Raw genomic sequence first — 71,571 nt, forward strand, 5'->3', positions numbered from 1 at the left:
CCTTAAAGCAAATATTCGATCGTTAGGTCAGAACCCATGAAATTATATGGAAATTAGAGACACCCAGTAAATGTAAAGATAACAGTGTACTTAACTTCCCAGCTTTCAAGCAAGCAAAGAACAAAAATAAAAGAGCACCCAACAGAGATTTTGTGGATATGAAGAACAGATACCTGTAGGGTTCCGAGGAAGAAGATGAATGGCTTGAGACATTGCTGGTTAAGACGGATGGAAGGAAGAAAAGGTTTTAGTGAGGAAAAGAAGGTCTTTTATTGGGCTTTCAATTAAAATAGCCTAAAGGCGACCCGCAACCCGTCGAGTACCCCTAATCGATCGTGTAACCGGCAGTCTCTTCACGCTTTCGGCCCAGTTTTCGGATGCCCACTATTTACGCAAGGCGGCCCGTTTCGTGCGTCTGACCCGGTCCGATCCTGAACCGTCCGATCCGGGCGCGCCTGAGGAGAATATTGTTGCCTTGGGCCGGTTCAAGCCCAAGTGTTGGGTTTTGGGCCGGTCTGTGCAGGTTTGATGGTTTTCCAGCCTGTTCGAGTTGTTCAGGAGCAGATTATATACTCCACCAATTTTATTGTAATAAACTAGTTTTAGCTTAATTTAGGAGCCAAAATCAATAATTATGCATTTGATGTATATTTTAATTAATTTTTAAATTGTATTTGCATACAGTATGTTATATAGATTTAAAATCTCACCATAGGTTAACACTTTCATGCATTGAAAGTACGTTATAATAGTTATAATGTATAGTACGCATGTTAATTAATTTGTATGATTAATTAATTGTTTAATTAATTAAGTTAATTTTTATTAAATATCATTCAATGAAATTAATTAATTAATTATTGATTATTTATTTTAATTAAATATGATTTAATTAAAATTTAAATAAATAAAATATCCATATTAATTAATTTGTTTATATAATAGTTATATATTGCTAGATGTATGTTATAGGTCTGTCTAAAGTTTTTATAAATGTTATAAAATGAATTAGACATTTAAAATTTATAAAAAAGATAAGTTGCATGCTCACCTTGGTTAAAAACATATATTTTAAATTTCATATAATTAGGTCAATATCTTGTAAAATTGGTTACAAGAGGCTCACCTGATTCGATCTTGTCAACAAGTCAGATAAGATGACTAAGGTTAGAGATTCTTAAGTTGATGGTTTACGGAACACCTACTACCTGGAGATTGTAATCAGTTCTTGAGTCTAGTTAACCTAGTTTTATGAGCATGCATGAAAGATGTGAGGTAGTAAAATTGATTTATCACCTAGACATCGTAGGTTAAAATCCAGTATAATGGTTATGTTGGATGTTTCACTTAGACTTAAGATATATTTAAGTTAGTCTAAATATGATCATATCTTTCATGAGTACCCTTTAAAATAGTCTTAGAACGCTTTAGCTAGAGAAAAGTAGCATACTTTTAGCTCTAGCGTCCCTAAGATTTCATAGGGTGAGGTCCATGTAGGACATTGGGTTGTGCATAGGAGTAGAATCCCTTCGGAGAGTGTTTGCATGGATCAATATCAAGGTGAATAAGGGAAGTAGTTCATAGTAAGGGGGTGAGGGATAAGTGACAACACATCCTACGGTCTCTTCCATTGGATCGTGCCATGAGATTCCTATATTGTGCTTACTTATGCCTTGGAGCGACGTTCCCTTCGGAAGGCTGTATTATAGGGTTCAGAACACCGCGAACTTCTTATATGGATAGGGTCTGGTAGATTAGTTTTCATATTGTCTTTCCACTTTCGGGAGCATAATGATTCTTATCTCTAAGATCTGAAAATGGAGGGTTACTTACAAGAATTACTAAGTTGTTAGTATATTCTTGACCAAACTAGTGGTAATTAAGTGCTAAGCGAATATGAGAAATTCGGGAGTTAGCATTTGGTCAAGATTGTCTTGATTCAAATGAGAAGTAATTAACTACCCTTCCGTAGAGGTTATTCTGAACCTTTGAAATATCGTTGCAAAACATAATAATGATAGGTACGTTATTAATATTTTCTAAACTAATTGCTTCTTAAAGGATTGTAGTTTTTCACTAAATAGAATAAGTTTTATTTTTCAGCATGAATAGCTCAACAGTACAACTCTTAGCTTCTAAGAAACTTAGCAACGATAATTATACGACTTGAAAATCAAAACCTAAATACTATACTAGTCGTATATGATTTAAGGTTTGTCTTAATTGAGGAACGTCCTTAAGCCCCGACCTCAAATGCTAATCAAAATGTTCGAAAAGCATTTGATCGATGGGTTAAGGCTAATGAAAAGGCCCATGTCTATATTCTTGCCAACATATGTGATGTTTTCAAAAAGAAACATGAATCCTTAGTCAAAGCTAAAGAGTTTGTGGATTCATTGAGGAAAATGTCTTGTCAGCCTTCATGGTCCCTCAGACATGAAGCTTTTAAGCACATTTACACCAAGCAAATGAAGGAAAGGATTTCTATTAGAGAACATGTCCTGGACATAATGATGCATTTCAATATCGCTGAAGTAAATGGGAGATCTGAAGTTGTTTAAATAGATATTTCATACTTAAATTTGTTTGGTATGCTTCTTAAAAAGTTGAGAAATTTAACTAATATCTATATTTTATATTTCAGAACAAATGTACAGAGTATTTTTTAAAATCAATGAGAAGTTTATTATTCTAGAAAAAGTATTCAGTTTTGTTTTGCATACTTATAAACAACTTATATAAGTTAAGATGAATTGGAGCAAAAATTTGTCTTTAATATTGAAATGTTTAGCATAAAGACAAAAAGGTTTCTTCTAATACCTATAAATGGTATTTATGATTCAATCACATAAATCTCAATGCGATTGGGATATTGGTTAAGAGTAGACTTCTAAATTAGTTAGAAGATAACTCTTTACCTTCATGTGAGTCTTATCTTGAAAAGAATAATTACCAAAAGATCTTTTTACCTAAAAAGTTCTCATACCGAACTACGATCAGAGCTCATACATTCAGACCTCTTTGGACCACTAAATGTCAAAATTCAAAGAAGGTACGAATATTTCATCAATTTTGTTAATGATTATTAAAGGTTTGGTCATATTTACCTATTGCATCACAAGTTTGATTCTCTTGAAAAGTTCAGAGAATATAAGGTTGAAGTTAAGATTCAATTAGGTAAAACTGTAAAAAGACACTTTGATCAGATCCAAGTGGAGAGTTTGTGGACTTAAGATTTCAAGACTATTTGATAAAGTACGAAATCCAGTCACAACTCTCTGCACCTAGTACGTCTAGCAGAACTGTGCATAAAAAAAAACTAAGCCTTGTTGAACATGGTTTGCTCTATGATGAGCTTTGCTCTTTGATTCTCAAGGAATAAGGAATTTGTATAGACAAATACTAGATTCTTAGAGAAAAACCTCACCATAAATCATCAAACCAAGTAGTAAATTAGTATTAGGATTTCCAAAGATATTATAGATAAACGTAGTTCATCCACTAAAGTAGTTGACAAAACTAAGGAATCTGGTTAGTCACGTTCTTCTTAACAGTTGAGAGTGTTTCGAAGTAGTGGGAGGGTTGTTCATCAGCCTGATCGTTAATTGGTTTTATCCAAAACCAAATCGTTATACTTAATGATAGTTTAAGAGGATCCATTGACTTATGAAAAGGTAATAAATGATGTAGATTATCTATCTGACGTCTGAAAATGACTAGTTATGCACTTTTAAATAAGAGATTTAGAAATACACACTATGTTCTCAAAGATCCAAATTGTTTGGAGCAACAAGAACAAAATACTAGCCAGTCTCTAGCATCTTATATAGACAAAATGTTGTCTAGATATAAAATGTAGAATTCTAAAAGAGTTGAATTGCCATTAAGTATTTTTTTTTAAAAAAAATAGTTTATAAATTTAAAAGACTAAGTGCTCTTGTGTAGTGCTAAGGATTTAATCCTTATTAGATACACTGATTCTAATTTCTAAAAATGTTAGAAAGTCTGCATTGAAATCAGTATTCACTCTAAATGGAGGAGCAGTAGTGTGAAAAAACGTAAAGTTAAAGTGTACTACTTTATCTGGGTAATTGTGCATCGTAGTGACGTTGTAGTAACCCCGATATTTATTGAGCAAATTTGTTGCCATTTAATTTTCAAAGTCCTTCATAGCTAAAGTGTTTGAAGGTCACTTAAATAGTTTAGATCTACAAAGTTTGTGCAGTAGGACTAGTGAGAGAATGTTTGGGTGTATGCCCTAGTTTGTTGTACTCATATGTTTATTGTACTTATATAAGTAATTCTCTTAGGATTAAATTCAACATTGTTTTCTCATGCTAGGAGTTTTAATCCAAACGGGAGTTTGTTGGAATTTATGTTTTAAAATTCGCAGTTTGTAGTTTAAATTATATTTTATTCAATAAAGTGGTTATTGAGAACTTATTAGTGAAAATAGAATACTATAAATTTGAATCCAATTAACTAAGGTCCCGAGGCTATCTAATGTAGACTTAAACTTTATGTAAAGACATAAAAGTGGATCAAATTCGAGTTTATAGCCCAAACGGTTTATAGTGTATGAATATGGTTGGGCGCCTTATTTTGGGAACACTATGGATGCCGCCGGCTCTGTAGTTAGTACAAATGATATGATCCTGAATCGTTCATGTAGAGACATCAGAGTGGGACTTGAGGAACAAGATGTAGTCTCGGGGGTAAAACGGTATTTTGACCCGAGGTTATGAACAATCTGTAAAGAATTAACTTACTGATCATGGTTATATCAAATGGACACAAATATATCTATAGTGATGAGAGTGCAACTACGAAACTTTAGTGAAATGACCTGTTAGTTAACAAATGTTGATTAACTCGGTCTAAAAAAGTTTAGCCAGTTAATCTCGCATCGTTAGAGCCCATGATCTATAGGTCCATTAGGTTCCCTTGCTAGCTCATATGAAATTAGCTTAGAACAAAATTGTTCGAATTATGTAAAGAGAGAGAAATTGACGAATATATGTGATATGGACGTTGGTTATCAGTTTGTTATAGAGCTTTATGTTTAAATGTAATTTAAATATTAAAAGTATAAATACAAATTCATATTCGGAAGCTCGTAATTGATGAAAATGGTCAAAGTTGTAAAAAGTCAAAATGTTAACTTTTGGCTTTGAAAAGTCAAATTTTGACCGACTTTAAATTCGAATGTGATTTGAGTTTTGAAAAAATGAATCCAGATTCATGCTCGAGAGATCAGAATAAGTCCAGACAGACAAAAGGATAAAAAGTCAAAATATTGACTTTTGGCTTATAAAAGTCAAAGTTTGACTTTGACTTTAATAGTCAAATAACTAAAATGTCATTGGACTAAGTTAGTGAGAAAGGCCAACATTTTGTTGGATAATTCCACTAATACTTAATAGGATAGGTGGTTACATGAGATGTAAACACCTAGCACACTAAGTTTCACTGATGGTTAGTGGATTATTAGGTGTTGAGATTTAATAAACTAATTACATGAAATTTTACATGTAGTTAGTCTATTTAAAGGGCACTTTTCAAATATTTGTAAAACTTTTGAAATTTTTTTTTGATTTTTTGAATTTCCCAACATGTTTTTTCTCCCAAATCTCAAAACCTAATTTCCACCTCCAAAATTCTACCTCTCCCGATATTTTCTTTACTTAATGGATCCCACCACCTGGTTTTAAGTCCGAAGAATAGCTGGTCAATCTAGTGGTGGCCTCAGTTCGTGATCGTGAGGAGATATCGAAGATCGAAAGGCTACGAATGTGAGATTTTTTATTAACCTTAATTTAGTTTTAATTAGGCCATGTTAATCAGTAATTAGTTAGTTACAATTAGAGTAAAATTTTTATTCTTATTATGCTGCGCATGTATTGATTTTCATTAAAAAAAATTGAAAAAGGAAGGTTTGGAGACATTGAACGCGTGAAAAGGGGGTATTTTTGCACCTATAAGGAAATTTCATTTTGTCTGACAAAAACTACCACGATTTTTCAAAAATGCTCCGAATCATTCATCGTCTTGAATTTCGAGCTCATATTAGGATTTTCCTTCATTGTCGACAGCAGTTCTGAGCTCTGGGTGTAAGCCATTTTCCATCACTGTGTTGCGTAGCCATCTTCCATTATAGTAAGTCTATTTTTAAACTTCTTATATCAAATAAAATGGGGTATATTTTTTGGAGATCGTATTTCTTTTTAGTATGAAACCGTTTTCTTCAAACTATTTTATTTAGAAATGATTTTGAAGAAACATTTAGTGTTTATTAACAATGATGATTTGTTCTGTGAAATCGATGGATGTAAAGTGTTGTTTTACTCTTAAAACCACAAATTAAGTAATGCATGTTGTATATATTTTGGTTTGATGTTTCTAATCTTAAAATGCAACTTTGAAAAGAAATAAGAATTGTTTGGTTATGATGTTTTTGAAGTTTGGCTATGTTTCCACTTAAACATGGATGTTGTTTATTTAAAAATCATAATATCGTAAATGGTAGTTTATATTGTATATTAATCTGTATATGCAGTTGAAAAAAATGGTGCGTTGAAGCAAAAGATGCCTAAGATCAAAGTTGAAACATATTAAATTGAACAAGGATAATCCAATTTTGATCGACGATAGATAGGTATATTTTAAAGTTTCTAAAGGTGTATTTGAAATGGTATAAATAGTTAAACAAGATAGAATATGTATATATAGGTAGGAGGATATATATGAAGAACCAATTCAGTACGAACCACTGCAAACTATATATCTAGATGATGATGAACAATAGTTGATGACCTACAGGTACACAGATTGTGCTGTACGAGGATAAAAAATTTGTGAAACCGGATGTTGTCTTTGAAACACCGAAGGCAAAAATGCCAACATGACAAAAAAGAACAGTCAGAACCAGTGAGTATATTAGAAATTTACTGAAGTATATATTTCATCTGATATGTGCTGATGCTTTTATTATGTTTGTTTGTAGATGAATGAAGGAGAAACATCATATGACGTACCACTTAATGATTCATCAGAGTCTGATGAGATTTATTTATGTTTAGTATGGATTGAAATGGTTTATTATACAAATAATGAATTCTTCAATTTTATGTTAATGGTATTTTGTTTTCTACAGGACAATCTACCCATTGCCAAAAGGAGGTTGTTCGAATCTGTGTTGAAGAAGAAAGGGAAGGCGAGTGAAACTAAAAAGTACGTGTGATATAAAACATAATTGTATTTGTTTTCAAGAAACTAACATTACATTAATATAACATTTTAATTATTTATATGAAATGTAGGTAAGAAGAGAAAGATAGAAAGAGTGGTCACAAGAAGGGAAAAGAAGAAGGATCATACTAAGAAGCTTAAAAAAAGTGATAAGAAACCAAAGATGAAAAAACAAGAAACAAAATATGTGAAGAAAAGAAGAAAGGGAACTCAAACAAAAATGTATATAAAATATATGTATACAATATTTATAAACAGTAAACTACACTCATTTTCATTGAAAATTGTTCTTATAATTTAAAAACTACATTATTATATGCTTTTATAAATTTTCTAAAGAGAAAAAAAGGAAAAAAAAAACAGTTGACGTAGAGGATGTGTACGAGATAGTGATTATGTTACTGAAATATACTTAGTGTTATATGATGTAATAGTATATATTAAGTATATATAGAATGATATTCTCTTATAAATTATGTTTGCAGGGTGCACCATTAGTCCTGAAAAGGAATCAATGGTTAAGGGTACAAAAACTAAACATTTATGCAATACTATAGGGTCTTCGACAATGAACAGGTTTGATGACACAAACTGCATATTGTATAACTACTGTGAATATTATATATGTACGTACAAATAGTATAAATTGATCTCTCAATGTCATTTCTGCAATAGTTTCAATACAAGACCATGTTTCCTAACGATGATTTCATGGAATGAAGCATGTTCCATGAAAGGAAAAGTACAGAGGAAATAAAGAAAATATTTGAGAAACAAGAATGCTCACGATAAGCTGAGCAAACAATGTAGAAGTTCCTGAACACTTTCTCAAATTTTAAGAATTAATTATGACCAACATTCAAGCTTTGAATGTGAAATTGGACAAACTGCTTCTAGAGGTTGAAGGACTGAAAAATCTGTTGAAAGAGAAGGAAAGTGCAATAGTGGAACCCAATGAAAACAAACAGAAGGATGAGAATGATGAGAATGATGGAAGTCAAGGTGTGAGAAATAATGGTAAAGAAAGTGGAACGGAGGATAAATGACAACATGTATTTTACACATATACATATCTGTGGTTGTATTATTCATAACTATATATTTTACATACTCATTTTATTGATGATCATGATGGAAATGCTGCAAATGAAAGTGAAAGAAAGCAAGTAGATTCTGTATTGCTCTATATATTACGGTTGAAAAGGAAGCAATAAAATGAAGGTAAGTATGGTGGTAAAATATAGTTATTAATTTTGAATTTATATGTAGTTTGAAACGATTATAAATTACGTTTAATGTGCTTTATGTAGTAGAAAAACAATGGAAAAGGCACATGTTCAGAAACCTGTAGTTGTTAAGAGTGCTAAAATGATTGTATGTATATTTTATATGTTAAGAATATGTATGGAATAATATTGGAAATGTACAACTTTAATTTTTGACTGGAAAAACAGGCTCGAGGTAGAGATATATTTGCTTATCAACAAGCTATAAGGAGGAGCATGGGGAGAGGAACTTTACCTTTAAGGATAATGAAATCTCCATTCACAACAAAATTTGGATCCATTGAGCCAAAAAAGGAAAAATTAGAGTTGAATAGTGAAAGATTTGAAGGACCAACTTTTAAATTGCTTTTCCAAGGCCTGTAGTACATTGAAGGTTTTATTATGTTAATGTGATTTGGTTAGTTATGTTTGAAATATGTCTTGGTTTGATAGTTTTTTTCTAATTTGGTAAGTTTTATAAAGTGTATATTTTGTTTGGTAACAACTACACAAATGTACGTTAAAATGATTTTATAAATTGAATGCTTTATTTCTCTTAAGGAACATGGCTGTAATGTATGAAATGTATGTTTGGGATGTATCAGCATTTACCTGGTTCTGGAAGATGAAAGGAATTTGATGAGAAGCTTGTTGACTGGGATGAAAACGTTACATTGGATTACATATCGTATATATGTAATAATATGATGTATATAACGGATATTATACATTAGAATTAGATATATATTGAAATGGAAAATGTGTTAAAGTGTTTATGTTAAGTATATTTGCAATAATATTACGTATATGATAGTGCAATGCAAATTTTCAACTACAAAACTAAGGAAAATAATATAAACATCATTGATAGATATGGAATATTTAGGAAATTAGTGGATAATTAAATAATCGAATTTGAAAGTATAACGGAAAATTATCGTATATATGTAATAATATTATGTATATAATGAATATATATTAACATGAAAAAAATAAATGTGGTTCAAAAAATGAAAAATTTTAAAATGTATTTTTAATAATATCACGTATATAACAATCGAATGAAAGTTTTTAAATAGATAACTAAGGAAAATAATGTAAACATCATTGTTGACATATGGAAAAATCAGAGAATTTAAGGATAACTTTAAGATTGAAATTTCAATTTTAACAACATTGCAATAAAATTTTTTTAATTAAAAGTAAAAAAACATTATAAATAACAAATAATCTAGTTCAATAAGGAAAGCTTGCATCTCTTTCGGTTATGACCAACACGTCCACAACAGCCACATTTAGCGCATCTCTTGACCTTCATTTTAGAAGGAATTCTAATCTTCTTCGGTGGGAGGATGAAAATAGACATAACATCATTAGGTATTTGCCACTGTCGATGATCGCCTAAGGAATTTGTTAGTCCTCTATATATTAAACTCAAGATTTTGTTCAAGTAAAAGGGTGAGACATATGACTTAATTAACAAATGTTTCATGGTGAAAACAGCACATGCATGCGCACAAGGTATTTCCAATGTATCCCACATCCTGCAACTACAAACCTTCGTAGGTAGGTAAACCACATATTTAAAGGTTCCATCTATGACCTGGTATTTCATGTTGACTGAATTCACTTACATTGCAAATATACAAAAGAATTATATAATGTATATATTCAATATGTTATGTATATGCAGAATACATAAGTATATATAAATGAAGCATACCTTCATTGATCGACTACGTTCAAACTGTTCCCTTAATATACCTTCAATTGTTTTTGTAAAATCTGTAACTTGATAATCAGCTTCAATTCTTCGTTCAAAAAACCATCTTTGCAACATCATTTGCAAAACCTCAAACATGAAACATATTGGTAACTTCCTAGACTTGAGCATGGTAGAATTCAAACTCTCAGATATATTAGTAGTCATGACATTATATCTCCTACGTGGTGAGTATGCACGAGCCCACTTAGAAAAATCAATGGGTTAAAGCTCCTCATGTATACTAGGAGCAGAAGATTCCAACAATTGCATCTCGTGTTCAAAGTCTACAATATTATAAGTCTTCCCACATGCATGAAATACAATATCAAATATTCTCTTATACTTCAACTTCAGGTTCCTAAGTAAATGAACTAAACACATGCAGTGTAGAATGTTGGAAAATACTACCTCTATGGTTTTGCATATACTTTTATGTCTGTCAGATACTATGACAACGTCATTCTGCCCACCTATAATTCTCTTCAATTAGTTGCAAATTAAACTAGGTCCAAGAAGAATCATTTTCAAAATCAACCACACAAAAGGCTAGTGGAAATATCTGATCATTGGTATCAGGTGTTGAAGCAGATAAAACATGAAAAATATGTACATTAATGGTAAGGAAAGAATCACGAAAAAATAATTACATATATGAACAGGTATATTGCCAATATACTTGGGTTGTTGGGTTCCAATATGTAAGCAAATTTGGGTATCATCTTGTAGGAGTCCTCCGGAGATCTTTGAATCTCATCCAACGTAGCCTCATGTGTACGCCATGCTTTTTAGTAAGATATGCTTAAACTATGTTCAACACAAATATAATGAGTTATATCTTTGGGAGTGGATAATTCAGAACTAGCTAAACTTACTTTGTTCTTAATTAGATCATTGATAACAATAAAGGTAGTCTGTCTATGATCTGTTAATGGAACATCTACTGAACATGTATGTTCAGAATCCAACCTAGTAAGAACCCATAATGTCCTATCCCTATGAAAACAACAAGAAGCACACAAGGACCATTTGCAATCTTTAATTACACATTGCAATATCAAAACTTCCTTGTTTGATTTCACTGTAACGTATTGAAAATTGTCTCTAATAGCAATGACTTGCACGCACTGTTTGAACAAAGACTTGGTTGAAAATATGTCGTGGATTTTTAATGCAAAGTTCATAATAAAAAAACGACCCCCATCATCATGGATTTCAGTTTGAAAAGAACTTGACGATGATGAACCCAAAAAAATCGATAAAGGGCCAACAGAATGAACAATAAGGGTAATATGTCATTCAACATTCGATGTTATTATATGGTAAACCCATTAAACATCGTTATCATTTGTTATAGCCAAATCCTTCTTAACACATTCTATAGGACCTAGGTAAAGGTATATATCAATATTGTTCATATCAATAAAATTGCCTAACTTAGATCTAAGGTTGTTGTACAATTCTTTATAGTACATATGTTCATTAATTGTTATTTCAAACACACTAAAAGTAATATAATTGTTCGATTCATTGAAAAACTATCGAAGTAGACTGCAATTTTGGCCATCCTGCCAAAATATATTAGAAGTATATGTCACTAATAATTTATGTTGTAATTAAGGAGGGGCATATATATACTAAATCACAGAACAAACATTGTTTATAATATTCTTCGGTTACTAAATGTCAATATATATATATATATATGTACTATGGTAAATAATAAGGGGTATATATATACAAAATCACATAACACACATATCATACTCATCGGTTATTGTATGTCAATTTATATGTATTATTGTATATATGAAGGGGTATATATACACTAAATCACGGAACATCCATATCATATTACTTGGTGACTGTATGTAAAAATATATGCATTATTATATATGTAAAGTTGTATATATCTAAAACAAATATTCCGAAATATAATGTTAAACGTTCTACGAAAGCTACGATGTAATGGAGTACAAAAAAATATGAGGAATTGAGAAAGATAACTAAGCAGAAGTATGAGGAGAACGAAAAGATGAAATAAATTGAGAATAGGTGAAGAAGGAAATTGAAATCGGTGATGGACGAAATAGAAATCAGTAAATAACGAAACTGGATGTATCGAAATTGGTGAAAAATGAAACTGGATGAAGAATTTAGATGATTGAAGAAGTTGAAGAACAAAAATGCAGAAATTACCGGTGAGGAAAATGGTGAAGAATTGGTGAAAAACGAAACTGCATAAATTAATGGTGAGGAAAGTAAAGAAGTTGCTGACGGCGAATGAAGAATTTAGATGATTTAGGTAGTGAATGAACGATTTGGATAAAATATTTAATACCGGAATTAACCAAGGGCTATTTTGAAAATTGTTTCCATATCAAAAGATATATTATTTGATGGTAAATGAAAATAAATTATATAAAGTAACGTTTTTTCCTTAACAATTAACATTTTACATTAATTTATATAATAATTAAGGAAGTTATAAATTAGATAATAATGATCAATATAATGTAAATAAGGAAATATATACTATTCAATTTCGAAAATACTTATATAATTAATGTTAATGATAAGGTTAAAATTGTTCCAGAAATATAGGAAATCCTAATTTAAAAAAATATTTTAGGATATTTGTGAAATTTTCTAGTCAAACTAGGTATTTTCTCTAAATCTTTCTGTGAATTTGATATAATAGTGATTAGTAAGTTAATTCTTTACAGATTGTTTGTAACCTCAGCTCGATCAAAATACTATTTTATCCCAAAGACTACACCATACTCCTTAAGTCTTACTATCTATAGTGTCATCACGTACCTGAGACGGCGCGGAGCGGCCTCGTCCTTGAAAAGGGTTTAATTTTAAAAACGAAAAAAAAGGAGTCACCACTAATCTTTTTTTACGGTGTGATTAGACAACAGAATAAAGTAAATAACTTTAAATAAAATAAAACATGGTCTGCGAAAAAATTAGAGTTGAGTTCAGGAGTCATTTGTGTACGGGGAAGGTGTTAGCACCTGTTTAGAAAATGGTGGCCATATTTTATGTATTGAATAAAATTCATTTAAAAAAGATTTTTTATTTTTTATTTCATTGCTCATTACTCCAATATTTGAAAAAGTGATCCCAAAATATTAGTAGAATATATTCCATTAATTTGACTATATTTAGGAAAATTCCTCACCTTAAGAAAACGAGAAATTATTACAATTTCTCAAATCTTTCATAGGCTAGTCTTTGAATAAAGATTTTTTTAAAACATTACTTAAATTCATTTTTTCTTGGGATCAAATCTCAGACTCCCAAAGATATTGATCCCTTACCTCAAGAATCTACAAGTAACGAACTCCAAAGAAGTTATAGATTCCATCGTAGGACTTTTGTAGCGAAATCGATATGGGTTATTACAAAAAAAAAAAAGTTAGGAAACCTTATGAAATATATATTTAATTTTGAGTTTAAAAGAAATAATTTTAAAGCAAAAAAATTTCTAAATAGTTTAAAGAGAAAAATTTAAGAAAGATTTCTAAATTACATGCAATTATGGTTAAAAGTATTTTAAATTTTCAAATTTTTTTTAATGATGATCAAATAGAAATAACACATCTTCAACCAAATCAAATATACCACACAATAAATTAGGTAAATAATTTAGGATATTAATGCATGTATATACTAAATATAACGATAGAAATGAAAAATAAATTAAAAGAAAAGGAAAAGAAAGATACATAATAATGATAAATAAATTAGGAGAAAAAAATGAAAAAAAAACTAAATGAAATAATAAACTGTTGAAGATTTTGTCTAAAAGATTTTATGAGATTATATTTTTAAAAGATAAGATAATTAAAGGATTCTCTTTTATTTTAGGAATCTTGCTAATTATCTTTAAAGAAATAAAATTTACACATATAGATCTTATATGTATAAATAGGGTTTTCACATAAAGGATACGTGCCTGGAAAAATATTAAAAAGATTATTCACAGCTAAATGTTATCAAAGAACTGATTGCAGAAGCTGCAGGAACGATAAGGTAGTATGATCTTATGTCTATAAGATCAGCATGTTGATCTAACTTGATATTGTTAATGAGTAATAAAAAGGACGAAATAGTGGTCTGTGTGGTCACAGTAATCTTTAGAAGTATATAAAGATATCGTCGAAGATAGTCGCCCATGCATTCAAGGGGAGTCTGAAGTCAGATATCATTGAGGAGAGTTACTCATGCATTCAGGGGAAGCCTGAAGTCTGAAGTTAAGAAGCATGTTATTTAGTCATATAGTTTAACAGAGTTTATATGCTGTCTTGATGTATATTGACTAAAGTGAATCTTAATAAAATTGCTCATCAGGGCTGTACGTAGTGTCACAATTGTAAGTTTCAAACAAGATTGTGCGGCACTTGTTCTGCTCGGTCAATAAGTCAGCCATTCAATATTTGAAATCCGCTGACAAACTCGTAGTATGATGTAGCCTCCCTCCACGTTCTCAGGAAAATGTTTTTATAAAACGGGAGAGAGAAAGTAAATAGTTGAAAACATCATAAAAGAAAGCATTGAAGACTGTCAATTGCAAAGGAAATAACTTAGCTTGCAAAGAGTGCGACAAGCCTTGGATGGGGGTCAGACTACTCATGTACCCCCTATAGTACATATTGAGATTTTTGGCCTCGGCAGGCTTGCATATGAAAAAGCTGAAATGTCACACTGTGGCTCGACGACACGAAAACGAAAGAATTAACCTAGATTACTTTCAAGACATAAAGATAAAGCGATTTGGGGGTATTCGGGCATACGGCCACAGGTAAATAATACCTTGGACAAGTATGCCCTTGACATTCTCCCCCACCTAAACGGTTGACGTTTCTGTCAACTGGCGAAGCTGGAGCTCTTTGATCTTCAGCTTCAACGCTTCAAGATCTTCGACACATTCTCTACTTGTTACCTCCACTAGGGGGTTCTTCCACTTCATTAGGAATTTATGTATCTCCCTCGTGGGCCTTCTATCTGTCCTTACTCTGTCAACAAGGACTTCTTTGACTTCTCTATTTTCTTCCTGTTCCAGGTTGATAGATAATCGTACGACGTTGTTGCGCCTTAGATCGGTAGCTTGGTCATCCACTCGAACTTAAGGGGGCATGGCTTTTGATCCACCCTCTTCTCCATCACCTTTAAAGCTTCTTCTAGGCACACTCGAGCGATGTCGGCCATTTGCTTCTGTTTCTTTTCAACTATATGAACTTGAGGGATGTTCCCTACATAAGGGCCATCAGTGAGCAGCGACAACACAGAATGCCTACTACCTTTAGTCTCAAACTGACTTCTCTTGATCAGCGAATCTACTTGAGCACTGTGACCGAATTAGGTTACATTCAGCAGCTGAACCCAATTCTTTTGCCTGCCATCAACACAATGATGCAGATATTCTTCATGCATATACACTACAAGAAATCTGGCATTTAATGTCAGTTTAAAATCGACATTAAAGCTTGGCGACCGACATCTTTGCGAGCATTATTAAAGGCCTTTAATGTCGGTTTATAACCGACATTAAAGACATATTTAATGTCGATTATAAACCGACATTAAAGGTCTTCAATGTCGGTTATAAACCGACATCTTTGAAGGTGTTATTGAAGGCCTTTAATGTCGGTAGATAACCGACATTAAATATGTTTTTAATGTCGCTTATGAGATATCTTTAATGTCATTTTTCTACCGACATTAAAGGTGTCTTTAATTTTTTTAACCGACATTAAAGATTTCTTTAATGTCGTTTTTAAACGGACATTAAAGACACATTTAATGTCATATTTACAATAGTTTTTATGACGGTAAAATCGACATTATTTGACTCGAATTACATCCGAAAATGTTCGTCATCGTATATTGTAGAAAATAAAAAAATTGCCTGCACACTGGCTATAATACCTACTACTCAATGACAAACCTTATAACTAGTTCACCTGCAATGTGTCAAGGGCATAATTGTCCATGGTATTATTTACCGATGGTCGTATGCCCGAATACCCCCAAATCACTTTATCTTTATGTCTTGAAAGTAGTTTAGGTTAATTCTTTCGTTTAGGTGTCACCGAGTCATAGTGTGACATTTCGGCTTTTTCATATGCAAGCCTGCCAAGGCCAAAATTCTCAATATGTACTATAGGGGGTACATGACTAAGTCCGACCCCCGCCCAAGCCTTGTCGCACTCTTTGCATGTTGAGTTATTTTCCTTGCAATTGACAGTCTTCAATGCTTTCTTTATGACGTTTTCAACTATTTACTTTCTCTCTCCCGTTTTATAAAAACATTTTTCCAAGAATGGGAAGGGAGGCTACGTCATACCGCGAGTTTGACCGCGGATTCCGATTTTCGAACGGCTGACTTGCTGATTGAGCTAAGCAAGTGCCGCACAATCGTGTTGAGAAGTTACGATTGTGACAAGTGGTATCAGAGCTAATTTGGCAAATTGACAATAAGACTGAAACATGTCGTCGTCGAATCCATCGGGCAAGGCCCAGAAAGACCGACTAGTAGAGCTAGAAGAGCAGATGCTCTACCTAGTCGAAGTTCCCGACTTCATTCGCTACTTGGAGTCTCGTCTCGATGAAATTTCTGAGAAAACTAATACGATCGATGCGGTAGCTGGCCGTGTCGAAGGGTTTCCGATACAAGAGCTGATGGCAAGGGTCGACGCCCTGGAAACAAACATAAACATCGGAAGAACTGTCAACTACGAGCGTGGAGACAGTTCGACGGGCTCTGTTGCCCATATTGAAGAGCGTGTTCAAGAGCTGGACAGCTCTCAAAAGACACTGTTAGAGATGATCAACGGCATGTGAGAGGATTTCCGAGCTACCCTCGATGTCGTCAGAAACGAAATCGTAGATGTGAATGCGAGACTGAGCCTCACAATGCGAGCAATGGCAAACCAAGCTCCCGCTGGGGGAGCCATTCCGGTTAGTAGAGTGAAGATACCGGAACCAAAGCCCTTCTGTGGGGCAAGAGACGCGAAGGCCCTAGAAAACTATATCTTTGACTTGGAGCAGTACTTCAGGGCCACAAACACGGTTACAGAGGAAGCCAAAGTCACGTTAGCGACGATGCATCTGTCTGAGGATGCCAAGTTATGGTGGAGGTCCCGATTTGTTGACATCCAGGAGGGACGTTGCACAATAGATACTTGGGACGCTTTGAAGAGAGAGCTTCGCTCACAATTCTTCCCTGAAAATGTCGAGATCTTGGCTCGACGGAAGTTACGCGAGCTGAAACACACCGGTAGTATTCGGGAGTATGTGAAGAGTTCGCGGGACTGATGTTGGATATACGCGATATGTCCGAGAAAGACAAAGTTTTCTGTTTTGTCGAAGGATTGAAGCCGTGGGCGAAGACAAAGCTATATGAACAAAGAGTTCAAGACCTCACGTCCGCGTATGCTGCAGCCGAATGGCTGTTTGACCTGTCTAACGACTCTCAAGATACGAGACGTCATCCAAGTTCCTCATCTGGAGGAAGTAGGAACAACCACCCAAGTTCTCCTAAAACTACAGGAGGGGACAGACGCTTTAATGGAGATCGTAGATCCCATCAATCGAATACTGGAAACTCCTGGCGAGGATCAAGTAACCAGAATCTGTCCAATCGTCCTCTTAGTTGCTTCATATGTAAGGGACCACACATGGCCAGGGAATGCCCGAACAAAACTGCTTTCAATGCATTCCAGGCATCTTTAGCCTCAGATTCAGACAATCAACAAAGTCAGACCGAGAGAGAAGTAGACCAGACAGAAGAAGTCGATAACCCTCGAATGGGGGCCTTGAAATTTCTATCATCTCTCCAGAAAAAGGTGGGGGAGACGAACACGCCAGTGAAAAGGGGCTTAATGTACGTTGACACCTGGATCAACCAGAAGCCAACCAAAAGCACTATGGTTGACTACGGTGCCACCCACAATTTCATAACAGAAGTAGAAGCTAAACGTTTGAATCTCTGCTGGAAGAAGGATGCTGGAAGAATGAAAGCCGTGAATTCTGCTGCCCTACCTATCATCGGACTAGTGAAACGAACGATGATAAGATTGGGAGGATGGAGTGGCCTCGTAGACTTTGTAGTAGTAAAAATGGATGACTTTGATGTGGTACTGGGAATGGAGTTCCTACTTGAACATCAGGTAATCCCAATGCCTTTGGCCAAATGCTTGGTGATCACTGGACCTACACCCTCGGTTGTACAGACTGACCTACGTTAGCCAGATGGATTGAAAATGATCTCGGCCATGCAATTAAAGAAGGGTCTCTCTCGAGACGAACCAACATTTATGGCCATCCCACTCAAATCGTCAGAGAACTCAGGGGAGACAGTCCCTAAGGAGATCATGCGCGTGCTAGAGAAATACCGTGATGTGATGCCCGATAGTTTGCCCAAGTCTTTGCCACCTCGGAGAATGATTGATCATGAGATCGAGTTAGTGCCAGGGGCAAAACCGCCTGCGAAGAATGCTTATCGTATGGCGCCTCCGGAGTTAGCTGAACTTCGGAAACAGTTAGATGAACTACTGAATGCAGGGTTTATCAGGCCTGCAAAAGCTCCGTATGGGGCCCCAGTTCTTTTCCAAAGGAAGAAAGATGGGAGTTTACGACTGTGCATTGATTATCGCGCCCTAAATAAGCTCACAGTCCGTAACAAGTATCCATTTCCCATAATTACTGACTTGTTCGACCGCTTACATGGGGCAAAGTATTTTTCAAAGTTAGACTTGCGGTCGGGATACTACCAAGTGAGAATTGCAGAGGGAGATGAACCGAAGACAACCTGTGTCACCCGATATGGTGCGTTCGAATTCCTCGTAATGCCATTTGGTCTCACCAATGCCCCTGCCACCTTCTGCACGTTGATGAACCAGGTCTTCCACGAATATCTCGATAAATTCGTAGTAGTCTACCTGGATGATATAGTGGTCTATAGTACGACCATGGAGGAACATAGAGACCACCTACAAAAGGTTTTTCAGAAATTGAAGGAGAATCAACTGTACATCAAAAGAGAAAAATGCTCTTTTGCACAAGAGCGGATAAACTTCTTGGGCCATGTGATAGAGTGTGGCCGAATTTGAATGGAAGAAGGGAAGATTGCTGCGATACGCTACTGGGCAATGCCGAAATCAGTCTCAGAGTTACGCTCCTTCCTCGGGTTGGCAAATTACTATCGTCGATTTGTCGAGGGATTCTCGAAACGAGCAAGCCCGCTGACTGAGCTACTGAAAAAAGACGTTCACTGGAATTGGGACCCCGAGTGCCAAGCCGCCTTTGACGGCCTAAAACAAGCCTTGATGGAGGGGCCACTTCTAGGGATTGCGGATGTGACCAAACCTTTCGAAGTCGAGACAGATGCGTCTGATTATGCGTTGGGGGGTGTGCTCTACAGAATGGGCACCCGATCGCATACGAAAGTCGAAAATTGAATGCAGCCGAAAGGAGGTATATTGTGTCCGAAAAAGAAATGCTCGCAGTAGTACATTGTTTAAGGGCCTGGAGACAATACCTATTAGGGTCGTCGTTTGTAGTGAAGACGGACAACAGTGCAACCTGCCACTTCTTTACCCAGCCAAAGTTGACCTCGAAACAAGCAAGATGGCAGGAATTTCTGGCCGAGTTCGACTTCGAATTTAAGCACAAGAAGGGGTCGAGCAACCAGGCTGCTGATGCCCTAAGTCGAAAACAAGAACATGCAGCCATATGCCTGTTAGCTCACCTCCAGGAGAGCGAGATTGGTGGGTCGGTCAGAGACACCTTTAGAGAGTTCCTACAGAAAGATCATGCCGCTCAGAATGTCATGAATTTAGCGAAGGCGGGCAAAACACGACAGTTTTGGGTCGAGGAAGACTTGTTAGTCACAAAGGGCAATCGACTATATGTTCCAAGAGCAGGGGACTTAAGGAAGAAATTGTTGTACGAGTGTCACGACACTCTATGGGCTGGCCATCCCGGATGGCAGCGGACGTACGCCCTGTTGAAGAAGGGTTAGTTTTGGCCGAATATGAGAGATGATGTCATGCAGTACACTAAGACGTGCCTCATCTGCCAACAAGATAAGGTAGAGAAAGTGAAGGTTGCTGGACTTCTTGACCCTCTACCGGTTCCAACAAGACCTTGGGAGAGTGTCTCTATGGACTTCATCACCCATCTCCCTAAGGTAGGCGACTTTGAAGCCATTTTAGTCATCATTGATCGTTTTTCAAAGTACGCCACCTTCATCCCCGCCACCAAGCAGTGTTCAGTAGAAACAACAGCTCAATTGTTCTTTAAGCATGTTGTTAAGTTGTGGGGAGTCCCGACAAGTATAGTGAGCGACAGAGATGGTAGATTCATTGGCTCCTTCTGGACGGAATTATTTTCCTTCTTGGGGACGAGTCTGAACATATCCTCAAGCTACCATCCCCAAACTGACGGCCAGACTGACCGATTCAACTGCATGCTCGAGGAATACTTGCGCCATTTTGTAAACGCAAGGCAAAAGAATTGGGTCCAGCTGTTGGACGTAGCCCAATTCTGTTTCAACGCTCAGACAAGTTCATCTACAGGGAGAAGCCCATTTGAGATTGTTTCTGGGAGGCAACCAGTACTGCCACACCTTGTTGATCATCCTTTTGCAGGGAAGAACCCTCAAGCCCTCAATTTCACGAAGGAGTGGAGACAGACAAACGACATCGCCCGAGCGTACTTAGAAAAAGCATCGAAGCGAATGAAGAAGTGGGCAGATAAGAAGCGACGGCCCCTTGAGTTTCGAGCGGGAGACCAGGTACTCATCAAACTACGACCAGAGCAAGTCAGGTTTCGAGGACGCAAAGACCAACGTCTCGTCAGGAAGTACGAAGGACCAGTTGAAGTGTTGAAAAAGGTAGGGAATACTTCTTACAGAGTAGCGTTGCCCATATGGATGAAAATCTACCCAGTAATTCATGTTAGCAACCTGAAGCCGTACCACCAAGACACGAAAGACCTGCAGCGGAATATCGTAACTCGCCCAATTATCAACCTTAGTCAGAAGGAAGACAAAGATGTTGAAGAAATTCTGGCCGAGCGAGTAAGGAAGGGCAGAAGACCCGCACGAAGGATCCACGAGTATCTGGTAAGGTGGAAGAACCTTCCTGTGGAGGAGACCAGCTGGGAACGTGTCGAAGATCTTGAAGCGTGGAAGCAGAAGATAGAAGATTTCAAGCTTCGCCAGTTGACGGGGACGTCAACCATTTAGGTGGGGGAGAATGTCAAGGGCATAATTGTCCATAGTATTATTTACCGATGGTCGTATGCCCGAATACCCCCAAATCACTTTATCTTTATGTCTTGAAAGTAGTTTAGGTTAATTCTTTCGTTTAGGTGTCGCCGAGTCATAGTGTGACATTTCGGCTTTTTCATATGCAAGCCGCCAAGGCCAAAATTCTCAATATGTACTATAGGGGGTACATGACTAAGTCCGACCCCCGCCCAAGCCTTGTCGCACTTTTTGCATGTTGAGTTATTTTCCTTGCAATTGACAGTCTTCAATGCTTTCTTTATGACGTTTTCAACTATTTACTTTCTCTCTCCCGTTTTATAAAAACATTTTTCCAATAACGGGAAGGGAGGCTACGTCATACCGCGAGTTTGACCGCGGATTCCGATTTTCGAACGGCTGACTTGCTGATTGAGCTAAGCAAGTGCCGCACAATCGTGTTGAGAAGTTACGATTGTGACACAATGCACACAAGAATACCTAAAATTCCAGCATACACTTCCATATAGAACTACAACAAATACACATCATCCAACACCTACATATAATCACATATCAATAAACACAACTATATTCAACACTATAAGTCCAACTACTCCAAATCCTTTAAGATATCCACTTATATATATAATCACACATATCAAACAACACATCCTGTCCTCCATGGAAAACCAATAATAAGCACCTGCAATGCATAAGATCCAACACTAAAATACCAGCACACTTTTCCAAACTTCCATATAGTACTACAGCAAATACGATCATCCAACACCTAAAATATCAGCACACCTTTCCACCCTTTTATATAGTACTACAATAAATACAATCATCCAACTCCTATATATAATCACATATTTAAATAAACAACCAAAAACTGTAAGTGAAAACTAAAAAATATAAAGATAATATATAAGATCGTGATTAATAACCAATGTATATGTACAACAGAAAGTTCCTTCACTAACTAAAGTATACGTACAAACTATCTAACAAACAACAATTAGTACGAGACCACCTGCCCTTCAAAAAACTATAGGACTGCCTGTCCCTACAAAAACTTAACTTAACTCAACCAAAAAACACATTTAAAAGCTTACACAAACCTACTAACAAAAGCTGCCCATTCAGTTCGAATCTCGTCAATCTCTTCTTGCCTATATGAATTTTTGGTATTGAACTACACATAAAGAGAAAGATATGGAAAGTATGAGTTTAGATCATAAATTGTAATTGACTAAATAAGAGAAGCTAACACGACTAAGGATGCACATCTTCACAAAAAACAGTTAAAACCCAATATATTAAAAGGTAACTATCCTCTATTCGAGCATTAGTCTTCTAAGTTTTGATGAAAACGACTTTCTCAAAAGCTTCCTTTGTACTATTTGTAGGTCAGTCATCAAAATAAGCTACATGATGCAAGATTTGCTCTAGAGCTATGAGACCAAAATATAAAATATATTACTATCTTCTTTCCATATGTGTACTTGAAAGGTTTTCATCTTGGAATTGGTCCATCTTCATCGGTAATTAATGTAGTACATCTACTCAATCTACAAATACAAAGCATCACTTCAGTCTAATACAGCCCAAATGAGGGATAAAGTAATTGACCAAAAAAAAAGTCTTACTATTAAAATACCTTGCAATATCACCTCGTAATATATTTAATAGAATTGTTCCAACCATATCAATTGCATTGTGCCCCGTGGCTAGCTTGACTACTTTCAACAATGCAACACCACTATCAAGGGCCTTCAGGAGAAAAAATTCCATCAATACAATGAAACCACACTTAATATACATAGAACCAAAAAGAGAACAATACAAGATACCTAAACTAGAATAGATACAATCCCTGTTAAGCATAAGTCAGAAAATTTTGCAAATAGAATAGAGAGAGACACCAACAAAAAGAAGCTTTTTCTCTGACAACTTCAAATTAAATAAGCTAAGGCCGATGCTTGTCTTGAAAATACATTGAAACCTTGAAAAATCAGCATTCAAAGAAAAGATATGAGTTCCTTCAATAACCACCAATCAAATAGAACAAAATGAATGAGATAAACAATGATATGGAAGCTTCCACAAGCCTTAATAGAGAAGAATATTCTTTGGATAAGAGACAGCCAATAAAGCTCGAAGGGAGAATTAACAAAAAAGACAGTCAAGAAGGCTATCAATAGATTATGGCTAATAACCACACCCTCTTATGAAATCAATAGATTTTGAAAAACCATCTCTCATCATCCTTTAGAAATCAATAGATTTTGAACAAATGATTTTAGGCAAAATTTAAATCTAATTTAAATAAGTTACATTCGAAAGAGAAAGAGGCAGCAGCATAACGACATATTACAAATTAAATTACAGACATAAGTTCATAACTATAGACATTAACCAAACAAAATATTAAACAAAGCTTTTGTGTCAAACCATATTACAAACTAAATTACAGATGATGTTTGGTGCTAAATTTAAAATTTTATGTCACAAAAAAATTGAATTTCATACTAAAAAAATGCAACAGTTTATCATTTATGCCCAAAATATGTTCACAATAAATATAGAAATGGAAGAGACTCTAACTAATAAAAATTATGGTAAGTGGTAATAAATGCAAGAAACGAGCAATTTAATATGCAAGCAGGGGAAAGTATAATTCAACTTCAAGTTATTGAACAACATGAAGAAAATGCCAAATGAAAATAGATGATATTGCCAATGGTTGTATGTGGAAAAGAAATGTGTAAGAGTGAAAATAATACGATTAATTGTTAGACAAACAGACCTGCTAACATGAGTATATAGCTTAACTAATACGATTAATGTTTGTATACACTATATCTAATCTCAATCTTAAAGATTCGATCCTTTTTAAATTATGATTTAAATATGATGTTTAAGAAAGTATGGTCGTAGAAGGACATATCACAATGAGATAATTATTATTGTGATTCTTAGAGACTTACCAGATAAAGAGACAAGATTAGTAGAATTAAGACCAACGTTGACAAACTTGATTGTAAGATTTGCAAGAGGTTCAAAAGGACTTTGAAGATTACTCACAGCTCCTGATCTATATGCTATTCTGCTATCTCTTCTTTCTAGTTGAACCTCCCAACCCCTTCCTCCTGCCTGACAAATGATAAACAATTGTAATTACTGCAAAAAAAAAAAAAAAAAAAACATTCCATTAACAACTTACGTTTTTGTAAGATTAAAGTATCTATTTTGAATTCACCATAAATTAATAAAGTGACAAATAACGACTTTACCAAGACGATGGCTGAATTAGATGCAATGGCTAATGTCAGCACAGGAGACAATGTTTGGATATGCATTTTCAACTGCAGTTTTGATGTCGTCAACAATATTTTGTATAACAACTTTGTCAAAACTGAGAAATCTCTCAAGTTCAAACTTCAGTTTACTGCCTATTTTTCTACTTTGTACATGGGAAACCCCCTTAATCACCTATATACCAGAATAGTAGCAAGTCTTAGATGAAGAATATAAATATTAACCAAAACCTTTCAGTTCAATAACAAAAGAAATAAATAATACAATGATACAATATGTTTCCTATGTTAAAACCAACATTCCTTAGGAGTTTGCATCTTTTGAACAACATACATTCACAAAAATAATACTAAGAAACCAAATAAAACGCTTACTCAATGCATAAGAAAAAGAGACTTTTACGAGACATTTCATCAAACATCTTATGAGCATAAACTAATAACTCAAGAATGCATCTTCCTCATCTTCTCACATAGCACAAGGTGAAATCTGAAATCCACTAGAAACAAAAAAGACATTTTGAAGTCTGTCAGACCGCCTTGCAACCATCCTAACAGGATATACCTACCAATAACGATTCTATACAAGTGCAAACTATGGATCTATGAACCATTAATCACACTCTAGTCCCAAGGCAAGAATTCAAAGAACAGTGAGAGAAACTTGATTGGATTTGAAGGATTTGTTCAAAGGTTGAAGAGAAAGAGAGAGAGAAATGTGGGAATAAAATCTGAGATGGAAGAAAAGCCCCAAAAAACTCACCACTTTGATGTCAAGAAGAATCGTGAAGACTTGCAAATAGAACAAGCTAAATGATGTTCACATGGTGGCAAATAAAAATACAAAGTTGCGATGGTTAGCGACGGAAATACACGGCTGCGATGGTCGGCGATAAAAGAAGTTAGAGCTGATGAGGGAGATGAGAGAAATGAGAGAGACTAAGTGACAGTGGTGGTGACGGCGTCGGCTGTTCGAAGAATAAATGGAAGAAAGTAAGATGAGATTGAAAAGAGAAGAAAGAAATTGAAAGAGAGGAAGAAATCATGTGGCATGAGAAAGGTAAAGTAATAGAGAGAAATATTTAATTTTTTATAAAATAAAAAAATATCATAACTTTAATGTCGCTTTTCAAAAGGCAGATGTTTAATGTCGGTTTTAAATCGACATTAAAGCTCCCTCTTTAATGTCGATTTAAAACCGACATTAAATATCTGCTTTTTGAAAACCGACATTAAAGCTCTGTTTTTATTTTTTCCAACTGACATTAAAGGTCCGATTTCTTTTAGTGATAGTTGAATTGCTCGACATCAACTTTGGGAGGCTTGGTCGCATCGGCGACCTTAAGACTTGGCTCCTCAATTGTGGCTTGCTTCAGACCATTGAAAGCGGCCTGACATTCGAGGCTCCCACTCCACTGAGTGTCTTCTTCTGCCAACAACCTAACTTGGTGGCACTCTACCATATGATTTAACACGTTTATCTGGCTCTGCCCAAAACAACACTTTCCTCCTTTGACATCGATAAGACTAAATGGCACTACGGGGAACTCGTATGTTCCAAGTCCAGTGACACAAGTTGTCTCGAGTCCCTCTGCCTTCATTTTTCTTACTTGACAATTCCTCGATCGGATGTCCGACTTCAAAAAATACTTCACCCCACGTGGGCGGTCAGACAACTTGGTGAGTGCAGGGAGTGGATATTTGCGGTGAACTGTGAACTTACTCTGGATACGACGATCAATACACTGTTGTGGGTTTCTATCCTTCTTCTTTAAGGAAAGGATCGGGACTCCATACAGAGCTTGTACAGATCTACTAGATCCTGTATTCAACAACATCTTTGATGGTTTCTGAAGTTCGGCTAACTTCGACGGCGCCATGCGATAAGCATTCTTCGCAGGCGCTTTCGCCTCTGGCGGCGATTCTATCCCCTGGTGGGTCATCTTTCGCATCGATAAGGACTTGGGCCAACTTTTCGGCATCACACCATGGTACTTCTCAGGGACACACAAAGTGTCTTTGAGGACTGTCTCCCGTAGTTTTCTCAACGCCCCAAGCAGGATCGCTGCGGATGGCGGTTCCTATTGGACGAGGCTCTCATCTAGTTGTATGGCCGATATCACTTTAAACCTGTTAGGCTGACGAATATCTGCTTGCAGTACTGTGGGGAAAGACCCAGTAATCACTAGACATTTGGGTGAGGGCATTGGTATGACTTGATGTTCAAGGAGGAACTCCATTCCTAACACTATGTCGAAGTCGCCATCTTTACAACCACAAAGTCTACGGGGCCTTTCCACCCTCCCAACTTTATCGTCGTTTGTTTCACTAGCCTGACGACAGGTAGGGCAACAATATTCACGACTTTCATTCTTTCTAATCCTTCTCCCAACGGAGTCTTAGACGTTTGGCCTCTACTTCTATTATAAAGTTATGAGTTGCACCGGAATCAATCATAGTGCTTTTTGTCTATTTTTGGTTGATCCAGGTGTCAACATACAATAACTCCTTTTTTATTGGTACGTTTCTCTCCCTTGACTTTTTCTGGAGAGACCACAGGTGTTTTATGGCTCCTATTCGAGTCTTCCCGCCTCCTTTTATTTGGCCCACTTCACTCTCAGCTTTATTCGACTTATCGTCTGAATCCGGGATTAATGAGGTCTGAAACGCATGGAAGTAGACTTTATTCAGACATTCTCTTGCCAGATGTGGCCCTTCGCATATGAAACAACTGAGGGGACGCTTGGGTGGACTTCGGTTATTCGGTCTTCGCCGAGTATTCTCTGTGTTTGATTGGTAAGGTCTGCGGTCTCTACCGAAATCTTTGCCTCCCTCGACATCTTTGGGAGAACTCGAGCGACTATTCCTGTTCCTTCTAGGTGAGGAACTTTGGTCATGTCTCACATTTTGAGAGTCACTGGTCAGATCGAACAACCGTTCGGCTGCTGGATACGTTAACGTGAGGTCTTGGACCCTTTGTTCATATAACTTGGTCTTGGCCCACGGTTTCAGCCCTTCGAAAAAACAGAAAACTTTGTCTTTCTCTGACATATCGCGGATGTCTAACATCAGCCCCGCAAACTACTTCATGTACTCCCGAATCTTGCCAATGTGTTTTAGATTAGGCAATCTTCGTCGAGCAAGGATTTCCACATTCTTGGGGAAGAATTGCGAGCAAAGTTCTTTCTTTAGAGCGTCCCAAGTATCTATTGTGCAACGCCCTTCCTATATGTCAATATATCGGGACCTCCACCACAATTTGGCATCCTCAGACAGATGCATCATTGCCAATGCCACTTTGACCTCCTCGGTGATGGTGTTTGTGGCCTTGAAGTACTAATCGAGGTAAAAAATATAGTTCTCTAGGGCCTTTGCATCTCTTGCCCCACAGAACGGCTTTGGTTCCGGGATCTTTACTTTGCTAACTGAAATTGCTTCTTCAGCTCGAGCTTGGTTTGCCATTGCTTGCATTGTGAGATTCAGCCTCGCGTTCACGTCTGCGATTTCATTCCTAACGACATCGAGGATAACTCGAAAATCCTCCGACATGCCATTTATCATCTCTAAGAGTGTCTTCTGAAAACTGTCTAACTCGCTGACACGTTCTTCCATGTGGGCAGCAAAGCTCGATGAACTGTACCCACACTTGTAGTTAAAAGTTCTTCTGACGTTTGTGTTTGTTTCTAGGGTGTCGACTCTTGCCAACAACTTTTGTATCGGTAACCCTTCGACACGGCCAGTTACCACATCGATTGTACCAGCTTTCTTGGAAATTTCTTCAAGACGGGACTCCAAGTAGTGGATGGAGTCGAGAACTTCAGCTAGGTATAGCATCTGCTCTTCTAGTTCTGCTAGTCGGTTTTTGTGGGTCTTGCCCGATGGATTCGCCAACGACATACTTTGGTCTTACTGTCAATTAGCCGATTTGACTCTGATACCACTTGTCATAATCGTAACTTTCAAACACGATTGTGCGGCACTTGTTTTACTCGATCAACAAGTCAGCCGTTTAATATTCGAAACCTGCGGACAAACTCGCGGTATGATGTAGCCTCCCTCCACGTTCTCGAGAAAATGTTTTTATAAAACGAGAGAGAGAAAGTAAATAGTTGAAAACATGATAAAAGAAAGCATTGAAGACTGTCAATTGCAAAGGAAATAACTTAGCTTGCAAAGAGTGCGACAAGGCTTGGGCTGGGGTCGGACTACTCATGTACCCCCTATAGTACATATTGAGATTTTTGGCCTTGGCAGGCTTGCATATGAAAAAACCGAAATGTCACACTGTGACTCGGCGATACGAAAATGAAAGAATTAACCTAGACTACTTTCAAGACATAAAGATAAAACAATTTAGGGGTATTCGGGCATACGACCATAGGTAAATAATACCTTGGACAAGTATGCCCTTGACACGCAGCTCCCCGGACATAGGCAACATTGGCTGAACTGGGTTGCTATTACAAGTATGCCCTTGCCCTTGTCTATTATGTTGTCCCTCTAGCTATTACAATTGTCATTAGCTTTAGTATTAACTTAAGATTTAATTGATTATATCACATTGTTGTTTCAATTGGTATCAGAGCTAGGTTACTAGATCATGGAGATAATCTGAAAGGGACCATCAGCTTCTCATCCTCCTGTATTGGATGAAAAAAATTACTCATATTGGAACCCTTGTATGATATTTTTTATTAAAACATTAGATGGAAGAGCATGGAGAGCTCTCATGGCTAGTTATGAACCTTTGATGGTTACTGTGGATAGTGTTTCAGTTTCGAAACCTGAAGTTGATTGGACTGATGCTGAAGAACAAGCATTAGTTGCGAATGCTAGAGCTCTAAATGCAATATTTAGTGGTGTAGACCTATATGTGTTCAAACTTATAAACTTCTGCAGTACAGCCAAAGAAGTACGGAGAATATTGGAAGTTGCTTATGAAGGAACTTTTAAAGTCAAGATATCCAGATTACAGCTGATAACATCTAAATTTGAAGCATTGAAAATGTCTGAAGATGAATCAATTTTAGAGAAAAATGAGAGAGTTCTAGAGATTGCTAATGAATCACTGTTGCTTGGTGAAAAAATTCCTGATTCTAAGATTGTGCGGAAGGTGCTTTTGTCTCTACCTAGGAAATTTGACATGAAGGTCATTGCCATAAAGGAAGCACACGATATTACTACTTTAAAACTTGATGAGTTATTTGGGTCTCTGCTTACGTTTGAAATGGCTATATCTGATAGAGAGAACAAGAAAGGTAAGGGGATCACTTTTAAATCCATATATAAAGAAAGAGAACAGTGGATCAATCTGATAACGAAGTTAACATGGATGAGTCAATAGCTCTACTAACGAAGCAGTTCTCTAAAGTGGTCAAGAAATTCCAAAATATGAATATTAGAGGATCAAATGCTCAAAATCTAAATCAATATTGAAGAAAAGATGGTGAGAACACTATAAGAAGGTATAATGAAGTCTAAAATAGGAAGGGGCAGTGATTATGAAATGAAAAAGGAGGGAGAAGGAAGGATTTTCAGATGTAGAGAATGTGGGAGAGTTGGTCATTATCAGACTGAATGTCCCACATTTTTAAGAAGACAAAAGAAACTATCATGCTACCTTGTCAGATGAGGACACTGATGATACGGAAGATGACAGTGGCATGAATGCCTACATAGCATGCATTATCGAAATCGATCTTGGAGACGATAGTGAATGTTCTGATGAAGATGGTGGTGAAGATCTAACTTTTGAGAAACTCAAGATGTTGAAGAAAGAAGACACTGAAGCTAGAGCAATACAAAAAGAGAGAGTTCAAGATCTGATGGAAGAAAATGAACGATTAATGTCAGTCATATCATCTTTAAAACTGAAATTGAAAGAGGTTCAGTAGTTGTAGTCGTAGTAGTAGAGGTAGTAGTAGAGAGGTAGTAGTGGAGGTAGTAGTGGAGGTAGTAGTGGAGGTTGTAGTAGAGGTAGAGGTGGTAGTATAAGTAGAGGTGGCCGTAGTAGCAAAAAATAAGGATTTAATCCTCAAGCTGTAATGTTAAGTGACTATTTTTTAATAACATAACGATGAAAAAGTAGCCAAAAAAAAATCCTCATGCATTTTTTTCTCTCTCTACGATTAAATAAGAGAAAAATAAAAATAAGGATTGAATCTCCAAGGAATTACTTGTTGTATGAGGTACGGATTATTGGGAATAAATCCCTACCTAATAGGACCTCCAACTAAGTTTTTTCTTTATGGGATTAGATTTAGGGTAAAGAAAAAAAGAAAAATAAATAAATAAAAATAAAAATAATGAAAAGAAAAAATTAACAACCTACCTTTTGTAGAGAAATAGGTTTCTTAAAATTTTTTGTAGAGATTCTCTAAACAGTCTAATTTCTTTTTCCTCTCGTAGAGATTTTCTCTAGTACGATTTTTTTCGTAAAAATTCTCTCTAAAGCAATTTTTCTCCCATTTTCCAAATGACAAAGGTCCCTATTTATAAACCCGGGGTGTGCCACAAATTAGGAAAATTTAATACGTACAAAATCAAATTAGATATTATGTAATTTTATTAATTTTCTTTTTGCTAAAATAGTCAAAATATGATATTGAAAGATTTTGTCCAAAATAAATTTATTTGCTTTTTTCCTAAAGTGATAAAGATAAATTAAAATAATTTGTATAAAATAAATTATAATTTTTTTTCCAAAAATGATAAATCAAATATGATATTAAAAGATTTTGTATAAAATAAAATATTTTGTTTATTTCCTAAAATGACAAAAATAAGTCAAAAGTGATAAATTATTATTTTTTTTTTGTTAAAGATAGATAATTTCATTAATGTTTTTTATTTTCCCTTTTAATAGAAGATTTTAAAAATAATAATAATAATAACAATTATCATAAGAGTTTATATTATTACAAAAAAAAATTACTTTTTTCTTTTTTAACAAAGTGAATTAATAAAAAATCTTAGCCATTATTACAATTAATATATTTTAAAAAAATGTAGGATAAAATTAGGTGGCTACGTATAGAAATGGCACTCATGAAACAACTTTTTTCTTTTCTGGTTGTTGAAGTTTTGCGGCCATGTTTTGCATACCAAGTAATTGAGTATGTCTGCATATCAGAGTTCTTTTACTTCAACCTGAAAGTGTTGTTTATCAGGAAATCCATCTTCAATTTCTCTTTTCTCGCGTTGGAATGTTTCATTGTTAAGACGCTACAAGTGATTTGCCACCTAGTTCTCGGTACCTTTGCGATTTATAATCTCTAAATAAAACTCCAAGAGAAATAGAATCCATCTAATCAATCGCCACTTGGTGTCCTTCTTCACCATGAGATATCAAATTGCAGAATGATTAGAGTGTATTGTACCTTTAGAACCTACGATATAGCTCTTAAATTTTTCAATCGCAAATACTATCGCGAGCAACTCATTCTCTATAGTAGTATAATTCTTTTGATCCTCATTGACGGTTTTGCTCACATAGTAGATAGGGTGGATCATTTTGTTTTTCTTTTAACCTAGCATAGCCCCTACCGCCACATCACTCGCATCACACATGAGTTCAAATGGTTATGACCAATCCGACGTGATGAGGATGGGCATTGAGGTCAACGCGTTTTTTAAAGTTTGAAACACCTGATTGCATTTCTCATTAAAGTTACAGGGTTGATCGGCGCATAATAGGTTATTGAGAGGTTTGGCGATTTGGAAAAATCCTTTGATACATCTATAGAATCGAGCGTGTCTCAAAAAGTTTCTCAATTGTTTGACATCTGAAGGCAGCGACAACTTGCTCACCACATCAATATTCGCGAGGTCTACTTCCAATTTCGCATTGGAGATCTTGTGCCCAAGCACAATTCCCTCTCTAACCATGAAGTGACGCTTCTCCTATCTTAAAACGAGTCGTGTTGTTTCACATTTCTCTGAAACTTCTTCTAAACTGTTCAAACATTCTTTAAAGGAACTCGAAATACTAAAAAGCCGTCCATGAATATCTCAACTGATCTCTCTATGAAGTCTGAGAAGATAACCATCATGCACCTCTGAAATGTCCTTGGCGCATTGTACAAGCCGAAAGGCATTTGGCAAAATGGAAATGTACCATAAGGATATGTGAACATTTTCTTATGCTGATCTTCTGGTGCAATCATGATCTGGTTGTACTTAGAGTAACCATACTAAAAGCAATAAAATTCATATCTAGTAAGCCTATCCAACATTTAGTCAATAAAAGGCAGAGAGAATTGGTCTTTCTTTATTGCTGCATTCAGCTTGCAGTAATCCATACAAATCCTCCCTCATGACTGTTCGCATTGGAATCAATCATTCTTCTCATTCTTTACAACAATCATCCTGCCTTTCTTAGGAACACATTGGACTGGGCTAACCCATTCACTGTTTGTGATTGGATAAATCACCCCTGCATCAAGCCACTTAATAATCTCTTTCTTGACGACTTCTTTCATTGCGGGGTTTAACCACCTTTGGAATTGAATGGTGTCCTCTTGACCCTCTTCCAACCTTATCTTATGCAATATTATGATGGACTTATACCTTAGATGTCTACCAAGGTCCATCCTATTGTCTTCTTACGACGTTTTAACATATTCATTAACGCCTTTTCTTCCGTGGCATCCTAGTGGGTGGATATAATGATTGGAAGAGTGTCATTCTTCCTCAAGTATGCATACTTTAGGTGATTGGGTAAATGCTTGAGCTCTAACTTTGGCGGTTCTTCGATTGATGGCTTTGTCTTCTTCTTGCCTTTGGTTTGCAAATCCAAAGACTCAAAATTCCTTTCGCCAGACACGATGTTTACTTCTTCCAGTATATAACTTAGGTCTTCTTCTTCAAAGAATTCTTCAGTGTTGAATAGCTCATGATAGACTTCTTCCTCGCAATAGTCCCATCGAAGGGACTCTATCGCACTGCAGTTTTCATCATCAGTGGGGAACTACATCGCATTGATAATGTTGAACTTAACTTCTTCATTATTAAAACACATTGTCAAATCCTCTTGGTGGACGTCTATGAGGGTATGAACAATTGATAGGAATGGCCGCCCCAAAATGATTGGAACCTCTCAATCAACTTCATAATCCAGCATAACGAAGTCAACGGAAAACAAAGATTTATCCACCTTCACTAAAAAATCTCCAATCTTGCCCTTTAGCTTGACGATGGATCTGTCAGCAAACTGAAGCCTTATGTGAGTTGGTTAAACCTCCCTTATCTCTAATTTCAGGAAGATAGAAAGAGACATGAAATTGATGCTTCCTTCAAGGTCACATAGAGCACAACCCAAATCCATTTCGCCTATCGAGTAGGGTATCAAGAAGCTATTAGGGTCTATCATCTTCTCTGGCACCCCATTCTTGAAGATGTCTCTTGTTGCCTGCGTTAAAGCCATAGTTTCACGATCATTAATCCTTATTTTATTTGCCAATATATCTGTCAGGAACTTGACATAGGAAGACATCTGCTCTAACACATCAACAAACGAGATGTTGATGTGAAGCTACTTCAAAACGTTCAAAAACTTGTAGAATTATTGGTTGCCGACCTTCTTCTTTAGACGACCATGAAATGGAAGAGGTGGTAAGGGGTTTGAGCTTGTTGCCTAGGTAGACGATTCGCCGCATTGTTATGCTTATCAAACCACAAAATAATGTAAACATAAGGAAACTAATTAGTAATTGTACTTAATAAAATTATCAATTATGCGGTCTCATTAAATAGGAAAAAAACTCTCGTTCAAGAAGAAAAGTAAAAGCCCAAAGAAGGGAGAAAAGAAAAAAAAGTGAAAAAAGAGAGAAATCAAAGGAAGATAAACAAAGAGAGAAAAAGAAAAGAAAACGATAATTTTTTAAGATTGCTTGACAATGATCTAAGCAAGATGTCAAAATACTTAACAGTAAGAAGTGGAGAAAAATCATTCTATTCTTAAAAATCGAGTCTTGTAATCAACTATTTCGTTTACAAAACACATAAAAACGGCTATGATTCTTTCAACGCTCTCAAATCAATCCCACCCACAGACCAACATGATGGAAAGGCTTGAGAACCATGTTAGCAATAAAAAGCCCATTAAAAAATGGTTCGTATAAGTGAACAAGAATCTGAATATAATAGAAAAAACTAAAGTTGACGTATACTCCGAGCCTGCAAAAATTAGCCTAATATACAATATGGTAAAGAGTTTGTAAAGCTAATACCAGTTTCTAACTCAAAATTGGTCAAACAGATTGATAAGCACCTAAACATTCTAAATCCAGAGGTTCCTATCCAGCATGACATCCTCAATGATCTTTGCTTAACAATTGCATAAGCTTGCTCTTCTTCATCTTCGAAAACCCTCTCAAACTACGAGATTTAGCAATCACCCTTAGTTTAGCAAGTTTCAATGAGTTTAAGTTCTCATGTTCACCATGCTTTGAAAATTCCTCAGTGTCTTTAATATCATCCTCAAACGTGTCATCGACGTCTGATGACACGCCTAACAAATTAATAAGTTCAGGCACCATTTCATCAGCTTCATGCTCTAGATCATATGTTTCATCCTCTGGTTCCATTTCAAACTCTTGGTCTACCTCTAGCTCCTGTTTTGTCCTTTTTTGTGATTGCAACTCTTCCCAGTGCTCTCGTTCCAACTCCTGTCGAGTCCATACATTTGCTTTCAGTTGAGAACATGTTTTAGTTCCATTAAGTTTTACACCTTTCGAATTCATACAAATGGTCGAGTCAACAATACTTTCCCAGGGTAAATTGGTTGATACCTCACCCGAGGTATGGTAGATCTACGTTGAAAATTTGATGTAGGTCTATTGAAAGAACCTGTAAGTTCTTAGGTCTTCTCTCTCAAATTGGGACCTAGGCTAAAAGTGCTTGAGCCTCTTCCTTCATCATAAGGACCATCCTCTTTGACATGGTTAAAACTGATGTCCTTGTTGTTGCTACCACCCGCACCACTACTTCTCTTCCCTTGTTCCACCGCATGCTTTCACAGTAGCTTAAGAAGAGAATCTACTGTCTCGCTTCCTTTCGTTTGTCCTTGAGCTTCCATTTTCTTCTCTTCTTTCATTATCGAAGCTGAGCTTGAATCTTTCTGAAAAGTTCAAAACAATTTCCTTTTCCATTGGGCCTGATGTAGCAGTGGCCTAAGATTTTGGGGTGCTAGAGATGGAAAGTAATGGTCCATTCTTGGACGATAATAAATCTGATTCATCAACATTTTCAAGACTCTCTCTCTCTCCTCATTTTTCCTATTTCTGCTTCTTGAGAAGCCATACCTATATTGCTTTGGGAAATCTGGGTTTCTCCTTTGACCTGAGCTGGCTTTGTACGTAAAAGACCCCCTAACGAAGTACAGTTTGGAGGTCTAAATTTGACTGGTATATTGATTCCATGTTCAACACATAAAGAGTCAAAAGAGAACGGGCTACTCGTACTAAAACTCTAGAGCATGGTAGGCATCTGCTATCTGACAGTCGAAGCCTATATCAAATCTAGATTCCATGTTTATAAAAACTAATAAGATTTCTAGCACAAGTAGTAACCAACATTATATAAAGCAAAGTAGAATAGAATTTATAAGGGAGAAGTATCCACGTAAGAAAAAAGTATAATTCTCATTCCATAAATATATTGAAATCCCAGTCGTCGTTTGAGTGGGTTACGTTTCATCGTGGGTATCGTGAAAAAGGAAAGGGAGAGTCATGAAAAAGAAGGAGAGGAAGACTCCAAAATTTTGGCTGGATAATTATCTGTTTTATTTCTCACATATTTTTAATAGTCCAATTTAAAATGGGCTATCTTCGAATGCTATTAAAATCATTATTTCCATAACAAAATGAAAGAGTTTGCCCATCCTTTTTATCATGTTTCTTATCTTCTTACTATTTGTTTTTTCTTTACATCGTCTTTTTTTGCAATTTTTTTTAGAACTTCGTTTGTCCTTTCTTTCCATCTTCTTTCCTTTTGCAATATCTAAATGTGTATGAAAGAATCCTTAAAAAAAATCATTTAGATTTAAACGATCGTTTACAAAAAAAAAAGTTGAAAAAGTTGTTAGATTTGACTATCGAATATAAACGAAAAATCCAAATCATTAATTAGGGCATTTTTGTTATTTCATACGGTGGCCTTGTCGTTCTTTTGTTTTCGAAATTGTTTTATATATAAATATTTATATTTATGAAAAACACCCTTATTTAATTTTAAAAAATACAAAATATTCTAATTGATATTGGGATTGATAAGAACCACGAATTTGTAACAACCCCAAATCACATTCACAACAAAATCAGTTGATTTCATGTGTTTTATTTATGTACAAATGAACGAAAATTATAATCTAAAAAAAAAGAATTTCTAAATTTGGGTGAAGAAAATCAATGGCTTTTGTGGTTTTGAGAATCTGCAGCCTCTCTTCTCTGTAAATGATTTAACAAAAAGATTTTGTTTTTTTCCCTTTCTTTGTTTGGGTGCAAATGAATACCTCAACTATTGTTAGTATGATAAATTTTTGTTATTGTCCATCATCAATAATCTCTGGTTGTGGTCGGTTGTAACTAAGGCAGAATTCCGTTCTCCGACAACCCCCTCTCTCCGGCCGCCGGAGTCCTGGATTTCGAAGAAGCAAATATGGTGGCGGAGAGAAATGGGAAGAAGGTTCATGATGAGACTACTGTGGAAGCTGATTTGAACCTTCTTTCCATTAACAAAGATGAAGAAGAATTTCATCATCTCCATCATCATCTGGTAAGACCTATATATCTTCTTTCTCCATTCTATATATTACAACTTTTGCTGAATAATTTTGTTTTTTATTTAGAAAAAATGCGGTTATTTTCTCTGATAATTATGCTTCCAACGATTGATGAAAACAGGAAAAATCTGGAGATGGGGAAATGGGGGAATTAAATGAAATACAAGAAATGGAAAAGAAGATGAGAAAGAAAAGAAAAAAGAAAGCTTTATTAGAATTACGTTGTAGAGTGGAAGATGCAATAATAGGGAATTATCTTGTTGGGAAACCAAACAAAAATAAGAAGAACAGTAATAAAGAAATTAGGCTCTGGGGAGTTCCATTATTACCAAGCAAAGGGCATGAAGGAACAGATGTTTTACTCCAAAAGTTCTTAAAAGCCAAACATTACAAAGTAAATGAAGCATTTGAAATGCTTAGAAAGACATTGAAATGGAGAAAAGAATACAAAGCTGATGGGATTCTTGAAGAAAAACTTGGTGGTGATGATCTTCATCTTTATAACATGGTTGGTTTTTTGGAAGGTAAAGATAGGGAAGGTCATCCACTTTGGTTTCATGCTAATGGGGTTTTCAAAGATAGAGAAATGTATGAAAGAATATTTGGTAGTGATGAGAAATGTGAAGAGTTGTTGAGATGGATGGTTCAAAATATGGAGAAAGGGATTAAACAACTTAGGTTTGAGAAAGGAGGGGTTGATTCTATTGTTCAAATTACTGATTTGAAAAACTCTCCTGGTCCTGCCATGAAAGAGTTTCATTCTGTTAGCAAGAAAGCTCTCTTGCTTTTACAAGATCATTATCCCGAACTCGTCCATAAAAACGTACGTAAAAATAACATTATATATATATATATATATTCTCTTTTAATTTTCTTTCTTAATTATTTGATGTTAACGAAGGGAAAGGATATATTATAGGATGCCTGTCTGGTTGGTTTTAATAAATTTGCAGATAGTTATAAATGCTCCGTTTTGGTACTACGCCAGACACATACTTCGATCCAAGATTATCAACCATAAAACAAAGGCTAAGTTCGTGTTTGCAAATCCATCGAAAGTGACGAAGACACTTCTCAAGTGAGGAGAGAGGAAAAGAAGATGATTTCTTTTGCGAATTCAAATTAATTAGTTTGAAGTAATTAACTATATATATCCTAATTTTTAAACTACCAGGTTTATAGCTCCCGAACAATTACCTGTTCGATATGGGGGGCTTAAAAGAGACGAAGACGACGACTTCTCAGCGGCTGATAAAGCTTCAGAGCTAAGCATAAGAGGAAACTTCGCTGCAACCATCGAATTCCCAGTTACTGAGGTAAAAACTATATATAATTTGAACCTAGGTACTAGGTAGGTGGTGTGTATAAAAAGTTCAATTAATTAAGTTGTTGATTGTGAGACGTTAGCGTACATACAGGTAGGGGTGACGATGGTGTGGGACGTGACGGTGGTGGGATGGGATGTTGTGTACAAAGAAGAATTTGTGCCGGAAGATGAAGGATCATACAGAATTCAATTGCAAAATCAAAAGAAAGTGGGAAAGAGCCTAAGGAATTGTTTCTACATTAGTGAGCCTGGAAAGATTGTCATTACAATTGAGAACCCAACTTTTAACCATAAGAAAACTGTGTACTACAGATCAAAAGCCAAGCCCACTGTACCTATGTACATTTTATTCAACAAATAAAAACTCAATTTTTATTTTCTCCATTACAACTAAACACACACAGCAAAACTCACTCTCTTTCAAATTTCTGTCATATATATAATGTAACAACTTTTGTTTTCTTATGCTATGTCATCTAACGGTAACAGCTTAGCTTGCTACTTGTTTTTGTTTATATGATTATAGAAATTATATATAGCTAATAATTCAAATATTATTCAAAACCAAATGATTTTCTCAACAGAAAAGGCAACTATGATCATTTAAGGAAGAAAGAGCATAGATTATTGGAAGGTTTTGTTATTATTCAAAGATAAACTTTGTGATTGGAAAAAAGGACAGAGAAAGCTGTCTTTTACATGAAGGCCATAAACACAAGTTCTTGTATAAGAAAGGCCTCGTCTTTATTATTATTATTATGATTATTCCGAAGCTTTAACCCCTAAATTATTACAACCATAAAACCAAAAGCCAAAACTGGCCCTCCCTACCAAAGCCAAAGCCTTTACATTTCTTCTACCGGGTTAGCCGGCCTACGCGACGACGACATTCTAGGGGGCAACAAAGTGGTCTCTTCTCTGTTCAATTTGAGTCTTCGAGCCTCTTCTGTCGACATTCTGTACGCACTCGCAAGGACTTGAACGGGGAATGCTCTCATGACCGAGGTGCGTCCGGCCAGTGTGTTTATCATGGCGTTATCGTTGGTCTTGAATGAAACCCATTCGAACCCTTCCTCGCTTGCCTTCTTCACTATGGCAAAGTTTTGTGGAACCACTAGAACTTGGTATTGTTGCAACTCACCGTCGTATACGGTTTGGCCCCTGCAGTCTACTACTTGTACTCTCGCTCTCCCTCTTGTTACGAATATTACGCTGTGCGCGTTTAGGTTCCAGTGTGGAGCATACATTGCATTCTGCATTAATAATCAATACCACAAACGTCTATGTTAGTATTCCTGCTAAGAAGAAAACTCTCATCATTTCCAACAGGCTCTAAATGCTTACTCTGTAAAGAACACCCCTTTCGGCACTTAGTTGAAGCCAGCGGAGGATGGGGAAGCGGTGGCTGTTGGTGGTGCTAAGACGTCCGGCTTCCGGTGTGTACATATCAGCACGTGAAGCATCACCAATGTTCTCCTTCATTCTCATTGAGCAAATAGTTTCATCCAAACCATTGTCATCCCATCGACGACGTTGGTGGCGCTCACGTTGTCTTTGCATCTCTTCTTCTTGTTCCTCTTCCCACTCTTGTTCCTCTCCTCTGCGTCCTCCTCGTGATCTTGGTGGTCTGATCACCTCAAGTTGTCCCTCAACCTTTATGATGTTGCGTCTGAAGTCATCTTCTCCACGAAGCTTCCTCGCCAACTCTATGTGTATGTTCAGAATTTCTGCAAGAACTCTATCGTCAAAGGCAAAGAAGATATTGTTTTTGTTACTTGATCCTTCCCTGCGACCGCTGTGTCGTCCTTGCTCTCCCTTCCGTTGCGATCTCCACTCTGGGAACTCCTCCTCTGGGTTTCCAGCCAAGTAGAAAGCCTTCATAGTTTACAGTAAAGCGAAATTAAATTTACTGTAACTCAAGAACATCGATCGAGCAAAACAAGCTGTAAACACATCAGACTTACCCTAGGATGGAAGTCAAGTTGGTTGGCATGGTTACTAACATCAAGAAGAACTACTGCAATCAATTTCTCATTGCCATCATTGTAGGTCCAATGTGCAGAACCAGCCGGCACAGCGAAGAGGTCACCGGCACGTACATGGTGGATCTTTTGATGTCGGTCTCGGAACTCCCCGGCTGATTGCTGGGACTCTTGGTACGTTTCCGGGCAGCCGGGAAGTACAACTCCCTTAAACCCTCTCCCTGTTCCACAAAATCCATCCCATCACGCTCAACAATACTAAAACTTAACAAGGAAAGAAGATTAAAAAAAAAAAGAGCAAAATCATAAAAATTTATACCTCTCTCAATATAGATAAGTCGTGGGGCATTGGTGTACTGAGGGAGAAGAAGGCCATTAGGATCAATAACATATCTCTGGATAGCTACGCCGGCGCACCGGAACATCTCGTGGCTAGGATCCCACATCTCGATGACGCCACCTTCGGCCTCAATACGGCGGGAGGGTTCGAGGGCATCAAGCCTATCAAGACGACACTCGCGATACCGGGTCTGGCCCTCACCGAAGCGGCGGGAGACCTCGCGGAGGTTTTCATCAGTTGCTAGGCAGCCATTGAAGAGGACCAAGAGACAGAGGGAAAGAGAGAGGAAGAGAGGGTTTCCCATGGCTGTGATTATTTAGGTTGAACTGTTTTGATGTGAAGGAGAGAGTGGGGGAAGTTTAGGATTTTATAGATGGAGAAAGGTGGAGAAGGAGAAGACACGTTTGAGAAGATGGGGAAGAAAGTTTAAGCCATTTTTCAAATTGCATGGCAAAAATTGCTTATTTTTTGTACACATAATTGCAATGTTCTTTAGCAGGTGGCCTTGGGTTTCTGAAGAAATGTATGCCGCTGTTTTTGCTTACTTTAGTTGGTGTTGTTTTTGGTGTTTTGGATTGTTCTTAATTCGTAGCCTATTTCTAAATAATATATATATATATATATATATATATATATTTTTTTATTTTTAATTTGGATATCAATATTTCAAAAACTCAACGGTAAATTTAGGTCTTTAGGCAGAATTAAGATTGGTAAATTTACTGTTTCTTTTTTACTTTTTTCTTTTATTTAAAAATTGATCTTATAAATGTCACTTTCTCTCATTAATACCTTTTTTTTTTTATCTAGCTTGTTATCTATTTTTGTACGAGTGTTTTAAAAAACAAGGAAAGTTAAAGTTCTTTTTTTCTTGTTTCTCTTTAATATGGCTAAAATATTAAGTACTTGGTTGAGACAGATGAAATCCTTTGTTGAAGAAGTATAAATTCAAACACAATCAAATCCCAAACAAAAAAAAATTTAAAATTGTTATCAAATAGGTGGGTTTATTTATTATATTTTTGTTGCGATCCTTATAGCTTCAATTTTGAAAAGAGTTCTAAGTGTGGATAGTTTTTTTTTCTTTAAAAAAAAAAACTTTTTAATACAAATCACTTTAGATATGAATTTTGTGTGGTAAGAATCTCTAGATGTTGTGCATTCGATTAGTGGATTATTATAGGCTCGTTTAATAATATTTTCGTTTCTTGACTCGTTTGATAAAGATTTTCATTTCTTGTTTTTAAAATTTGAGAAACATTCTTGAAAAATGGACCAAAATCGAAAAATAAATTTCTATTTTCTTTTTACCATTCTCAGTAATGAATATAAGCGTTTGGTGTATAGGCATCAGACACCCATAAGAATTGTGTTCGTCTTGTGCAAGTCATGATTTAATCGACTTCCACTCCGAGCAAATTTATTTCAATATTTTTGAAGTACAACATTTCTTTATTTTACTTTTTCTTTATTATTATTTTTATTTATAAAAATAATTCACCAACATTAATATTTTATTTTATTTTTAATTTTAATTTCCTATATTTAATTTATATATTATTTTAATTTTTAATAGTTTTTTTAAAAAAATATAGCAAATCAACAACATATTTATATTATATAGAACAATTTTGAAAACGGAAAAAGTCTACATGCCTATAATAGAAAATAAAAAAAATATCACAACCAACACAAGATTAATTGGCTACACGCACGTGTGTAATTCTTATCCTAAATGGTTATGATACATGATCGTGAAAATATTATACACAATCCTGTAGGTAATATAAACAAGATCTTATAGTTCTTTTTAACAATGGAAAAAATGTTTCAAATCTAAATGATCGTGTTGACCACACTAAACAATCGTGTTGACTATGACAAATGATCGTCTAGATCATACCCACATGATTACGTAGTTCTTTTTAAACGATAGGAAAATGCTTAAAATCTAAACGAGATCATATCCACATGATCATGTAGTTCTTTTTAAGCATTTTTTTCATTGTTTAAAAAGAATTCACGATCATGTATCATGATTTAAATGATCAATTATCATAGTCAACACGATTGTTTAGCATAATCACCACGATTGTTTAGCCTGCTCACCACGATCTTTAAATTTGAAGTTGTTGAATAAGAAATTTTGGAAACAATCACAAATCGCCACGTCATTTACTAAAATAATTGCATTTGGGATTAACTAAAAATTGGCAGGTGTCCCAAAGTAAATTTAAAGACAAATTGACCAATTCTAACGATGTCACATGTGTTTATTATGACAATTGAATCAAATTAATTATTTTGGTTCAATTGAATATTATTTACTTGGGCTAAAATTAAATTGAGCCAAAAAAATAATTTTAATTTAGTCCAAAAGTTAAATATGACCCAAATCCATGTGATTTAGTCCACGGGTATAGTCCATGGACCAACTAAGCCCAAGTCCATAAAAGCCCACCGGAGAACTCTATAAATAAAGGAGTTCTCTTCATTTGTGGGGGTTGAAAAATTTTGACACCAAAAGGTCTAGAGAGTATTCTCCCAAGAACTAGAAAACTCCCTAACTCCTAAAGTCGACCACCCTCGAAGATTGAAGCTCCTTTGAAGCTAAGAACATCACGTGTTCTTCTTCCTCAAATCAAGCATAAGAACCTAGCTGAGAGAGAATTAGAGGATCAAATACTAGAGATCTAACCACATCTCATCAAATCAACATAAATACAACATCAACACAAGTTCAACTCCATGAATTAAATTTCTCTGAAAATCTCGTATGAGCAAATTGGCACATCCAGTAAAACCTCCCCACCTCTTATCTTTCTCTCGTCATCTAAATCTATAAGAAAACCAATGACATCAAAAAAAGTTACATCCAAATCTTCTGTAACGCGACGCTTACATGGGACCTGTCACCCGCAATTATTCTAAGGGGATCATCTAGGAGCAGGATTAGGGTTCTGCCATTGCATAGAGCATTCTTAAGCAATTGATGGAGTTTCCTAAAGTGGAGATTGTCATCAAGAAAACTCCTTTGTATGATTACCCCAATTCTGCCTCTAGCAAGTCAAAGAGGGAAGCACATCTAGATTAATGTATGTATGATGGTTGATGTATCGGTCGAGGCTACCATGACGGAGATGGAGAGGAAAATTAATCTTTTGATGAAGGTTTTTTTAGGAATGAGACCACAAAATTGCAGCTTTGAGAGAGTAGATTCAGACTCGTGAAACTGCTGAGTCGAGTCAAACTCTTGTTGCCAAAGCTGGTGATAAAGGAAAGAATGTTGTGCAAGAAAAGCAACCACAACAACAATAAGCTTTTGTTGCTTCTCTCTCAGTTCAACAACTATAGGATATGATTGTGAATTTCATTAGAGCTCAGTATAGAGGGCCGTTGCAAACTTCTTTCATGTACTCTAAGTCGTACACCAAGATAAAGGACAACTTGAGAACATTGCTTAGGTACTAACTTCCAAAATTCCAGCAGTTTGATGGAAAAGGTAACACAAAACAACACATCGTCCACTTCGTCCAAACATGCGAGAAGGTAGGATCAAGAACAGACCAGCTTGTCAGGCAATTCATTCGAAGCCTAAAAGGAAATGGTTTTGGGTGGTACACCGATCTGGAGCTAGAAGTCATTGACAGTTGGGAACAACTAGCAAATGAGTTCCTCAATTGTTTCTACAGCACCAGATGCACCATAAGCATGATGGAGCTTACAAACATGAAACAACGAAAGGAAGAGCCAGTCATCGACTACCTCAATCGATGGAGGGCTCTGAGTCTTGACTGAAAAAATCGACTCGCCGAATTGTCAGCTGTAGAAATTGCACCCAAGGCATACACTAGGGACTCCTATACATTTTGCAAGGAATAAAGCCCCCACATTTGAAGAGTTAGCAACTTTCGCTCATGATATGGAGTTGAGCATTGCCAACAGAGGAACTAAGGATTTTCCTATTTCTAAAGTAAAAAAAGATAAGAAAGAGACGAATGGTGCTAAAAAGATAGTGAAAAGCACCATGAAGGAATCTATGGTCGTAAACATGACCCTACTAAAGTTCTCCAAAATAAAAGAAGTGAGAGCTAAAAAGAAGGATGATGGAAGCGAGAGACTACATCTAACTTTAAAAGAAAGGCAGAAAAAAGCTTACACATTTCTTGATTCAGATATTGTAGACATGCTTGAGCAACTACTAGAGAAGCAACTGATCCAGCTGCCGGAATGTAACTGACTTGAGCAAGCAGGAAAGGTAGATAATTCCAACTACTGCAAGTATCATCGGGTCATCAGTCACCTAGTAGAAAAATATTTTGTGCTGAAGGAGCTAATTCTAAGGTTAGCTTGTGAGAAAAAGATTGAGTTGGACTTGGAGGAGGTAGCTCAAACAAACCATGCTGTAGTGACGATAGTGTTAGAGGCTCCTTCGTCAAGATTGAGCAAAGGGAAAGCTTGGTCTAGTTCGGGACCTTTGAGCTTATAGTTGTCCAATTTTATCAGAAAGTTGCACCCAAGGATTCTTAAGGTAAAGAAAAACCGATTGAAGAAGAAGATGAAGGAAGGATCATTGTGACCCGTCGAAAGAAAAGAAAGTTGACTTCGACCCAAAAAGAGTCTCACTCCTACAGAAATTATAGAAGTTGTAATAAGGCTTAAAATAATAAGAAGAAAAAAAGGCTCGAAAGCTTAAGTTTGTGCACGACGAAGATAGGGATTTCCCTCGACCTCAACGTTTAGTGACCTTAGCAGACTTCTTTCCAACAAGATTCGTTTGTGATCATCATGATAAAAACCCAAAAGTCATTGCGTGTCATGCTATCAATGAAATGGAGGAAGAAAGCATCCCTCTAAGATCACTAAAGGAGGAAGGACTGTCAAAAGACCTATCGAGGTTCAATGTGGATGATTTGTTATCACTTCCTCAAGAAACCAAAACCATTCTTATTGATGCATTGTTAAATTCAAGAGCATCAAGTTCAAGTGCTCCAATTGTGACATATGAGAGTACTCCTTATTGCATGTCTATAGACTACTCAAATGAGGATTTGCTGTTAGGATCTAAACTTCATAATAGACCCTTGTATGTTTTTGGATATGTTCAAGAATAGAGAGTCGACCAGATTCTCATAGATAATAGATCAACTGTCAACATAATGCCGAAGTTGACTATGAGGCAATTAGGCATCTTGATGGATAAGCTCTTAAATAGCAAGCTGGCAATCCAAGGTTTCAACCAGGGTAGCCAAAGAGCAATAGGCATGATACGCTTAAAACTCATAATTGGTGACGTAAAGCCTAGTGCATTGTTTCAAGTTATAGACTTAAGGACCACTTATAAGTTGTTACTTGGTCGTCCTTGGATTCATGAAAATGGAGTAGTAACTTCGACACTGCATCAGTGCTTTAAATAGTATCAAGATGGAGTAAATAAGGTTAAAGCCGACTCTAACCCGTTTTTAGAGACTGAATCTCACTTCGCAAATGCAAAGTTTTATTTTAAGACTAATAATATCCCAGAAGACATACTTGTAGAAATTTCTTTTGTAAAAAGAGAAGATAATTTACACATGAAATCATTTGCAAGCAGGAAACCATATAAAAGTATAGAAATCTTTAACTCTGGAAAGGGTGAGACATCCACTAACACCACAAAAAGTATAATCTTGATGGATGAAAAGGCTTCAAACCCACCAATCTTGCGCTTTGTACTCTGTCAAGGCGCAAGAAAGGCAAGTTACTATTCGTAGAGTCCCTAAAAGGCTTGAAGGTTGGTGACATTGAAGTCTTAAAAGAAAGTTTCACCATACCACTTACTAAAATAACAAAGAAAGAGATAAAGATAGATCTAATGGAAGCAAACTTGCCCCAAAGGCAGAAAAAAGATGGATTCAATCCTAAGGCTTACAAATTGATGGCGAAAGCAAGTTATGACTTCACAACTCACACCAAGTTCAAAAGCTTAAAAATTCATGAACAACATGAGCCCTCCTCAACCCAAAAGAAGCTGTTACGGGAAGGACATGCTATACCTTTGTCAAGAAAAGGACTCAGGTACAAGTCACTAAAGCCAATCTGCATAACTAGAAAGGGGAAGAAAAAAGTGGTTGACAACAATCACATAACTATTGAAGAGGTTGATAGTATGGAAGAAAACAAAGGTGACAGTTAGAGAACCTCAAAATTTGACCGAATTAGACCGCATGTTTCACGCACCCCAGTATTTGAAAAACTAAACATGATAGAAGCAAAAAGAAAAGATCACCAGTCAACATCTAGCCCTGACCGACCTTCGACCTTTTGAAGGCTAATTACGACCTCTAGAAAAGAGAAAAGCACATGTTAGACCTCGACGACTACAAGACCATCAGTCTTTGAAAGGCTAGGCGTGGCTAAAAGAAAATATACAAACACCCCGTGTTCTAATTTTTAATCGGCTTAGAGATGGAGGCCCATATGTCAAGATTGGTTCCAACATAGATACAAAGAAGGAATCAACATCTCGCGTGTTAGTTTGACACCAAATTAAGCATAAAAATGTTGAGAATTGCCATAGTAAGAATTTTCCTTGTGAGGCAAAGGGAGAAGGAGAAATTCACAGCAATGTTCCTTCTTGAATGAAAAGAAAAACCTTTGTTACTTTCAATACAAGTCAAGGTTCATTGAAGGTGAAAAGGCATAATGTTATACTAACTAATCCTAAAAAGGAAGTCTCAGAACAAGGAGAATGTGAAACCTCATGTCATCACATCACCATTATTGAAGAAACAAAGATTAAAACTCCTGAAGAAGATGTGGAAGATGTCCTACAAAGTTTAGAGGATGGTGGCCAATCTACCGCAGATCTTGGTACAACAGAGGAACCACGCCCAACTTTCATTATTCATCTCTCTCTAGTGAAGAGGAAGGTAAGTACATGTTTTCTCATCGAGTACAAGGACATATGTTTTCTCATCGAGTACAAGGACATATTTGCTTGGTCTTATAAGGAGATGTCAGGACTTAATCCAAAAGTAGCAGTCTATCATCTCTCAATCAAACATGGGTATCAGTCGATTAAGCAAGCGCAAGGACTTTTCGACCAAAGCTTATTCCCCAAGTCGAGGTTAAAGTCAACAAGTTGATTGAAGCAAGATTCATTTGCAAGATCAAATATCCAACATGGATTGCAAACATTGTCCTTGTAAGAAAAAAGAACGAGTAGATTCATGTTTGTGTAGACTTTTGTGACCTAAATAATGCATTGCCCTAAAGATGATTTTCCTTTGTCCATCATAGAAATCATGGTTGATGCAACTACTGGACATGAGACGCTGTCTTTTATGGATGAGTCGTCTGGATATAACTAAATAAGAATGACCCTTTCATATGAAGAAATGAAAGCTTTCAGGACTCCAAAGGGAATATACTATTACAAGCTGATGCCCTTTGGGTTGAAAAATGTTGGTCCTACTTATCAACGTGCTATACAAAAAGTGTTTAGCGATATGCTACATAAGTATGTCGATTGCTATGTTAATAACTTTGTGGTCAAATCCAAGAGACAAGAAGACCATTTGAAGGATTTAAAAGTTATGTTCGACCGCTTGCAAAATAATATTAGCTGAGGATGAACCTCTCAAGTGCGCATTCGATGTAAATTTAAGAAAGTTTCTTGACTTCATTGTAAGACACCGATGGATTGAGATTGACCAGTCCAAGATTGATGTCATTCAGAAGATGTCAAGGCTAAAGAGTTTGCATGACCTAATAATTTTTCAGGGACGATTGGCTTACATTCGAAAGTTCATCTCCAACTTGGCCGATCGGTGCCAACCTTTTCAAAAGTTGATGAGAAAAGGAGAAAATTTTGTATGGGAAGGCTTGTTAGATTGCTTTTGATAGCATAAAGAAAGACTTGCTTAATCCCCTAGTATTATGAGCTCTAGTACTTGGCAAGCCATTAATACTATACATTGCTGCACATGAAAGGTCTCTAGGCGCATTGTTGGCACAAAAGGAGGAGAAGGGAAAGGAACGAGCTCTCGACTATCCAAGCAGAACCTTAGTTGGGGTTCAAGTTAACTGTTTTTCCATTCAGAAAATGTGCCTTGCACTTTTCTTTGCCATCGATAAGTTGAGGCATTATATGCAGGGCCTTCACAGTTCGTCTAGCAAAGGCAGACCCTATAAAGTATGTTCTGTCCAGACCAATTATCTTTAGATGCTTAGCCAAATGGGCGGTTATACTCCAGTAATATGACATTGTCTATATTTCCCAAAAGGCGATAAAAGAACAAGCGCTGGCAAACCACCAAATTTCGTAAGATTAGAAGTTATGTGAAGACTTGCCAGATGATGAAGTTTTCTTCACGGAAGTTATGGAACCTTGGACTATGTATTTTAATGGTACAACGCGAAGAAGTGTTGTAGAGGCAAGCATCATTTTCATTTCTCCTGAGAAAAATATGTTGCCTTATAGCTTTGCGCTCGCTGAACTATGCTTGAACAATGTGGCTAAATATCAGGCCTTGATAATTGGCCTTCAAATGACATTGGAGATCGCAGTATCATTCATAGAAATTTATGGTGATTCAAAGTTGATAATTAATTAGCTCTCACTTTAGTATAATGTGAAACATGAAGACTTGCAGCCATACTTCACTTATGCTCGACAATTGATGGAAAGGTTTGACAGTGTGATGTTGGAGTATGTCTCTAGAACAAAAAATAAGAGAGCAGACGCATTAGCAAATTTGGCCACTACCTTGACGATGCTAGAGGATATAACTTTGAATATACCACTTTGTCAACGATGGATTATGCCTCTAATTATTTCTAAATGTCAGGAAGCGAATGTGATGATATCCCATTTGATTGATGAAGAAGATTGGCGTCAACCTATCATAGAGTATCTTGAACATGGAAAGCTTCCAAAGGATTCTTGTCATAAAAATGAGGTACGAAGAAGGGTTGCACACTTCATTTATTACAAAGGAACCTTATATCATCGTTCTCTTAAAAGGCTCTTCCTTCGATGTCTTGGAAAGAAAAAGTCGATAAAAGCTCTAAAGGAAGCGCATGTAGGCGTCTGTGGAACACATCAATCGGGACCAAAGCTTCAACTTCAGTTGAGAATAATGGGCTATTACTGGCCTAAGATGGTCTAAGATTCAATGGACTATGCAAAGAAGTGTAAGGTTTGTCAATATCATGTAAACTTCATACATCAACCTCTAGAGCCTCTATATCCAACTATGGCTTTCTGGCCATTCGAGGCTTGGGGACTTGATCTGGTTGACCCCATTGCACCAAAATCATCAGCAGTATCCTTGCAGCAACAGATTATTTCTCAAAGTGGGTTGAGGCCATTCCCTTGAGAGAGGCCAAGAAAGAGAACGTGGCAGACTTTATTCGTACCCATGTCATCTATCGATACGGTATTCCTCACCTAATCGTGACAGATAATGAAAGGCAATTTTCCAATAGCATGATAGACAAATTATGTGAAAAATTTAAGTTCAAGCAATACAAGTCATCCATGTACAACGCAATTGCGAATGGCCTAGTAGAGGCATTCAACAAAATATTGTGCAATCTTATGAAGAAAATTGTCTCCAAGTTGAAGAGGGATTGGTAAGAAAGGATCGGTGAAGCATTGTGGGCTGATCGAACCACTCATCGCACTTCGACAGGGGTTACACTATATTCGCTTGTTTACGGTGTAGAGGTTGTCCTTCCCCTCAAAAGAGAAATCCCATCACTAAGAATGACAGTGCAAGAGAGGTTGACTACTGAAGACAATGTCAAGTTACATCTTCAAGAGTTAGAAGCACTTGATGAAAAATGATTAAAAGCTCAGCAAGCATTGGAATGTTATCAAGCGAGAATGTCTAAAGCTTTTTATAAGCACGTTAAACCTCGCTCCTTTCAGGTTGGTGATTTAGTACTTGATGTAAGAAGACCGATCATTACAACGAGGTATACAGGAAATAAGCTCACACCTAAATGGGATGGACCCTACATTGTAAAGAAGTTTACACAAATGGTGCATACAAGATTGTTGATCGAGATGGATTAAACATTGGCCAATCAACGGCAAGTTTCTCAAGAAATTTTATGTTTATTGTCATTATGTAAAAAAAATAAATTGAACTACGTTATGGCTTGATCCCTATATTATAAATAGTACGTAGGCAGCTTAAGAAAAACTTTAAGTTCAGTCAAGTAAAAAAAATCAATTGAACTACGTTATGACTTAATCCTTATATTATAAAGGGTACGTAGGAAATTTAAGGGAAACTTTAAGTTCAATCCAGTAAAAAAAAAAACTAAGCTGAGAAGGATGGAAAACAAGAGTAGTGTCATGATCACATAAAGCATGACACTAGCAATTGATGATGTTCATTCTCCTCGAAGAATTTCAACTTAAAGTTGAAGATAACTAATTACTAGAAAAAATATAACAAATCAAAGAGGTGTTGCACTAGAAGCATGATGGTGCAAAGTTAGATACTTATAAGGAGCATCACTTCTTTGAAGCTCAACACTCTATCGTCAAGATTAGAAGTTTCTCAAAATCAAATTCTGAGGCTTTGTTAATGTTTCTTGAAATTCAAGTTCACACAAGTCTAAAAGTTCCTCAAAATCAAATTCAAAGGCTTTGTTAATGTTTCTTGATATTTAGGTTCACACAAGTCTAAAAGTTCATCAGAATCAAATTCTAAGGCTTTGTTAATGAAATTCAAGTTCAAAGATTTCATTAAGGCTCATTCAAATGTAGAGTTGGAGACTTCACCAATGCTTTTTCATCTCCAACTTTGAGCATTACACTGCTGATTTTCATGTTCTAATTCGAGAGTTGCTTAGTTGGTTCCATCTTCAAGTTTCTCCCAAGAAGATGATGATGGTGAACCTCTACCTTTGCCTCTTCAAGAAGACGGCAATGGTGCAACTCCACCTTTGCCTCTCCAAGAAAAAGACGATAGTGCAACTCTGCCTCTACCTTTCTAAGAAGGCGACGATGGTGCAGTCCCGCCTCTGTCTCTCCAAGATGAAGATGGTGCAATTCTGCCTCTTTAGAATGAAGACAAAGTAGAGTGAAGATGCCTAATCGTTCTTACTAAGAGTTAGATTCGATGGTAAAAGCTCGATCACTCTTAGTAGAAATCAAATTGCTGACGAAGAAGCAGAACAAAGCTAACGAAGATGCTTGATCGTTCCCACTAAGAGTTGGATCCGACGGTAAAAGTCCGATTGCCCCTCGTAGAAATCGGATCGTTGACGACGAAGCAGAATGAAGATGCTCGATTGTTCCTACTAAGAGTTGGATCCGACGACAAAAGCTTAATCACATCTAGTAAAAATTAGATTGCTGACAGCGGAGTCACCCCTGCAAATGATTGTGAAAAGAAGAGAAGAAAAAAAATCTCACATTTTGAAAATACATCGGGAAGCAAAGAGAGGCGCGACAACTCTAGTTCCTACAAAAAAAAAAAGATAGAAAGTTAAAAAGGAAAAAAAGAAAATTAGGAAAGAAGAAAAAGAAGAGAGGGAGAAGAGATTTTTTTTTTGTTTTGTTTTTTTTCCTTTCATACCTTTGCTATGTTTGATGAGTAAAGAATGATCAATGTATGAGTCTATTTGTAAGGCTAATAAGTCCAATTCTTAATAAGATTCAGAATGATTTTTAATATTTTTTAAATAATAAAATAAAAATAAATATCTTAGATTTCACTTTTGAGATATTCAAACATATTTTAATTTTTTAAATAAAATTAAAAATCAATTATCTTATGATATTTTATTTTGAATAAAATCTCAAATTTCACTTTTGAGATATTTAAACATATTTTAATATTTTAATTATTAAAATTCAATTATCTTTTGTTATTTTATTTTGGAATAAAATCTCGAATTCCACTTTTTGAGATAATTAATCATATTTAAATATTTCAAATTTAGATTTTACTCAAAATTAAAATTAAAATTTAGATTTTAACACCATATTTATCTCAAAATTAAAATAAATTTTTTAATGTTGAATTTTAAATTATAAGTAACTTTTATTTAGGGGTCTTTTCAAAAATATAAAAAAAGGCAAAATATTTACACTCTATAGAATAATTCCAAAAACGGAAAAAGTCCAGAGACCCACCATGTAAAATACCAAAAATGTCCCTCAACCATGCCGTCAATAACGCGCGTGTAATATATTTGTGATCGTTTAGATTTGGTTATTGTTTGATACGCAATCGTTTAGATATGACTACAATTTATACGCGATCGTTTAGATATGGTTCAATATATACGCGATCGTTTAGATATGGCTATAACTTATATGCAATCATTTAGATATGGCTACAATGCGATCGTTTAGATATGACATTAATTTATACGCGATCGTTTAGATATGACTACAATTTATACGTGATTGTGTAGATATGGCTACAATTATACACAATTGTTTAGATATGTCTACAATTTATACACGATCGTTTAGATATGGCTATAATTTATCTTTTCAATTCATCGTTTAATTTTGTTACACGATCGTTTAGATTTGGGGACCCAAATCTAAATGATTTTTTTTTTAAAAAATTGATACACAATGTTTTTAATTCTTTTGGTACACGATCGTTTAGATTTCTTTACACGATCGTTTAGATTTCTTTACACGATCGTTTAGATTTCTTTACACGATTGTTTAGAATTATTTACACGATCATTTACTTTTTTACATGATCGTTTACATTATATTTGGCTACTCCAATCCTTTATTATTATTTACACGATCATTTACTATTTTACAAGATTTTTTTCAAGATTTTTTATACACGATCTTTTATTTTTTTTACTTGATCGTTTACTTTTTTAAACGATCATTTACATTTGGCTACTCCAATATAAATGATTTTTTTCAAGATTCTTTATATACAATCTTTTATTTTTTTTACATGATCGTTTACATTTGGCTACTCCAATCTAAATGATTTTTTTTCAAGATTCTTTATACATGATTTTTTAGATTTTGCTATTTTGTTGTACACAGTCTTATCACAGTTGTTTAGATTTGGTTACCCAAATGTAAATGCGTAAAGAAAAAGAAAAGAAGAAAGACGATGGAAAAAAATCGCAGCGAAAAAAAGAAGAGGAAAAGTAAAAAGACGATGGAAAGAAATTGAAGCAAAAAAACGAAGAGGAGAATAAAAACGATGTAGAGATTAAACGACATAAATAAAGAATTGAAAAATAAAAAACATGATGGAAAGAAACCGCATAAAAGAAAAAGAGAAGAAAAGAAAGACGAAATCGCAGGGAAGACGAATCGCGAGGAAGAAAAGAAAGATGGAAGAACAAATCTAGAATATTTAAAAAATGGCTAACCTTGTGACCTTTGTTACACGGGCTGTAAATAATTTACAGTTTTGTTAGATTTATGTAAGTTTTCCTTTAATTTAAAAAAAAAATTGTCATGATTGATATATATGTTTTCCTTATTTTAATACTCATATTTTGATCCATCATTTTATCTCTCTAACAATTTTTTTTTCAACTTTTTTCTCTTTAGATAATTATCTCCCTTCAAATTTATTCTATAGGAATGTGGAGACAAAATTCGAGAAAAATCATCAAAGAAACACACATTTGATGGAAGAAAACATATATTATCATGTTTGACCAAAGGTAAATTGGAAAAGAAAACATGTTTATCACTGATGTACTCTTCTTTTCAAGTTATTGGACTTAATCCCCATTAAGGCCTTTAGGTACTTTTCACGGGGTTTTGTATTGGATGACTCTTTTAAAATATGTTTATGATCGATGATTCGTCCTTAATCAAAGTATAATTTATTATCTTATCGTATAGGAATGACCATGTGTATTATATCCTAATGCGGTGGGAGCATCCTTATTGCGAGCTTCATCTTTTTAGAAAAAAACTAATTAACAAAGTGAGAAAAATAAGAAAACACACAAAAAAAAGAATTTCATGTATCGCATAATTAGAAATGACCATGTAGCCCTATCACAATGACCATCAGTGTTGTGATTTTCATTTTTCTTAACTAAACAATTGTTAACCGTGAAGAAAAAAAGGAAAAACACAACAGAAAAAAATAAAAATCATTATAGGTAGACATCATCTCGTTGGGATGATGCACATGGTCATCCCTAATGCAATAGGTTAACAAAATAAGATAGTAGGTTATGATGTCAGCAGAATGTTATAAATCAGACTTTTGTAATTATGTACTTTTGTAATTATGTATTCAATTTTAATTTGGGGCACATGTAAACTTTTAATTAGTCATAGATTCAACTATTCATATTTTTTCGTTATTAATTTAGTAGATGACATGACAATTTGTGATTGGTTCAAACTTTCTTATTAACACCTACAAGTAGCAAATATTGCACACCATTCAACAAGAAAAATCAAGTTGGTTTTGCTTTCTTGATCCAAGATGAACACTATATGTACTCATAAATTGAAACACATCCCTAGCTCATTGTGTAGTCATTCCATCAATGTTCTAGTATATTGGAAAACCGCTCTTGTTAGTAGAATCCATACTACAAGAAAGTAACAACCATCAAATGTGAAAAAATGTCCTAAGGAGAATGAATAGACAAATATTTAAGATTTGAATACAGTAGAAGAGTTTAATCGTGTATAAATACCTCATTTTATTATCATCATTACAAAGTTTTTTAACCATAAAATTATAACACCACCAAACCAAAAGCCAAAAACTTGAACAAGCATACGAAACACACACACAAGTTGCAACGGTTTACATTAGTTTATGCGGGCCAACGAGATGACATTCTTGGAGGAATTAAAGTGGTCTCTTCCCTGTTGAACTTAAGCCGTCGAGCCTCTTCTGTGGACATTCTATAAGCACTAGCAATGACTTGAACTGGGAATGCTCTCATTGCGGAGGTACGCCCGGCCAATGTGTTAATCATGGCGTTATCGTTCGTCTTGAATGAAACCCACTCGAACCCGTCTTCGCTTGCTTTCTTCAATACAGCAAAGTTTTGTGGAACCACTAGAACCTGTCGTTGTTGCAACTCGCCGTCGAATACGGTCTGGCCTCTGCAGTTTACTACTTGTACTCTCGCTCTCCCTCTTGTTACGAATATTACGCTGTGCGCATTTTGGTTCCAGTGTGGAACGTACATTGCATTCTGTGGTAATAATACAAAACTTCTAAGTAATCTAGAAAGTCACATTTCAAACCAGCTCTAAATTGTGTCACACGTTTGCTTACCCTATAGAGAACACCCCGCTCAGCACTGAGTTGAAGCCAGCGGAGGATAGGGAATCGATGGCTGTTGGTGGTGCTAAGACGACCGGCTTCGGGTGTGTACATGTCAGCACGCGAAGCATCACCAATGTTCTCCTTCATTTTCATTGAGCAAATAGTTTCATCCAAACCATTTTCATCCCATCGACTACGTTGGTGGCTCTCACGTTGTCTTTCCATCTCTTCTTCTTGTTCCTCTTCCCATTCTTGCTCCTCTCCTCTACGTCCTCCTCGTGATCTTGGTGGTCTGATCACCTCAAGTCCTCCCTCAACCTTTATGATATTGCGTCTGAAGTCATCTTCTCCGCGAAGTTTCCTCGCCAACTCTATGTTTATGTTCAAAATTTCTGCAAGAACTCTATCGTCAAAGGCATAGAAGATGTTGTTTTTGTTACTCGATCCTTCCTTGCGACCGCTCATGTGTCGTCCTTGCTCTCGCTTCCATTGCAATCTCCACTCTGGAAACTCTTCCTCTGGGTTCCCGGCCAAGTAGAAAGTCTGCATAGTTTACAGAAAAGAAATACTCAATTTGGTTTAATTAGCTAAGATATTGTATCATCGATCATAATTCAAATCAGACATACCCTAGGATGGAAGTCAAGTTGGTTGGCATGGTTGCTAACGTCAAGAAGAACAACTGCAATCAATCTTTCGTTACCATCATTGTACGTCCAATGAGCAGAACCAGCCGGTACAGCAAAGAGGTCGCCGGCACGTACATGGCGAATCTTTTGATGCTGATCTCGGAACGCCCCACCCGATTGCTGAGACTCTTGGTACGTTTGAGGGCAACCCGGGAGTACAACTCCTTTAAACCCTCTCCCTATTCCATAGATTATTCATCACATCATTCTCAACTCAAAAGATCGACTGAAAAACTTATTAAACTAAAGGAGAAAAGGTAAATTTAGTATTATATGTAATATATCATCTAACACTCAACCAAAAAATAAGCAAAAAAAAAAAAAAATAATAATAATTAATTAAATTAAATAAAAATAAATAAATAAATAAAAGTAGTACCTCTCTCAATGTAGATAAGTCGCGGGGCATTGGTATATTGAGGGAGGAGAAGGCCATTTGGATCGATAATATATCTCTGGATAGCCACACCGGCGCACCGGAACATCTCGTGGCTAGGATCCCACATCTCGATCACTCCACCTTCAGCCTCGATACGACGGGATGGTTCGACGGCTTCGAGCTTATCCAGACGACACTCACGATACCGGCTCTGGCCGGCCTCACCGAAGCGCCGGGAGACATAACGGAAGTTGTCGTTGGTGGCAAGGCAGGCATTGAAAAGAACTAAGAAGCAGAGGGAAAGAGAGAGGAAAAGAGGGTTGTTTCCCATGTCTACGTTTAGTTAGTTGAAATGCTTAGAAGTCAAGTGGAAAGTAGGGAAGGTTGGGAATTATGTAGTTGAATAAAGGTAATGAAGGAGGGAACACGTTTGAGAAGATGGGGAAGAAAGTTTAAGCCATTTTTCAGATTGCATGCCAAAAATAGGTTATGTTTTGTACACATAATTGCAATGTTATGTTGCACGTGGCTTTAGGTATATGAAGAAATGTATGGCAAATTTTGTTTTAGGTTTCTTGTTGTCACTCTCTATATTCAGTCGTTGGTGGTGTTTTAATTTGGACAATTATTCTTCATAGCTTTCAATAAAATATTTGTCATTTATAATATGATCACCATATATCACTTTTATCATTGATATTAGTTATAAAAACATATCAATTTGGAATTTTTATAAAGAAGGATTTCTATATAAAATGAAATAATCCTACAAGCATTAGATATCATGCATAAAATTTTTAGAATGAAATATGTCTACATAACCATATCCTACAAGTGTAGTGTTGTGGATATTAATCTATAGGTCGATAGAAAAATGTTAGTGAACATTTTCAAAGGAAAAATGTCTCCATAATATAATTAAACGAAAGTTTCACAGAAATAGATATCAATATATAATTGATAGATAAATTGCAGAGGTTATATGAAATTTCATTTGTGATTTAATGACCTCTAAATCGTATCTAATACAATAGATACATGCTTCCATTTTAGTATAATATTTTTATATAAATGATATGTCACTTGGAAATATATCATTAATAGAGATATTAGTCATAAAATACATTTTTCTATATACAATCTTAGACTACGATGATTAATCAGTAGATTAAGATTATAGGTGAATTTCAAATAAGAGCTAAATAATATGTTTGATAACGTTTTTTTCATTTTTCAAAAAACAAATGTTGTTGATAACTATTCATTTTTTCGTTTCCAAATTTTAAAGAACATTTTTAAAACATAGAGCAACAATTCTATTCTTATTTTATTTTATTTTACTTTTAGTATGTTTTAAAATTTCATTGGTGGGAGGCATGCTTAAATTCATTCTTGGTCTAAAGTTCTTCATTTCTTTATTTCTTTCTCTTTTTATATTTTTAAACTTGTTTTATTTTTCCTTAATTCCTTTATTAACCTGTCATGTTTATATATTCAATATTTCTTAATTTATTTTTTATTTTTTATTTAAGTTTTGAAAAATTATCAAAAATAAAAAATATCTGACAAAATATTTCACTTTATAGAGAAATCAAGTATAAAGAACTCTTAATTTTTCATATTTATATGTTTAATATTTCTCCATATTATTATCTTTTTACTTTCTTTATTAATCTATATGTTAAATATTTTTAATTTATTTTTATTTTTTTCCTTTTAATTTTTCATAATTATATGTTAGTTTAATTTTGAATTTTAAATTTTCAATATTTTAGATCTAATTTTAAAATTTATTTTCTATTTAACTATATTAATTTATATTTTATGCTTATTAATTTGTTAAATTTATATGTTTAGTTTAATTTTGAATTTTAATCAGTTCTAACATTTAAATTTATATATTTTTTTATCTTCCAAATTTAAATATTTTCTAAATTTTAAATTTCAAAATCTGCAGTATGCATGTTTATACGTAATTTTAAATTTTAAATTTTTATTTTTAATATCATCGAAATTAGTTAGAAATTTATATTATATAATGTCTTTTACTAAGATAATCACTTAGATCATTTTACAACCATGACATTTAAATCATAGTATAATGGAGTTGAATTTGAATCGACATCATTTAAGAGAGATGAATTGAATGAAAAATAATATTTCAAAATAAATTTTAACAGTATATGATTAATAAAAATTGTTGTATTATTATAGTTATTAATTTTGCAATGAGATTTATGTGTATTTGATAATGTCAATGTTTTATAATTATTTTTTTCATATTTTAATGAATTCTATATATTTCTTTTACAAAATTAAATTATATTTAAACTAAAAAACAAACAAAAATGTTTAGAAAAATAACACAAGAAGCGAGAAACAAGAAATGATTACCAAAAAATTTTTTATTACTATTTTTATGTTTAAGAAATAGGAAACGAGAATAGTTATTAAATATAGTATGTCCCGTTTCTTGTTCTAAAAAAGAAGAACAAGAAACGAGAATCAAAAAATAAGGAAAAAAAATAGGAAACGAAAACATCATCTATCAAAACCAGTCGTAAATGTGCATCATTGATACTCATATCATTCGTTTATGTTTGATACACAAATCTCAATCAAAATGTACAATAATAGCAGTAGTCAATCACCAAATATCAGCGACATCTACCGTTTCTATCACGAATATCAATAATATAACTAAAATATGAATACCAATAACATACCTAAGATGCCACTGATATTTACCTAAGCATGAATACCAATTTCTTTGATGGTTTATATCTAAATTTTGTGGTATAAGTATATGATAGATGATTGATATATCGCTATAATACACATATATATCATTTATATATACCCAACTTTCTATTACATACTGATATCTTTGGTACCTTAACATCACTAATTTCTACTCCATCACTAGTTGTATCACTAAGATATCACCGGTACATAAACATCATTAATAGATTGAAATTACTGATATCTACTCTTTCTATCGCCAATGCACCAATACATGTATTTTAAGCCTGCAAAGGACTATGATTGATAATGTGCACACAACATTCAAAAAATCGTTACAAGTTTATGAAACAATTTTTCTCAACATATTACAACAGATATTAAGCTTTTACAAAATTTAGTAGTAGCTACGGAGTGTGCAAAAGTTGGACAAAACCAACGAACCAAACCGAACTTGCTGGGAGTGCAAACTTGTTAAAGGTTCCGCCGAAAACCGAATCAAACCATGGTTTCATGTTCCTAGTAGTAGCAATATTTGAAGAGCGGCAATACCTTGAAAATAATATCTGCTTCAATATCATCTTTAATAAAACGCTTAATGTTTTTGAACTTGTATCATGTCTTTCCAAACATTTGTTGATTCTTTTAAAATTATTTTTATTACTTTAAATGGTTCTTATGTAAGAAGTTATCAAAGGGGTAGTCAGAAAAATAATAGTAAACACATACATCAAACATAATAAGGAAAGAAGTAAAGAGGCGGGCCACAATTATTATTTTTATTTGCATTCATATATTATTACATATTAGTATTAAACTTATGATAATTTTAAAACTCTTTTGCACCTAAGCTAGCAAAGAACACAAAGCTAGCTAGCTAAGCAAAGAAGAAGAAGAAGAACAACTGTGGCCTTATTTTCCCTTTTTTCATGTTTTGCCATCTCTCTACTCTTCTATTACTCGCAAAACGATGCTTTTCAAGACCTGCGGCTGCGGCTGAAGCTACTGCCGCTGGTTGGAGGGAAGAGGAGCGTGTGTTGCCTTCTTGTTTGCTTAAGTTGCTGAGCCTCAGCTGTTGTGATTTGGAATGATTGTTCTAAGAGTTGAAGTGGTAAGGCTCTGAAGAAAGATGTGTAGCCAGCCACTGGGCTCTTCATTGGCTGATTTGATGTCTTGAAAGTTACCCATTCAAACCCTTCTTGTCCAGCTCTAGCTAATGCAGGGTAGAATTGAGGAATTACAAACATGTTTCCTCTTGATACTCTCTCATTGAATATTTGGTTTCCGTAGTCGTCGGATATTTGAATTTCGGCCTCTCCGTCTACTACGTACACCATTCTGTGATCCGTCATTGACCAATGCAAGTTGTGTTGAGCATTCTACAATTACGAAAAATCAAAATCGTTAAATTAATTATTATAGAGGAAATGACATCTAAAATGAGTGCGTTAGGTTAATTATAATAGAGGAAATGACATCTAAAATGAGTGTTTTACCGGGAAAAGGTGGCCTTTCTCAGCACTCATGCCCAAGAATCTTAGGATAGGGAGCTTGAGTTGGTTCAAGATGTTAACTCTACCAGCTTCTCTAGAGAATAGATCAGCTTCTCTTTGGGTGTTCATGTTGTGTTGAACTCTAGCAGTGCATATGGTTTCTTCTATCCCATTGTCTTCTCCTCTCCTTCTTGAATATGACGTTTCGCTTAATTCTTCCTCTTCTTCCTCCGGAGTTAAAAAGGACATCTCTTCGTCGCACTTCACAATCAACCCACTGCTCCTTTCTTCTTGCATTCTCCTCACTAAGTCTGATGGAATGTTGAAAGCCTCTGAAAGAAACTCTTGATCAAGCCCATTGAAGATATTCACAAGATTATCTGATTTTGATCCTCTTATTTCCCTCCTTGCTTCACTTGGAACTCCACCAGCCAAGAAAGATCCCTATAAAAAATAAATAACACATTAGGGTCAAATACAGAACCGGTTCTTGCGAGTTTAAAAGGTAGAGAATTGAAATACCCTGACGCGAAGGTCGAGTTGGTTGTCATCATTGTTGAGATCCAGGAAGGCAACGGCAATGAGGTCTTCGCCACCGTCGTTGTAGCACCACTGGACAGTACCGGCGGGAATGACGATCATGTCACCGCGTCGAACTCTGCGAATCTTTTGGTGTTGGTCTTCTTCTGTTCTGCCGGCGCCAATTCGTCGTCCCATGCGCCTTGTAGACCTTGAAGATTGAGCTGACTGTGATTCGTATGTCTCTGCGCACCCTGGGTAGTTCATCCCGAAAAACCCTTCACCTGTTCCACCCCATTCGTATATCATTGCTTTAGAACATGAATAATTGACTTTTGACTTGTGTAACATATATTAATCATATTTACATGTAATTTGTAATACAAATAAATTTTTAATTGTTAAACCATTTAGAAGTATTAAGAATATGAATAAATGATTTAATATCATGTGTAACCTCTCTAGAAGTTTAGGGCATATTTGGGCGTTTTGTTAGGTTTAAAATTAGTTTGAAAAGTGATTAAAGACATATTTGGAAGCATTTTTGTTAAGAATCATATACCTTGCTCGATGTAAACGAGCATAGGGGCATTATGGAATTTAGGCAAAGAGAGAGAGTTGGGCCTTATGGTGTTTCTAATGGCACCAACTCCAGCACACTGAAACTCTTCATCAGCCTCATCCCAAAGCTCAGTGATGCCTCCCTCCGACTCGATCCTTCGGGATGGTGACCTAACCCGAATCCTATCAAGCTTGCATAGCTGAGCTTCTGTGGTGAACCGAAACCGACGCCTCTCAGCTGGGTCCTGAGCGTTCACGAGAGACTCGCAAGCAAAGAAACATAGTAGAATCGCCAATAAAACTTTCACAGCCATGGTTGGATGGAGGAGTACCTCTTATCGATAGAAGTAAAAGGGAGATGGTGAGATGAAATGGGAATTGAGGGAAGAGGTTAATTTATAGGGGAAAGGGGAGTATTTTTGGTGTTGAAACAAAGCAACATTTGGAAATAGGGAATCTCGGACGTGGTGAATGCATGGAAATGGTTACTGATTGTACCAAACATTTGTCTTTGTTTTGCTTTGGCTTTTTGTATCCTTATGCTGTTCTTCTTTATGTGCAATTCAACAGTTGTCTATTTGTTTCTTTTATATGTTTTGCTAAAGTTTGCATGTTAATAATATTTGAATTGTATGTGTAAGTTCATGTACACAATGTTTTAATTAAACCTTTTATTTATTATTATTATTATCATCTTTTTTTTTGTTCATTTTGATTTTATTGGTTTTGATGTTAACTTATTAATAATCATTGTTATAAAGTTCTGGTGGATTAATTATTTTCATTTTCATGTTTACATGTATTATTGCTAAACTAAACAATTAGTGTAGCTATTAGTGTAAATATTGACATGTCCTATATAATGATGGTTCAATAATCCACATATTTCTCACTTGTACTAAAACAAATTACAATATATTACAAACTATGTGATTAGGAAAAGTTTAAACTTTTTTATCACAAAGTTCAATTTAGATTGCGTTTGAATCCCTTTAAGTTCTACTCTTGAGTTTTGTACCACTTTTGTCAATCCATCAATTTTTGTTGTATCAATTATTAACCAAAAGTTGATGCGTGATCGTTGTTTACACAAAGGAATATTAAGATGAGAGAGAGGCAATTGTGGGTTATATGTATATGTACGTATGCAACCATATGTGTCTATTAATTTTTTAGAAAAATTATCGTCACACATACTTTCTTGGGCATTTTACTTAAACACCACTTAGGTTTCCAAAGGAAAGGAAAGGAAAGAAAATAATAAATAAATCAAGTCCTCCATAATATTTATTTTCATCAAAAATTTTGTAGGAGCTTAAAACATTAATTACACTTTCATTTTTTTTTTCTAACAAAAATCAAAACGCAAAATTGTTTTGAATTACAGAAAAATGCATGAATCATGTGAGTCCCTTCATCCTAAATTGTTCGGATCATTTTTCTTATTTACATTGTAATTAATCCAAATGGTCGTTTCACTGGTTATAACCTAATTAATTTATTAACCAATCGATCGATCACGGTCAGCTTATTTTCTATTAATCCTAAAATACACTTAACAACTTATTTAATGATCTTTTTTTGAAAAATATAACAAAACAACAAAATATTTACACGATATAAAATAATTTTGAAAAAAAAAAAGCCCACGATGGGAAATACAAAAAATGCTTCAGTCAACACGCGATTAATCGACCACATATGCACGTATAGTTCTTCTTCTAAACAATCATTATACTTGATTGTGTAGAAAATGATACACAATTGTGTAAGAAACGATACACGATCGTGTAGAAAATGCTTCAAATCTATACGATCGTTTAAATCATATCAAAGTGATATTTAAACGATCTTGATATTCTGGAAGAGGAGCTATAAGAAAGAAAGAGAAGAGGATGAAATCAAAAAAGAAAAAAAAGAAGAGGAATAAAAATAAAAGAAAGAAAGTCTTGGAAGAAATTTGTATATTTTATTAACTCAAAAGAAGATGAACGAAAAAGTTGAAGATATCTGGAATAAAAATAAAATAGAAAAAGAAAGAACTAAAGAAATCTAGAAGATAAGATGAATAAATCACAAAATAGAAGAAGAAAGAGAAACGATGAATCATCCGTAATATCAAGGACAATCTAGAATTTATGAAACATTTGTACCAGCTTCATAGACTTTTGATTTTGTTACATGGACCGTAAATATTTCGAGGTTTTGTTATAATTATGAAAATTAACCTTATTTAATTGCACAATTAATATTAGGGATCTTTTAAAAAATATAAAAAAGCCGCAAAATATTTACACTCTATAGAATAATTTCGAAAATGGAAAAATCCTAGAGGCCCACCGTGTAAAATACCAAAAATGCCCCGTCAACCACGTGCACCTAATATATTTGCGATCGTTTAGATTTGGTTATTGATCGCTTAGATATGACTATAATTTATACGCGATCGTCTAGATATGGCTACAACGCGATCGTTTAGATATGACTATAACTTATACGCGATCGTTTGTCTTAGTGTTTCCTCTGGGTTCGCTACAGACCAGTATGTCCTAGGTGCTCACTCGGGATGCCGAAAACCAGATTTCGTTCCTACGAGAGCGCATGTTGCGCGTGTTTGGGAACGTGCCAGTTCTTGGGTACCACTTTTCAGGACTTTAATGGGAAGTTAACAGACACCTAACGGGACTAGTAGTAGGTCACTTACTAAGTATATGTTTATACTCGCTCTTTCTATGTTTAATATTTCAGGCGAAGGTAAAGGTAGAGGAAAGCTGGCGAGCGACAAAGAAGGATCCGTGACATGCCATATGGGGACTCAGTTTTGCTTCCGCGTTTATGTTTCAGTGTTTTAATATTCCGTTTTTAATGAAAATTTAGTCTTCCCTCGCTTCAAAAAAACTGTCTCTTGTCATTGTTTCTTTTTAGTAATGACCTCAGCTTAGTATAAAGAGTTGGATCGTTACAGTTGGTAACAGAGCGTTAGCTTTTAGGTTCTGTAGACTAACTTACGATGTGAGTCTTTGATTTTGTCCTTATGGCTATTACGGTCCTTCGTCACTCGCCAGGTATGTATTTTATGATACATGATAATGAATATGCACGTGACCTTGCCTGTATTAAACTAGAATTGCATGAATGTTATGATTTAATGGTGATGGTTTTGGTGGTGAATTTAAGAAAAGTGTTGCCACGTAGAGGTGCTCAAAGGGGGTGATTAAGTAGGCAAAAGAGTAGAACGTGTTCAGCCTGATGAACTGTTTTGTGATTGGATATCTAAGAAATAAGTTATGTTGGTGGTTTTAAAGGGAACTAAAGGCATGGTTAAGTTCAAGTATATCAAGCACATTTGATTGTGTTTGGAATTGAGATACTAGAGAAGGAAAAATCAAAGCAAACTTTAGTGCATAGTTGTTTTGATAAGACTTCAAGAAACTGTTTTGAGTCAACCATGAAGGATAAGTTACAGCTAGTTTAAAGTTTAAGTGATGAAATAACGAACTTCTTTAGAATAAACTAGCTAAGTTGATGTCATTAAAGAAAGCCAATAGTTGGACTTAAGTTTGGACAAGATCAAGGAAAACAAAAATAAAGTAAAACTATTGAGTTCTAAAGAATGCTAAATGGTGGAGAATACCTTATTAAGGGTGGAAGTTCGAAGTTGGAAAATAGAACGTAGTTTTTGAAGGTTTATGAATTAAGTTTCATTTGAATAAGTGTAAAGGAAAGAAAAGTATTTGAGAAAAGTAATATTTTGTCAAGTGAAGTAAAGCATTGCGCAACATGAGAGTTGCATTTAGGAAAAGTTTATGGTAGAGTTACCAAGTTGAGAAGGCTACTTAGGAACAAGAGTATGACAAGGGAGCTCGATACTCGAAATTGTTCGAGGACTAAAACTTTCGAGGACGAAAGTTTCTTAGCAAGGGAAGATTGTAACACCCCATAAATTTAAGGAACTTATCATGGGTATTACATTAAATGGAATTGGAAGTTAATGAAAGTATTCGGTTGTTTTGTGATGGATTAATTAAATATATATACATGGGTGTGTATATTTAATTAAAGATTTTGGAATTTGGTAGAATTTGTTTTTAATTAAGACGTGAGAGCCAAGTATCCCAAGTTGTTCGAAGATTAGAACTTTCGAGGACGAAAGTTTCAAAAAGGAGGGAAGATTGTAACGCCCCAAAAATTAAGATAATTTTGGAGTTAATTATCTTAATTTTGTTTAATTAGATTTAATTTATTTGGTGTTATTTGGAATTCATTTAATGAGAATTATTGGATTTATGTGGGAATTGAAATTAATTAAATATTTGTTAGATGAATATTTAATTAATTAAAGGTTTTGGCATGTGGTGTTTGTTAAGTTTTTAGATTAAATGGTAGGTTAAGAGGATTAAGTAAAGTTGTGGATTTTTAGTGTTGTTGAAGTTAAATTTAATTAAATAATTATGGATGTTATTTAATTAAATTGTAGAGTAGAAAGTTTGTTGGAGATTTCATAATTATATGTATATGTGGAAATATATATATAATTATTATGTTAAAGGAAAAGATAATTATATTTGTTGAAATATAATTATTTAAGGAAAAGATAATTGTATTTTAGAGAAAGAATATTTATTAAAGGAGAAAAAGTAAAATAATTATATTTTGGGAAAATATAATTATTTGTAAGAAGATAATTAATTATTTTGAAGAAAGATAAATAATAATTAATTATGGTGCAAGATAATTAATTATTTTGGAGGAAGATAAATAATAATTAATTATTGTGGAAGATAATTAATTATTATTTTGGAGAAAGATAAATAATAATTAATTATTGTGGAAGATAATTAATTATTTTGGAGAAAGATAAATAATAGTTAATTATTGTAGAAGATAATTAATTATTTTGGAGAAAGATAAATAATAATTAATTATTGTAGAAGATAATTAATTATTCTGCAGAAAGATAAATATTGATTCTGGAGTGAAGTTGTTATGGTTGGGTTAAGATAATTCATGTTGGAAGTTATAAGTGATTTATTGGAAAAGATTTTATTGATTAAATAGATTGAAGATTTAAGTTAATTTGAGTTTTTGGACGGAAAAGTTGGTTTTGGTGGAATTGGATTTAATTGAGTATATATATTTGGATATATATATTTAATTAATAATTTGGGAAAGTGAAGTTAATTATATTATGGAATATAATTATATTTGTTTGGAAAAGAAGATAATCCATGAGAAGAGAGATGGTTGATTTGATTGGACGAAAAAGATATATATTTATTTGATTGGAGAGAATAATGGTTTAAATAAATATATATGTTTATTGTAGATTTTGGTGAAAGAAAAATAATAATAATAAAAAAGTATTATTATTATTATTAATGGTTATAAATGCCTAAGATTTTGTGCATTTAAGACATTTATTTAGGAAAGATAATGGAAATAAAGATGTATGTATATATTTGGTATTATATATATATATATATATATATATATATATATATATATATATATATATATATATATATATATATATATATATATAATAAAAGGAAAAGAAAAAGGAAATAATAATAATAAATATTATTGTTATTATTTGGGTCTATAAATAGCATTGGAATGCTTAAGTTAGAAAAGTAAAAGAAAAAAAAAGGTTCTTCATCTTCTTCTCTAAGATAACCTTATGTTGTCGCCGCCTCATCAATTGAAGTTAAGATTGGTCTCTTTGGAAGCTTGAGGATTTAAAGTGATGAATTTTTCATCAAGGATAAGAGGATTTTCCAACCTCCATTTGAGTAACCTTGGTAAGCCAATGAAATTAAATTGATATTTTATTAATTTAATTTTAGATCTATTTGGGGTTTCTTTAAGGGTTTAATTGGCTAATTTTTAAGATTTAAATCTTGGATTTTCCCAATCAAGGTTGAATTGGTTTCTACCCCTTTTGTTTGAGAAGTTAATTATTTTGGGAGAATTTTTGGATGTTAGCCAATTGCTAATTTCATTAATTAAGATACTGAGTTTTCCTTTTATGATTAGGATCAAGTTAATTGGAGATTTTTTTTACTGTCAGATAGGAAATACTTTGTTTGGCTAAAATCTCCAGGTAAGAGATTCTCCTACTAAACCTTCGAACTGAATTTAAGAGACCGCATGTAATTATGATTATGCATTGATGGTAGCTAAAAAATGCATAACTTGATGCTATTGATAATGACTGAGATTATTATGTGGATAATTGATGATGATGACTGATGTTATGTTAATGACCGGTAGTATGTTGTTGTTGATGCATGATATATTAATCACATGATTAAGGACGTTAAGATTAATATTCATGTCATGTTATGATGTTATGTTGTGCTACATGCTATGGATAGGGTGTTCTGTTAACTTTGTCTATTAGAGTCGTACCTGCATGGGTGTCCTTCGGGATCACCACCTATTTAGGACTGCGTAGTCCGACGGGACCGTCGGTTTAGCATGGTTATAGATATGATTCGAGTGATTCGACGGGATCCTCGTAGCCTGATTGTCTTAGTGTTTCCTCCGGGTTCGCTACAGACCAGTATGTCCTAGGTGCTCCCTCGGGACGCCGAAGACCAGATTTCGTTCCTACGGGAGCGCATGTTGCACGTGTTCGGGAATGTGCTAGTTCTTGGGGACCACTTTTCAGGACTCTAATGGGAAGTTAACAGACACCTACCGAGACTAGTAGTAGGTCCCTTACTGAGTATATGTTTATACTCTCTCTTTCTATGTTTAATATTTCAGGCGAAGGTAAAGGTAGAGGAAAGCTGGCGAGCGACAAAGAAGGATCCGTGACATGCCATTTGGGGACTCAGTTTTGCTTCCGCGTTTATGTTTTAGTGTTTTAATATTCCGTTTTTAATGAAAATTTAGTCTTCCCTCGCTTCAAAAAAACTGTCTCTTGTCATTGTTTTTTTTTAGTAATGACCTCAGCTTAGTATAAAGAGTTGGGTCGTTACATGTAGCCAATGGAAATATCATAATACATATGTAAACATTAAAACATGTATGCTTATCTTAACCTTGCATAAACTCAAACTTACTCAGCTCGTTTGTGGAAAAGCTGAAAATCTTAAAATAATTCGAATTTAAACTATGCTTTGCTTAAATAAATGCCATTTTAACTGCTTTTCAGAACTTATTAATTAAGTACTAACATGTGGATTCCATTATGAAATCTAAGCTCGAAACTCATACTCGAAAGCTAAACATAGAAATCATATATCATTTATAAACTCGTAGTCAAGCACGTTAAACATTTAGTTATAAAAAACAGTTTTTTTTTAAAAAAATCATTCTCAAAACTTGTTTATGTCACTCACAGTCTTAGACTAGTTCTCCAGTGTGTAAACCCGACCTATTTCTTCTTGCCCTATCAAACAAGCAAAACTGAGTATTAGAAACCTAAATATTATGATCTTTAAATGTTATGCTTGACATGGCTCACTAAAGATGATGCTTAAGAAGTCTAACTTTAACAAATAAAACCATATTCCACACTTTTCTCAAATTTTTCAGATTCATAGCATGAAATTCAAATGATCACAACTCTTCCAATACTTAACCAAAATGAGAGTTCTTTATGTCAAAATCTTCAATTTGAGGTCCTATATAACTTACCTCCAGACATATAAATCTGATTTCCTGTATATAATCTCAGATATCCCTCGAAACAGAACCACTCCAACAATCGCGTACACCACGATCCCTTTAAATTGTCCCTACAATTTAACTTATTTTCAGTCATTTTTGGTTCATGATTTCTTCATGAAAGTTGTAGTAAATTAAATAAGCTTTCTAACCATACCAAATAGAGATCTTAACTCTACCGGTACACCTTGAAATACTAAAAAAAAAAAAAAAACAGAGATCTCCTGATTTCGGGTGAAAACAACCTGCCCTTTCTTCTCTGTCAAAATTCACCCAATGAACATCAAAATTTGCTCGAGCTTTCTTTTGAGGGGGAGTCAATTGAGGGTAAAACTGGCACTACAAGAATTTTGGCCTTTAATGTCGGTTTAAAACCGACATTAAAGGCCTTTAATGTCACTTGGCAACCGACATCTTTGTGAGCGTTATTAAAGGCCTTTAATGTCGGTTGGGCTTTAATGTCGGTTTAAAAACGACATTAAAGGCCTCTTTAATGTCGGGTTAAAAACGACATTAAAGGCCTTTAATGTCAGTTTTCAACCGACATCTTTGATGGTGTTATTGAAGCCCTTTAATGTCGGTTGGGCTTTAATGTCGGTTTAAAAACGACATTAAAGGCCTCTTTAATGTCGGTTTGTCAGTTTTCAACCGACATCTTTGATAGTGTTATTAAAGCCCTTTAATGTCGGTTGAACTCTGATGTCGGTTTAAAACCGACATTAAATCCTAAGTTTTGGATTCATTTTTACAAATTTATTTTTAATTGTTACATTATTGTCATATAGACCGACATTGGGTCAATGTAGATAAATATGTTTTTCACATGCCAACAAATCAATGAAATTCATATTATATTAGAAACTATAATATTTGTCTTTTACATACACAAAATAAAATCTTAATATTATGTTTATATATACATTCTACGATAGTACATGAAAAAAGATTCTAATACAAGAATTAAATAATTAA

The 71,571-nt window shown here is 34.9% G+C and overlaps 6 protein-coding genes across 12 annotated transcripts in view; 1 reads left to right on the forward strand and 5 right to left on the reverse strand.

Moving 5' to 3' along the window:
* LOC103489870 (rho-N domain-containing protein 1, chloroplastic) overlaps positions 1 to 322 on the reverse strand; it is a 4,214-nt gene extending 3,892 nt beyond the window's left edge. For 2 of the 6 annotated variants that reach the window (XM_017044936.2, XM_017044934.2), the window contains exon 1: positions 174 to 228. In XM_017044936.2, coding sequence (XP_016900425.2) covers positions 174 to 213 — 40 coding nt within the window. In that variant the 5' untranslated portion in view covers positions 214 to 228. Of the gene's footprint in view, positions 1 to 173 lie in introns of all 6 variants that reach the window. The other 4 variants (XM_008449201.3, XM_008449199.3, XM_008449195.3 and 1 more) reach the window with 4 other exon arrangements.
* Positions 323 to 23,054: 22,732 nt separating this feature from the next.
* LOC103490070 (cytoplasmic tRNA 2-thiolation protein 1-like) lies at positions 23,055 to 24,900 on the reverse strand. The gene is made up of 5 exons (XM_008449439.2): positions 24,835 to 24,900; positions 24,529 to 24,694; positions 23,410 to 23,414; positions 23,199 to 23,311; positions 23,055 to 23,109 (listed from the first exon to the last, which is right to left on the reverse strand). Exons 1-5 carry the CDS (start codon positions 24,898 to 24,900, stop codon positions 23,055 to 23,057), a joined length of 405 nt encoding a protein of 134 aa, XP_008447661.2.
* Positions 24,901 to 37,092: 12,192 nt separating this feature from the next.
* On the forward strand, positions 37,093 to 39,350 carry LOC103489871 (patellin-4-like). 2 transcript variants are annotated; one of them, XM_008449202.3, is made up of 5 exons: positions 37,093 to 37,632; positions 37,761 to 38,462; positions 38,593 to 38,717; positions 38,814 to 38,955; positions 39,058 to 39,350. In XM_008449202.3, the coding sequence occupies exons 1-5, from the start codon at positions 37,516 to 37,518 to the stop codon at positions 39,325 to 39,327; spliced, it is 1,356 nt and encodes a 451-aa protein (XP_008447424.2). In that variant the 5' UTR covers positions 37,093 to 37,515; the 3' UTR covers positions 39,328 to 39,350. The 2 variants fall into 2 exon arrangements, with proteins under 2 accessions (XP_008447424.2, XP_050940271.1); XM_051084314.1 differs by having other exon boundaries at positions 37,160 to 37,632; positions 39,047 to 39,350.
* A 240-nt stretch (positions 39,351 to 39,590) lies between these two features.
* On the reverse strand, positions 39,591 to 41,837 carry LOC103489872 (11S globulin-like). Its single transcript, XM_008449203.3, has 4 exons — positions 41,268 to 41,837; positions 40,931 to 41,169; positions 40,311 to 40,841; positions 39,591 to 40,219 (listed from the first exon to the last, which is right to left on the reverse strand). The coding sequence occupies exons 1-4, from the start codon at positions 41,590 to 41,592 to the stop codon at positions 39,812 to 39,814; spliced, it is 1,503 nt and encodes a 500-aa protein (XP_008447425.2). The 5' UTR covers positions 41,593 to 41,837; the 3' UTR covers positions 39,591 to 39,811.
* A 14,241-nt stretch (positions 41,838 to 56,078) lies between these two features.
* LOC103489873 (11S globulin-like) lies at positions 56,079 to 57,938 on the reverse strand. The gene is made up of 4 exons (XM_008449204.3): positions 57,608 to 57,938; positions 57,169 to 57,407; positions 56,549 to 57,082; positions 56,079 to 56,465 (listed from the first exon to the last, which is right to left on the reverse strand). Exons 1-4 carry the CDS (start codon positions 57,936 to 57,938, stop codon positions 56,079 to 56,081), a joined length of 1,491 nt encoding a protein of 496 aa, XP_008447426.2.
* Positions 57,939 to 61,094: 3,156 nt separating this feature from the next.
* On the reverse strand, positions 61,095 to 63,275 carry LOC103489874 (11S globulin seed storage protein 2-like). Its single transcript, XM_008449205.3, has 4 exons — positions 62,924 to 63,275; positions 62,365 to 62,645; positions 61,846 to 62,286; positions 61,095 to 61,728 (listed from the first exon to the last, which is right to left on the reverse strand). The coding sequence occupies exons 1-4, from the start codon at positions 63,234 to 63,236 to the stop codon at positions 61,327 to 61,329; spliced, it is 1,437 nt and encodes a 478-aa protein (XP_008447427.2). The 5' UTR covers positions 63,237 to 63,275; the 3' UTR covers positions 61,095 to 61,326.
* Positions 63,276 to 71,571: the final 8,296 nt, after the last annotated feature.

Source organism: Cucumis melo, chromosome 4, assembly GCF_025177605.1.
Source record: "Cucumis melo cultivar AY chromosome 4, USDA_Cmelo_AY_1.0, whole genome shotgun sequence".
In the NCBI taxonomy this organism is placed as follows: Eukaryota; Viridiplantae; Streptophyta; class Magnoliopsida; order Cucurbitales; family Cucurbitaceae; genus Cucumis; species Cucumis melo.

What these genes read in the sequence shown, in the direction of transcription:
- LOC103490070 (XM_008449439.2), bottom strand. Translation starts at nt 24,900, where the DNA reads ATGCATATCCAAACATTGTCTCCTGTGCTGACATTAGCCATTGCATCT. An exon ending in CTAATTCAGCCATCGTCTTG is followed by an intron (nt 24,695 to 24,834) that starts GTAAAGTCGTTA and finishes ATCATTTGTCAG; the next exon opens with GCAGGAGGAAGGGGTTGGGA. An exon ending in TTACGAGGTGATATTGCAAG is followed by an intron (nt 23,110 to 23,198) that starts GTATTTTAATAG and finishes TTGTATTTGTAG; the next exon opens with ATTGAGTAGATGTACTACAT.
- LOC103489871 (XM_008449202.3), top strand. Translation starts at nt 37,516, where the DNA reads ATGGTGGCGGAGAGAAATGGGAAGAAGGTTCATGATGAGACTACTGTG. An exon ending in ATCATCTCCATCATCATCTG is followed by an intron (nt 37,633 to 37,760) that starts GTAAGACCTATA and finishes TGATGAAAACAG; the next exon opens with GAAAAATCTGGAGATGGGGA. An exon ending in GTGACGAAGACACTTCTCAA is followed by an intron (nt 38,718 to 38,813) that starts GTGAGGAGAGAG and finishes TTAAACTACCAG; the next exon opens with GTTTATAGCTCCCGAACAAT.
- LOC103489872 (XM_008449203.3), bottom strand. Translation starts at nt 41,592, where the DNA reads ATGGGAAACCCTCTCTTCCTCTCTCTTTCCCTCTGTCTCTTGGTCCTC. An exon ending in AACTTGACTTCCATCCTAGG is followed by an intron (nt 40,842 to 40,930) that starts GTAAGTCTGATG and finishes TAAACTATGAAG; the next exon opens with GCTTTCTACTTGGCTGGAAA. An exon ending in AAAGGGGTGTTCTTTACAGA is followed by an intron (nt 40,220 to 40,310) that starts GTAAGCATTTAG and finishes TTATTAATGCAG; the next exon opens with AATGCAATGTATGCTCCACA.
- LOC103489873 (XM_008449204.3), bottom strand. Translation starts at nt 57,938, where the DNA reads ATGGGAAACAACCCTCTTTTCCTCTCTCTTTCCCTCTGCTTCTTAGTT. An exon ending in AACTTGACTTCCATCCTAGG is followed by an intron (nt 57,083 to 57,168) that starts GTATGTCTGATT and finishes TAAACTATGCAG; the next exon opens with ACTTTCTACTTGGCCGGGAA. An exon ending in AGCGGGGTGTTCTCTATAGG is followed by an intron (nt 56,466 to 56,548) that starts GTAAGCAAACGT and finishes TTATTACCACAG; the next exon opens with AATGCAATGTACGTTCCACA.
- LOC103489874 (XM_008449205.3), bottom strand. Translation starts at nt 63,236, where the DNA reads ATGGCTGTGAAAGTTTTATTGGCGATTCTACTATGTTTCTTTGCTTGC. An exon ending in GCTCGTTTACATCGAGCAAG is followed by an intron (nt 62,646 to 62,923) that starts GTATATGATTCT and finishes GGGGTGGAACAG; the next exon opens with GTGAAGGGTTTTTCGGGATG. An exon ending in AACTCGACCTTCGCGTCAGG is followed by an intron (nt 62,287 to 62,364) that starts GTATTTCAATTC and finishes TATTTTTTATAG; the next exon opens with GGATCTTTCTTGGCTGGTGG.